General features: G+C 38.5%; 1 protein-coding gene, 3 long non-coding RNA genes and 1 pseudogene across 5 annotated transcripts in view; 3 read left to right on the top strand and 2 right to left on the bottom strand.

Annotated features, from left to right (window-relative positions):
* Nucleotides 1–5092: 5092 nt before the first annotated feature.
* On the bottom strand, nucleotides 5093–12901 carry LOC131687547 (peptidyl-prolyl cis-trans isomerase E-like; annotated as a pseudogene).
* Nucleotides 7770–11812, top strand: LOC131692545 (uncharacterized). The gene is made up of 3 exons (XR_009305993.1): nucleotides 7770–8753; nucleotides 8842–8882; nucleotides 9855–11812. It is a non-coding gene; the product is annotated as an uncharacterized LOC131692545 (long non-coding RNA).
* A 4509-nt stretch (nucleotides 12902–17410) lies between the features above and the next one.
* On the top strand, nucleotides 17411–23964 carry LOC131691751 (uncharacterized). 2 transcript variants are annotated; one of them, XR_009305847.1, is made up of 5 exons: nucleotides 17411–17688; nucleotides 17747–17796; nucleotides 22916–22998; nucleotides 23266–23446; nucleotides 23505–23964. It is a non-coding gene; the product is annotated as an uncharacterized LOC131691751 (long non-coding RNA). The 2 variants fall into 2 exon arrangements; XR_009305846.1 differs by having other exon boundaries at nucleotides 17411–17796.
* A 2619-nt stretch (nucleotides 23965–26583) lies between these two features.
* Nucleotides 26584–27574, top strand: LOC131690509 (uncharacterized). Its single transcript, XR_009305588.1, has 2 exons — nucleotides 26584–27072; nucleotides 27131–27574. It is a non-coding gene; the product is annotated as an uncharacterized LOC131690509 (long non-coding RNA).
* A 17652-nt stretch (nucleotides 27575–45226) lies between these two features.
* Nucleotides 45227–60948, bottom strand: part of LOC131692992 (probable glutamine--tRNA ligase) — a 172527-nt gene continuing 156805 nt past the window's right edge. Inside the window, exon 3 of the mRNA XM_058980424.1 lies at nucleotides 45227–46380. Within this exon, the coding sequence (XP_058836407.1) occupies nucleotides 45572–46380 (809 nt within the window). The 3' untranslated portion in view covers nucleotides 45227–45571. The remainder of the gene's footprint in view (nucleotides 46381–60948) is intronic.

Raw genomic sequence — 60948 nt, 5'->3', positions numbered from 1 at the left:
TTCGCCATCTTTGTTCAACGCATTGGGTCAAATGCTATGGCATCAGCGGATAATTTTTCTCCACACAGCTTCGCTTAACGTATCCCGTACCGTTTCTTAAAATTGTATAACCTCCCAAAACTAAACTTGAAGAAATCTGGCACGTTGAGATTTTGGGCAAGTATATTGACTATTAAAATCAGTGTATTCGAAGGGACTACGATTCAGTTCTCGTTGTTTCAACATTCATATAAATAGTCCCATATCCAATCGTTGACCCTTCCAAACGAAAAGTATTCACATCCATTCAAGATAAAATGCATATCTCGGCATACCTACCATATTTTTCCCATTTTGTTTTTCTCATTATTTTTCTGAATCTGATTTTTTTTAGAAGTCTAATCAGTAGAAGCAATGTTATAACGCTGTTCATATTGTTCCTTTACGTGGACGGAGGGTGTGGCGCGAAACTGAATAATCTCGATATCATGTTTTACCAAAAACGTTGTTGCAAAGACTATGATGCCGAAATATCTTTTGGCCGATTCCAATTTTTGTTTTAAACTCTTCGTAACTTAATTGCCGTGTCCTTAAGAGGGCGTCTGGTGTAGCGGGTAAAAAACAGACTTCTTTTTTATTCGCTTAATTGTTAGTTATCCGCAGGAAAATCTAACAGAGCTATATTCTCATTATTTTGTTATTATTCTCATTATTTTGTTAGATTTTCCTGTGGATAACTAACAATTAAGCGAATAAAAAAGAAGTCGGTTTTTCACCCGCTACACCAGACGCCCTCTTAAGGACACGGCAATTACGTTACGAGGAGTTTAAAACAAAAATTGGAATCGGCCAAAAGATATTTCGGCATCATAGTCTTTGCAACAACGTTTTTGGCAAAACATGATATGGAGACAGGGGCGGATCCAGAAAAAAATTTCGGAGGGGGTCCGAAATTTCGCTTTTGAAATGTTCATTGTACAATAAGTAATATGTAATAAACTCATTTATTTTTGGTGGTCTAATATTGTTTGGAATGATTTTGAGTTTAGAACGAACTAAAATAAAAATTATTTTAAAATTTCTCAACAAGTAAAAAAATTTCGGGAGGGGTCCGGCCCCTCAGGACCCCCCCCCCCCCCTGGATCCGCCACTGTATCGATATAATTCAGTTTCGCGCCGCGCCTAGGGGCAGATCACTCTAGAAATGTATAACAAATTTGCATCAAATAAAAAAAATGCATTTAATTTCCATTTTAGCATCAACTTTGCACTCCCTCGCAGAAAAGTTTGTTTAACAAACGTCCTACGCTGATTCACTTTGTTCGACGTTTTGTTTGATGTAGGGCTAATTTTTTGTAGGGTTTTGACGTCTTACACGCAACGCCAAATACATTGCACGCAACGCAAAATACATTACGAATTTCTATTTTGATGGAAAGAACTTCATTTAATTTAGCTGATTTTTAAAAATGCATCACAGGTGATCTGCCCCTAGCGCCACGCCCTCCGTACACATAAAGGAACAAGATGAACAGCGCTATAACATTGCTTCTACTGCTTAGACTTCTAAAAAAATTAAGATGCATTCTTAAGAATCTATTCTTTAAGATAAAAGAATAAAAAAGTTCAACTTTTTGACCGACCTCATCATATATAAACCCTTAACGAAATAGTCCGAAACCCAATAATAGGCTCATTACCCTACATGTAAATAAGCAAATGTCTTGTCTTGTCTGTTTTTCAAAAAGCGTGATATAATCGAGACAAAACCGTGATATAATCGAGGGTGATATAAACGAGACTTGATATAAATGCATAGTGATATAATCGAAACATTACTGTATTTGTACTACAACTTCAACATCCAAAAATACCATCATTGATTGGGTTATAGCGAATTTCGCGAAATCGAAAGTCACCATCTTGGAATTCAAAATGGCGTCAAACATCGATCTTTGTCTACTACTCGTCAAGCCACCTTGGATTTCAAAATGGCGCCAAACATAAATTTCTGGTACCTACTCTTCAAGACCATTCCGACAATACCCATATTGCATGGGTTGTAGGGAATTTCCGCTAAACCGGATGTCGCCATCTTGGATTTCAAAATGGCGTCAAACATAAATTTCTAGCACCTACTTGTTAATACCATTCCGAAAATACCCATATTAATTGGGTTATAGCGAATTTCGCTAAACCGGAAGTCGCCATTATTGATTTCAGGATGGCGTCAAAAATCAATTTCTGCTACCTACTCTTCAAGACCATTCCGAAAATACCCATATTGATTGGGTTATAGCGAATTTCGCTAAACCGGAAGTCACTATCTTTGATTTCAAAATGGCATCAAAGATCAATTTCTAGCACCTACTCCTCAAGATTATTCCAAAAATATCCATATTGATCGAGTTATAGCGAATTCCGCTAAACCGGAAGTCGTCATATTTGAATTCAAAATGGCGTCAAAAATCAATTTCTGGAACCTACTCTTCAAGACCATTCCGAAAATACACATATTGTTGGGGTGCGGGCCATAAGGAATCTTCCAGACCCGTCTCTTACATCTTTCCGAAAATATTTTGCATTCAAAAGGACTTTTACAAAAACCGTGTTAATTGCGAAATCCACGCCAAATAAAAACTTCCAAAGTTCTTTGCATTTAAAGGACTTAGAATTTTTTTTCAGAAAATAGTCTAGGTCTTTTGCATTCAAAAGGACTTAGAATATTTTTGCAAAAACCGCGTCAATTGGAAAATCCGCGTAAAAAACCGCGTTATTTGGAAAATCCGCGTAAAAAAAACCGCGTTATTTGGAAAATCCGCGTAAAAAAAGCTCGTAAAAAACCGCGCAAAAAACCGTGTAAAAAACCTGGGTGTATAGTTGTGAGCTTTGCGTCAGGAATGCTTCCGCGCAAAAAAAAAACCGTGTAAAAAAACCTGGGTGTATAGTTGTGAGCTTTGCGTCAGGAATGCTTCCGCCCTAAAATGTATTTATTGTTTGAGCAAATACTTCTAATGCGCACAATTTCTATTTACCCAAAATAGTCCAATTCGAACAGATTCGACCCTCCTTCAACTTGTGTTTGAACCAGCATTGGTGGCGTTACCTCCGTGTACCCATGTTCATGATAATGCTCCCTAAATGCCCTTATAACGACATCTCTCATCTTGAGAATCTTAGAAGTATTTTCGCCTCGAATCATAATGTGTCTGTTATCGAGCTGCACATCAGGATTAGCATCCTCGTTCAAAATAGAATCCACCCAACCGGCCAGAGCTAATCCGATTAGTTCCCAATCATTTACGTGCAGTTCATGTCCACCGGGAGCGGACTTACCCTCTGGAACCTCTTTCAACGTACCGAATAGTCTAACCAAGGACTCGGTTGATAGAACCAATGCGTTGTAAGCCTGACATAAGGTATCGCTGAGAACGCTTTGCAAGGTTCCACCGCGAAGTGTTATAAACATCAATCCTTTAACCTACCGTCTATACCGGTGAACACAAACGTAAATCTTAACTCGCATACCACGATTCCCACCACCCTGTCTAATCTTGATCAATTTGGCCGCAGACCAAGACGCATCGCAGGTTCCTTGCCGGCGTGCTTCATGGCTTGCAAAATTGTTTTGAAGGGTTTTTCCGCTGTTCCATCACCGGACTCGTCATCGCCACGCGTTTTCGAGGTGTAGAGTTCGTCTGGAGGTGGTGAGAAAAATTGGATCAATTTTCAATTATTATGATCTATCACCGTTGGTTGAATTTCAGCGGTCGTTCACTTTCCGGCAAGTGTAATGGATAAGAGCACTAACTGGCGACGTTGGGTGGTATTTTGTTGAGTGCCGAACAGGCGATTGATTTCCGTTTCATTCTTGTAACTACGAGTATGTTGTGCTTCTTTTGCCATCTCAGTATAGATATTAGTTTCGGCTACCAACGTCGGATGGTAATCTAAAGAGAAGAGATTATATTGTACGAGAAGAGACCATTAAAGGAAAATTTTAGGGAAACAAACCACCCAACTTACCACTACTGGCCACTAAGAATTGAAACTTTCATAATTAGCGTCATCCTGTTGAACTTCGCTGTCCAAGCATTCCTGACGATCGTCCGGGTGTTGCATGTGCATCTCCACCCCCGGAACGAACGGCCGTGGTGAAGCGGATAGTAGAATTCTTCGCATACCACTAACCGTATCGTGGGGGATCAAACATTCCTTCTCGCCATTGTTAGCGATTAACATGGCAATTTTTCAACGAGAGAAATTCGGTAAGCTCTTCTAATGTGGGTCTGGCATAAACCATTGAGAGCCAACCAGAATTTTTTCGATGGGGTAAAATTATTAGAACATCCTGGTAGTAGAGCAAGTGCCCGTCAATCCTAAGGTCAAATCCTATTATTATTTACGATATACTCTTACACTGATAGCTGTTCAATTTCTCACAAGTATATGTGCATGTATCTGTCCACCTAGATTGAGGGAGCATTCGAAATCAAAACCGCACTGCTTCTGGTCGGATACACGCACATCAACGACGAATCACCTGAATACATCTCTATGCTTACCGGATCTAATCTGCCGGATATGCGAGAGTTAACTCACATATCATTGTTTATAAGCCTGGAACCGAATGTGGAGATTCCCAAGTTCGACACCAACGGACTGGAATCTGTGGGGTTGCAGCAGACTTTGGCGAGTATTTATATGTGGTTCGAGGAGTACCGCAGTGAGTTTCCTACGAGGGCGATGCTGCCGCTAGCAGCGTTGCTCAGTGGCAAAAGGGTCTGCGTTACAAAGCTGCTTGGTACGATCAACGTTTCCTTTGTGATCGATAAACGTGGAGCGAATAAGGCGATATGTTTACCTAATGACTGTTCACTACAATACGGACGCATGTTCACAACTTGGCGGAATTTGGTCCACTAAATAAATTTTGTCCTTACGAGAGAACGATTTCTACATTGTAGATCCTACCAACGGTAAAAAATACTACAGTTCCGATACGTACCGTCCTTTAAGTAGAATTTACTATATTGTCAACCAGGACATCGTCTGGGGAAATATTCAAAAAGAGAACCGGGTGTTATTCATCAAGAGAACCGGGTTGAAATATTCAGAAAGAGAACCGGGTGTTAGGACCGGAATTAGCCATCGACAGTTCTCCAAACCCAGTGTTTTAAACTAAAATTTTCATACTTTTTCCCGTATATAGATTTTCCACCCGTTCCATTGTTTGCAGTAAAATTCCAACCTTGGTACATCTAAAACGAAAAATTGGCATTTTTTTAGATGCACAACCAGAACATAAAAAAAAATCACAAACTCCGGAATAATCCTATGAAACGTAGACCCCTCATAGCTAAAACCAGAACACAATGCTCGAAAATTTTCAGCCGTCTTCGGCACAATATCTGCTCTGAGGGAGATCATAATCCTTCCCACGTCATTGCTGCCTACTCGAATATCGAAGTACATCTGCGGATTTCGCTTTTTCTCTTCCGGTGCTTTTGCCTCCATCGGCTAAGTGGCTTCAATCGCATCATACTCCCCGTTCCTTTGATTCTGTAGTGTTGCACTAGCATGCTGCAACCAGGCGTCCTCCGCCCAAACCGGCTTGTTGCTACCCTCCTTAATCCGCTGTGGTTTTGTTACGTTCACCCGTATCGTTCGGCCGCACAGTTCTGAATCGTTCATGTTGTCGACAGCGGTGGAAGCATCGTCGTCGCACTCGAACCGCAAATCCACGGTGCTTCTGTGATTCGTAATCAACCGGCATCCAAAATTTGGACATTTAATGTCGACCAGTTCGCCAAACGGAACAAAGACATCGTTTATTAGAAACCAAAATAAAACAGTGACAGTGGTGAAGTGACAGCTAGTTGAAAAGACAGCTACTATCTAAACCAAGACTATTGAAAACTAGGTAGGATTATTCAAGAACAGCAAAACTTAATAAGATTAGCTAAAACTAGTCGGGATTATTTTAGGAACAAAAAAGTTCCCTAATTTATTTTAGTCCAAAGTTTAGAGTGATTTCCCCCTAGATACATATTTACATAAATATATTTATACGGCAAGACTTTTAGCAGTAGCGCAGCTCAAAATAACGCCCAATTACTTGATTTTCGCAGTCTTAAATTATTTGTTTTCCTGTAGTTGAAGAAATGGCAAATAACCTCCAGTGTGACCACTTCTCAAAATTATGCCAAATGTCCGAAATTTTAATTGTCCGTTATGCCTTCTTCAGTGTAATCTATTCTCAAAATTATGTCAAATTACCTTCAGTGTAATACATTCTCAAAATTATGCCAAATAACCGTTATGCCAAATGTATGTTATGCTAAATGACCTTATACCAAATGACTTTATGTCAATTGACCCAGACACCTTCGTCTTTATATACAGTAATGTTTCGATTATATGACGGTTGCTCTGTATTTTAGCGTGATATATTTGAAGCGTGATATATTCAAAACAAAACAAAAGATTACATTCAAGCATTAATCCATGTATTTCTATAAACAAAAAGTAATAAAAAGTTAAAGTTAGCCAAAAATAATAAATCATGTTCAACGCATTGGATCAAATGGTATGGCATCAGCGGATAATTTTTCCCCACACAGCTTCACTTCACGTATCCCGCACCGTTTCTTAAAATTGTTGAACCACCCAAAACTAAACTTGAAGCAATCTGGCACGTTAAGATTTTGGGAAAATATCTTGATTATTAAAAACAGTGTATTCGAAGGGACTACGATTCAGTTTTCGTTGTTTCAACATCCCATATCCAATCGCTGATGTTGTCCTTCCAAAAGAAAAGTACCCACATCCATTCAAGAGAAAATGCATATCTCGGAATACCCACCATATCACCACTATTTTGTTTTGCTCATTTTTTTATTAGATTTTCCTGCAGATAACTAACAATTAAGCGAATGAAAAATAAGTCGTTTTTTTACCCACTACACCAGACACCCTCTTAAGAGCATGTTCAGGAGTGTTTCAGTTCTAGATTCATAATTTTGACAGTTCTATAATATAAAACTGAAAATTTTAACACTATAACTTGCTCTCCCCAGCAGCAGTTTTAGCAGATGTTCTATTCAATTTAAAATTCATGTCTCGCCATGCCTTCAGCGTTACTACATTCAAATTTATTTTCCCCAGCCTATCGGGTATAAGGGCATGTTCAGAAGCGTTTTATTTTGTATAGGAGTTTCAAAGTAGAACTGAAACTGACACATTCACATCCCCAGCAGAGCGTTTTGTTTTATAATTTCGAACAGTTATGTTTTAAAATTTAAAACTGTTATACGACGCCGTTCTATTTGTTGCTGATTTTACAACACGTTTAGAACTGTGTTTTAAATACATGCAAAGTTTTCAGCACAGACACTTGGACCCGATAGACTGGGGAAAAATAAATTTGAATGCAGTGACGCTGAAAGCATGGCGGAAAATTAATTTTAAACTGAATAGAACGCTAAAATTGCTGCTGGGGACAGCAAGTTCTAGATTTAAAAATATTAGTTTTATTTTATAGAACTGTCAAAATTATGAATCTGGTACTGAAACACTCCTGAACATGCCCTAAGTGTCTGTGCTGAAAACTTTGCAGTCCTAAACGTGTTTTAAAATCTGCAACAAATAGAACGGCGTCGCATAACACTTTTAAATTTTAAAACAAAACTGTTCGAAATTATAAAACAAAACACTCTGCTGGGGATTGAATGTTTCAGTTCTACTTTGAAACTCCTATACAAAATAAAACGCTCCTGAACATGCCCTAGGACACGGCAATTAAGTTACGAACAATTTAAAACAAAAATTGGAATCAGCCGAAAGATATTTCGGCAATCCTAGTCATTGCAACAACGCTTAAAGTTTCGCACCACGCCCTCCGTCCAAAATGAACAGCGATATAACATTGCTTCTGCTGCTTGGACATCTAAAAAAAATTCAGATACATTAAGTGACTGAAGTCACCAAAAGTGACAATTGTCACGGAAAATAGGGACTCTGAGAGTCACTTTTTGTGACGCTAGTCACCGTGACTCGCAAAAAATGTGACGAAATAGTCACCTTCCAAAATATTGGTGACTAGAACAAAAAGTGATTTATTTTTGGCAATATTGTGGGATGAGTAATGTTTGCTGTGGGAAAAATATTTGGACAGTTCATTCTTCTAGTAAATATTTTGTTTTTGGGGAGTTACACCAATAAAGCAATAAAGAAATGAATCGAGATCCTGTAATGGAATTTATTACACTAATTGTGCAGAACAAAAAAAACCGCAACACGGTAGTCCCAAAGCTAATTAAGACGGCCTCTTAAAAAAAACTATTTTGGTTAAATTTTTAGACAATTTCTTTAAATTATAGCAGAAGCTAAAAATAGTTTAAATTTACGCAGAATTAATGGTTGAATTTTACAACACTTAAGTGCAGCTAAAGAAAATGGTTAAAAATGAACCATATGGTTGAACGAAATGACAGTCGCAGTGAGTTTTATTGTTGGTGGATAAGTTCTGATTTTTCTCCATCGTTGAGATGGGTCAGCAAAGTTGAACACGCAAAGAATCTACTACCGATACATTAAGGTTGAAAGACTAGTGCACCAGGGGAAGGTGCTACTATTTTGCGGTTAGCTTGTAAGTGCATCTTAATAACTTTAAATCTTAGGTGTAACTCAGAGACATGTCCAAATATTGATGCCCAATTGATCACCGTCATTAAATTTGAGGCAGAAGAAAACTTATTCATTGCTTCCAGAAGGTAAGTGCTGTCAAATCACGCATTAATTCTTAGAGAACTGCAGGTGTATTCAAAACATTCTAAGAGTGTATTTCATAATTCTTTTCAGGGAATCAGCTTACTGGAAAGGGAATAGGCATAACGTCGTTGGTAAGTTTCTACTCCTCCATTTCAACTTCCGCAATCTGTTTTTGGTGATCATCCGCGGACGACCCCACAGCAAAGGCAATATTTTGATACAAGATCTGGCATAATTATGTGCCGCTTATTAAACGCCAATTTTAGATTAAATTCCTTATACCAAGTTGCTCCGGTTAGGGAAAAAAAACAATAGCACGCATTTAAAATTCTAAATTTGAGCAATCCAACTACCAATTTCTTCACTATGGATGAAAACCGGTTTTCGCTGAAAAACAGTTTTCCGGTGGCTGTTTTCCAAGTGAAGAAATTGACCATTGCAGTTGCGACGCGGAAAGTGACAACCGGCTGTTATTGTTGAAGTTTCACAGATACAGTATGATTTTGACCGGGTAAATATACTAAACTGTAATTAGCTTCTCAATAGATCACATCCACACAAGTAACGGGTAAGACTTTTTTGTTTTCCGTCCAGATTATCAACAACAAACTGATCCATTTTTGCTCAGGAAAAAACAACCGCGCAACGATGAATGTATTTAATTACGCAACTTTAGCTTATCATAAAATGTTCAATTTAATAATCGAAATATGCATTTGAGCAAAGCGTTCCATTATCCGTCCAATAAGGACCTATAATTCGCGCAACTTCTGTACAAATAAAATACCAGCTATTTCGATTTCAACCTGAATATTAGAATTTATACTAGAATTCTCGACAAACATATGATTACGGCCTAAAAGCCAACTGTCAAAATCCACTTTGAATGGAAATTCCGGACAAACCGTCACACGTCAATCACAGATATTGGTAGTAAACGAAAGAGAAAAGTTTTCTCTTTCATAAACTGTTGTGAACTGTGTTCGACTAATAACGGTTTGTCTGGAATTTCCATTCAAAGTGGATTTTGACAGTTGGCTTTTAGGCCGTAATCATATGTTTGTCGAGAATTTAACTAATAACCTCTTCTTATTGCATTACAGCTTAACCGACATTGCCAAACAACTACCAAAGAAACGCCGCGAGGTCGTGATCGCCATTCTGACGTCCAAGAGAATCGAATAGTTGCTGGAAGAGTTCTACCCGGTGACAGAAAACTTGTGCAATTACAAAATATACTGTAGCGTTGTACATATAATATTTAAGAATTAAAATAAGCATTACCATGAAGTACCAAAAATATTGGAGAATAGCCCCTCGGCCATTCAGGCAGTACAACATAAAATACTGCTCTTTTCTCTCGTTCTCATCCAGAGAGTGAGTGGGGTGAACCTAGAAGCTAGGGCTCTGCGCTTCGAGAGCTCATACGTGCACGCGCCTAGCAATCTCGTCGGTGGTTGGAATCTCATTTAGCGGGTGGTTGCGACGTCGGCGTCGCGCCCTTTGATTTGAGTACGTACAGTGCATGTACATTGCAAGTACTTTGTCGCGGGGAACAAAAAGAGACAGCGAACTGAGGGCAAAGGTTGTTTCTGACTTCGGGAAAAAGACAACCCGATTTTACCTGAACTTCTGAGGTTGAAAGTCAATGCCCTAGAAATGGTTTAAGGAGGTTTTGTATCGGGAATGAAAGGACGACTTCGGCACAAAATTTGTGGTGGGAAACTATTGCACTTCGTGAAATAGTTAACCATAGTTAACCATTGTTCAAATAGTTGTGCCGCGGTGTAGGACTTAAGGTAGTTTTTTAAAACAGCGTGAGATTCTTTTAATTAGTTTCACTAAGAAATTTTCCTTTTCCTGTGCAGAATTAGCTAGGTCGAAAAGTGAGTGCGCAAGTTCATTCGCACGGTTTCGGAGTGCTAAAAGTAGATCGACGAATTAAGGTAAATTCCCGTATTTTTGGCTTTTTGTGTGCAAGTGCGTATTCTCATACCAACCGAATGTTGGCATTATTTTCACATATAGGCAATTTGTGATCAAGATCCCGCCACACCGCATTCGTAGCCAGAGACGCTTCTGACCCCACCATCCAGCTTCAAAGAACCCGGTAGTTCGATCCACGTGCCGGAAGAGCAGCGAGGCTGCTAGGCAGGGAAGCCATCAACGAGCCGTCAGCAATATAACGACGAAGGAAAAACCATCTTCAGTTCAGAATCGCCAGCAGACCGTTGGGCAGTGTCAACGTTCCGGCCAGCATCAGTTCCGGTCCCCGGAAACCGCCAACAATCACGCCTCACGTAAATCGATGTTGTAAGTACGTTCCATATTTTTATTACATGCGCATGTTAGGGAACAGTACACAACACACGCTAAGACCCTAGGGCCACGAAATGTGAAAAGGGAATACGCACACAAAAGCCACTCAATGAACACGGTACCGATACGGTACCGATAAGCTGCACAGGGTAGAGCACTAAATGAAAGCGACGAATCGAGCAGGAAATTAGCCGAGACCGCAAAGGCGGTGATGAGAGTTAGCTAGGTTGAGAGAGTATGGGTTCGAATCCGGATGTGGAAAGTGTTTTGAATTATTTTTTTTTGTCGGAATAAACGTTGAAGTGAGCTGAAGTCGATTTGAATATCCTAGTAAAGGTGTATTTTTTTAGTGGTTCTGGTGAAGGTTTTCTCACGCTGTTCGGATCGATAGTTTTTCCTTTTTTTGCGGATTGGGTTGACCCTTATGTTTCAGTCTCCTCTCCCACCTCTGAAGCGAACAGCGCGAAAGATACACACAGAATTGTGCCCGTGATGATAATTTAGCGGAATGCTCTTCTTGCCGACCGATGTTGACTTGAAATTCTGGGTATGAAGTTTCTGGTGGCTTTTTTGAATGTATTGGTGGCCTTCTGAAGTTGTTTGGGGAAAGTCGGATTGTTTTGGAACCGTTTCAGAAACAACCAAAACCCCCCTTTGGATAGGGTCTCTAGCTGGGCAAGCCACCAAGGTGAATAGTCTCCTATGGGAGTGGCGCGAAAATCATTCACTAGTTAAATGAAGGTTCCGGTCCCGACTCCCCCCCCCCCCCCTCCCCCAGATTACAATTGGCGCCCAACGAGATTTGGCATGTTTTCTTTTTCTGAAAATATTGTATTTTTTTCGCTGTAAATAAAATTTTCTTGGGTTTTTTCATTCAATTCTTCCCCATGAATATTTCTTTTAGTTTGTAGTTGTAAATATACTTTTTAGAATTTAGCATAAGTTTATTTTTTCCCGATTTACATTTTAAGTGGATTATTTGAATGAGTACAATATTACCACGGATGCTACTTTGATTTCCCTATTTGAAAATTTTAAGTTTGTTTCTGAGTGAAAAAAGCTCATTCATAAATTATGGATAAATATCCATTCGCAGAATATTTAGATTTGGAGGAGGCGGAGTATGAATTAATGATTAGGGGCAGAACAGATGAGACTGTTGGGTTGGATCTACCGGGGAAGCAAAGGTATCTCAGAAATTTGTTTAAATCAGATATGAAGGCGGGACGTAACTATCGTTCACCCTTAAATATTCCACGAATTGCGGGGAAAACTGTGGAAATAAAGCGAATCATTGGAAAGAGTGGCGTTGACCCCAGAAGCGAGTCGAGACTGTTACATTACTATTACCGAGCGAAAAGATGCGGAGCGGATAGTGAAATAGAAAAAACAGCACGAAGGGGGTTGGTACGACAAATAGAAGAAGTGATGCGAGAGCACAATATTGGTCTCCCGGCATCGCCGGTAAAGGAGCGGATCAATGACCTAATCAACGAAATAGGGCAGGAAAATGCGTCGACTCCAATACAGCAAATGGAGGGTGCATATGCAGTTGCAGGATTAGGCGGTGCAGTAGCGGGTACGGCGGATAACCAAAGTAGATATGTTGGCACGATACCCAAGACTTCTCGAGTGAATAGTGCAGACCTAGAAACAGAAAATGGCGAATTAAAACGGATCTTGAGCAGTTGATGAAAGAGTTGGTAGCGAATTTGTCGGCCAGAGATAAATTAGACGAAACAGCAGAAACGAAGCAGCGCGCACCATTAGAGCAAAACAGGAACAGACCGCCTAACCGAAAATCGAATGCAGTTAACCTGAACTTCTCCATTTCGGAAGACAGTTCTTCCGAAGAATATAACAGATCGAGACGCAAAATAGGTTCCCTCGTCAAGGTACGCCATATCGTCAACGGAGTCGTCACTCTGGTTACGATACGGATTATTCCCCGCCTGATTACCGAAGACAAAGTGGATCACACACGCATTCGGGGGTAGGAAGACGAATTGGACGCCGAGGAATCTCACCGAGTGGAGAAATGGAAACTACGGTTCACAGGGGAGCCGCGAACAATTAGCGTCGCAAACTTTCTTTACAAACTTAGGTATCGGATATGCAACTATTGAGGGACATTCATTTGTTACTCGATGGCCCAGCATCGGATTGGTTTTTCACCTTCGTGGATGAATTCGAGGACTGGTGGACGTTTGAAAAACTAATCAAATACCGCTTCGGTAATCCCAACCAGGATCAGGGCATCCGTCAGAAGATTCACGAAAGAAAACAACAGCGGGGTGAGTCCTTCATCGCTTTTGTAACGGAGATTGAAAAACTAAACAAAATGCTTTCCAAACCGCTGTCAAAAGGTCGGAAATTTGCAGTGATTTGGGACAATATGCGTCAACACTACCGATCGAAAATCTCCAAGTATTCGATTTGCAGCACCTACTAACGTTGAACTACCGTATCGATGCAGCGGACCCAACACTTCAAATGTCCTGGGAAGGGCACCCTCGCCGAACGGTGAACCTTGTTGAAGCACAAGAGAGCGACAGTGACGAATCAGCAACGATTAACGCGCTCAGACCACTCCCTCAGCATAAAGACAAGCCGAATGAGACTCATACTGCTAATCCATTAGCACATCGTCCAACAAACACGTCCAGCACAGTAGGTGATCCAGCACAGGCTCCACCCGGAACTTGTTGGAATTGTCACCAGCAAGGACACTCGTGGAGGGAGTGTACAAAACAAAAAGTATTCTTTTGCTATGGCTGTGGTAGATTAGGAAGGACAATCAGGGCCTGCGAGCGATGCGCCGGTTCAGTTCGAGCATATGCGAAACCGGAAAACTGAATTTGGGATGCAAGATAGGGAACCCGTGCATTCCGAACGACAAGCAGGTTCCTGACGATCAGAAGACTATATTCGATCCATTACAACAAATCTACCATATTAAAATTAACACGAGTCGTTGCCCACACATAAAGGTAAATATTTTTGACACTGAAGTAGAGGCATTGCTCGATTCTGGGGCAGGAATAAGTGTCATTAACTCTTTAGACCTAGCAGAGAAGTATGGTTTGAAAGTGCACCCAGCTGCTATCAGAGTTAGCACGGCAGACGGAACAGAATACAAATGCTTAGGAAGCCTTAACGTACCATATACGTACAAAAACATCACGAGGGTAATACCAACGATAATTGTCCCTCAAATGACACGGAAAATTATTCTTAGTGCAGATTTCTGGGCAGACTTCGGAATACAACCAATGATCGACACCGACAATGGTCCAGAAAGGATTGACGCACTACAGGTATCTGGAAATGCACCGATTTGTTTCTGCATCGAACCAACAGCCCTAGAACTACCCAAACTAAAGAATGAAGAAGATGAAACCCTAGATTGTCCAGCTTTTGATATCCCCAAAGAACCAGTACCGGAAGACATAGAGACGGAGTTAATTGAGTTAACGACCGTTGAGCGACAGGAGTTGATAGATACGGTCAAATAGTTCGCGTTTACATCACCTGGCAAACTTGGTCGAACGAACCTCATTAAACATGAAATTGTTCTAAAACCAGAAGCCAAACCACGATAACAACCCATCTACAAATGTTCTCCGTACATTCAACAAGAGATCGATGCGGAGATCGAAAGGTCCAAAGAACTCGATGCGATTGAAGAGTGCTACAGCGAGTGGACAAACCCTATAGTGCCGGTCAGGAAGGCGAACGGCAAGATCCGTGTAAGCCTTGATTCGAGACGAATAAATGCAATGACGGTTAAAGACTCATATCCTATGCAGAACATGCAGGATATCTTTCACCGTCTAGAGCAGGCCAAATATTTTTCAATAATTGATCTCAAAGACGCATATTTTCAAATTCCTTTAGAAGACGAGAGCCGAAACCTAACCGCATTTCGAACTTCCAAGGGGCTGTACCGATTCAAAGTCTGTCCCTTCGGACTTACAAACGCGCCCTTCACAATGTGTCGTCTTATAGACAAGGTCATTGGGTTTGATCTTCAGCCCAATGTCTTTCTATACTTGGACGACATTGTGATAGCCACACGTACCCTCAGCGAACATTTTCGCCTGTTGCGTTTGGTCGCCGAGCGATTGAAGATGGCGAACCTCACAATATCCTTAGAAAAATCCAGATTTTGTAGGAAGCAGGTGCGGTACTTGGGGTACCTGTTACCAGAGCATGGAGTAGCCGTAGATTCGTCGCGAATACAACCGATTCTTGATTACGCTCGGCCAAAATCGGTGAAAGACATAAGACGCCTAATGGGTCTTGCTGGATTTTACCAGAGATTTATTCCAGCGTACAGCAAAATCACAGCACCGATAACGGACCTCTTAAAAAAGAACAAGAAAAAATTCTCTTGGTCGGAAGACGCGGAGACAGCGTCCAATGAGTTGAAAGCAGTTCTGACGTCATCGCCCATTTTAGCTAACCCCGATTTCTCCAAACCATTCGTTATTGAGTCAGACGCTTCCGATAACGCGGTGGGAGCCGCTTTGGTACAGATCCAAGACGGGGAGTCTCGAATTATTAGCTATTTTAGTAAAAAGCTTAGCTCCACACAGCGAAAATACGCCGCAGTAGAAAAGGAGTGCTTGGGGGTACTGTTAGCGCTAGACCACTTCCGCCATTATCTGGAGGGAACACACGTTAAAATCGTGACAGATGCTAGAAGTTTACTTTGGCTGTTCAAGATCAGTGCGGACTCAGGTAATGCGAAGCTGATAAGATGGGCACTTCGTATTCAGTCCTACGATATTGAACTGGAGTACCGGGAAACAGAATGTGACCGCCGACTGTTTATCGCGATCGATAGACCAAATTTCGGTAACACTACCAGATCCTGATTACGACGACTTGATGGTTAAAATTCAGACCGACCCAGTACAGTTCAGCGAATATCGCGTGATCGATGGGAACATTTTTAAATATTGCAAGCATCCCAGCCGGCAAACAGATCCGCGGTTTGTCTGGAAGCAGTTACCACCAGATGGGGAACGAGTCAGCATCATACAAAAGGAGCACGAAAAAGCGCACTTCGGAGTTGAGAAAACACTGTCTGCCATCAAAGAGCTATATGTTTGGCCAAGAATGAACGAGGAGATCAGGAAGTTTTGCAGAGAATTTGTGATATGCCAAACTAGCAAGGCAGGAAATATCAATGTCACACCTCCAATTGGTGCGCAGAAGCTGGTTGAATATCCATGGCAATTTGTCACCCTTGACTTTGTAGGGCCATTACCAGTCTCTGGGAAAAGTCGCCGTACATGCCTGTTGGTAGCGACAGATGTTTTCAGCAAATTTGTGCTGGTACAGCCGTTTAGTGAAGCAAAAGCTGAGCCGTTAGTCAAGTTTGTTGAAAACATGATTTTCCGATTGTTTGGAGTACCGGAGATTATTCTGACCGACAACGGAACGCAGTTTTTGTCAAAATCCTTTAAAGAACTTCTGGCAACATACCACGTGAATCAATGGCTCACTCCTGCTTACCATCCCCAGGTAAATAATACGGAGAGGGTTAATCGTGTCATCACTACTGCTATTCGCGCGACATTAAAAAAGACCACAAGCACTGGACGAATGACATTCAGGAAATAGCTAATGCAATCCGTAACGCTGTGCACAACTCGACAAAATATAGCCCCTATTTCGTTGTATTTGGGCGGAATCAGGTCTCAGACGGCAGGGAGTACGCTGTGATCCGGGACAATCAATGTGCGACGGATGGAAAAGAACCTGAAAACCGGAGTAAACTGTTCAAGGAATAGACCTTTCTCGTCAAAAAATTTTATATGATAGGATGCTTCCTTTTTTATCCCCAATTCGTTACTTCCTATTGCCGCGATGATTTGGTACCTCTAACTATTGAAAAAATCAAAAATAGTGCAAGCTGCTCATTTAACCCCATATTCTGAATACCTATCTTGCCTTGTTTCCCCGTATTTTTACACCATTTGGATGAATTTCCTGTGGGGAATACTAAAAGGATGCCAGATCTGCATATATATATATATATATATATATATATATATATATATATATATATATATATATATATATATATATATATATATATATATATATATATATATATATATATATATATATATATATATATATATATATATATATATATATATATATATATATATATATATATATATATATATATATATATATATATATATATATATATACATATATATATATATATATATATATATATATATATATATATATATATATATATATATATATATATATATATATATATATATATATATATATACACTGAAAATCAAAGTTACCTATTTTTTGGGTTAAATTTGCTCACTGGAAAGTTTATACATGGGCAACCCAAAATTAGGTAGAAATTTGAACATGGCGATTACCCATAATTTGAGTTGCTCGCTGTGAACTTCGTGTTGGGTAGGAATTGAATAATGACGTCTACTCAAATTCAAGTTCATCGCTTTGTACTTATATTTTGGGTAGTCCATTTCAAACAAAGTAGTAGGTAATGTTTTTGACAGCCATTGTTATTGTTGTGAATCAAATTGCATGAAGTGGCTCTGGAAAAGAATGGTAATTATAATGCATAATGCAATAATTTCAATTAAAATTAATGATTAATTTATTTCAGCCTAGAAACTTAGGATAAAGCAATTAGCGCTGGATCTAAAACATGAGTCGGTGAGTACTGAAACGTTGTTTATTTTTTGCTTGTGGGTTCATGTTGAGTTGCTCATAGTACTTAAATAGCGGCCACCGCATCATTCCGAAACCCGATCGGACCTCGAAAGACACATTGAACTCATGATGGGACGTTGATGATTCATATTTTTTGGAAATGTCTGAAATGCATATCGCTAGAGTTAAAATAGAATATAACTACTAGAGGGTAATGGCAGCGGCTAGCGGTGATTAAATATTTTCTCGTTCTTACATATGATGGGCCCATTAGATTGACATTTGTTGCCCTTGACACACGCAGGTTAAAGTAATGAGTAACAATAGCAGCTACAAAGCGATACAGTTTGGCAATTATATGCCAAATGTTCCAGGCTGCAACAATTCTAATTCGAGTCTATTGATCAAAAGCAGGCAAAAACCTCAAGCGGTGTGAATTTAGTAAACGGGGTAATTCTAAAAGATGCGACGAAATGTTGAATGATAAAAGGTCGAATATAGCAAATGATTGAAAATAACAAAGGTTCCAATGTTACTAAAGGTTTAATGAAACAAAAGTTTAAAATTTAAAAAACAGAATAATGTATTCTCACCGTTATGATGCGTCACCTCGCCTAGTTTGGTGAGGTGAGAGCGAAAAAGCGATCACCGCAGTCACTTAGGTGACTATAGTCACCCAAGGTGACAGAAGTCACCTGGCAGAGCGATTCCAATAATCATTTTGAGTGACGACGGTCACCGTAAGATGGGAAAAAGTGACTAAATGCACGAAAAAGAATTATCTATGTTTAATTCCACAAATTATTTCTTCACTTTTAATCAAGATAAAATTTTCATTTTAAATCAAGGAATTTATTAAACTAAAATGGATTTTTGGGTTGGATCAACCAAAATATCTATTACATTAATCTTACAGGTTTTGTTATCTGTGTTTTTCGAAGATCAACCAAATTATTGTTTATTTCAAATAAATCAGTGATTGAAGCATAAACATGCGTCTGATTGATTCCAAAAGTCTTCCTGTATTAGTTCGACAATCCTTGCTGGATTGAAACAAAGAGATAAAAGTTTGTTCTAACTAATAAGAACATTGTTTACACGTGCGACAAACAATCGAATTCTGAAGCGATCGAAAGTAATTTGTTTTTGATGCGTTACATCGAAAACAAAATCCCAAAGAAAATATACTCTCCAGCGATTTGTTGGATTCAATAGCAACAAAGGTCAAGTTGGCATTACTGCCGGATTCGTTGAGTCGTTCGAAGTCGATATCAAGCGAGCATTTGACCGAGGAACTAACTGAGCAAAAGCATCCCGCGGAAGTAATGGTCTTACGCGAGTAGGCCGTCGCTATGCCGAAGGTTCTAAACATAACAAAATTCTTCAGTGGTAAGTTACTTATCATTTAGTCTTGCGCAATGAGTTGAGAACAATTTATTCATTTGAAGGTACAACGAATGCTACGAAAAATCTGCTGTTGGATTTTTCGACGCGTCAAAGAATAGAACAGAGACGATCGCATCCATAGAGTCTTGCTTGCTTTCAACTTCATTTTATAGAATAACTCTGCAGAAGACACAGTTCTAGTAGTACGAGATATTCGTCAGGCTACAGCGACAGTGGCGATGTTTTTTCACGCTTAAATAGTCCTTATAGATGCTACTGAAATTGGCCCAGAATAAGTGAATTCTGCAGATGAACAGGAGACACTCGATAGTGTCACGGAAAATATACCGATTGTTACTACTGAAGTTGATGCGAATGTACCAGGTGAAGGAGCGATGGTTGAAATTATATACCCTGCAACAAATATAATTACATTTTGCAACAAAATTGGTGTTGACTCAACATTTCAAAACCATTATTTTGAACGTTTCTTATATTTAAAACAACGAAATGTACAATTTGAATTGATAAAATAGTTTTTTTTTCATTTCAATGTTTGATATGTATTGATACAAATATTTGTATTGTTTAAAGCAACCAAACGGACTTATTGAAACAACAAATTTGTATTTTTGTTTCGATTGTTGTTATGATGAGATCAATAAAACATTTTTTTGATTCAACTTTTTTTCATGTTTGACCCAATAAATTATTCAGAGTTATTTCAACAATTGTTTTATTTAAATTAACAACCATTTTTTATTGAACACTGAACAATTTGATTAATTTGTTGCTTTAACCCTCATTTTATTCGACTTTAATAATTATTTTTCTGCGTGTGCTCACCTAAAAAATGTAGGTGATTAGAACCAAAAAGTGTTGCGTTTACTTTCAGATTTTTTTTTTAATTTTCGGGTAACATTTCCTTTTGGATAATGGCAGTTGGGAAGTTTCTGAATGACGTAAATTGAAGATAGGCGTTTTTTGAAATTCAAGAAGGCGGCTTATGGTTACAACCAAACACTTAAAACCACCGCTAATATAGGTGCCATTTGAAAGGTAGTGTTTATTAGAAGGCAAAAAATGATGATTGGAGCCATTTAAAAATCCAAGATGGTGGATTCCGATTATCACAAAACACTGAAAACCACCATCAGCATGGGTGTCATTTGCAAGGTAGTAATTAGTAGATGGCAAAAATTGATAATAGGGATCTTTAGGGGTGTGCGGGTTAAGGCATTTTCTGATGCATATTAGTACCGTGAGTTAATATCTCAGTCCTTTTTCAATTTAGGCCCAAAACTATTGAAAAAACATGTTTTAGTTTGTTTCCTTTTACGACAATAACACATCCAAACCCATGCGACTTGCACAGCTCTATAGGTTGCCTTATCAGATCTACCATAGTTTGCAGATGAAACTTGGGATGGCAGGCTGCTAGCGGATTGCAAAAGTACCAGATCATGTCGTGTGGGGTGCTGACCCGGTTGACAATGAGGCGAACGAAATATTTGCAGATACGTCATTTAGTAGAACAACTGTCAGTTTGTTGGTTGAATTTAATTTGGTTTTTTTAAATTTAAAAATCAGAAAAGAATAATTAAGGTTTAAGAATGATATGAGTGTACTCGTGAGGACACCCGCCATCAGTACATATGAAACACTGACATAATTTTTCCAAATTAAAGATCCCGATTGGCGCCATTTTGAGTTCCATGATGGCGACTTCCGGTTACTACAAAATATTGAAAACCATCATCAATATGGGTGTCAATTAAAATGTAGTGTTTAGCAGAAGGCAAAAATTAATGATTGGTGCCATTCCGAAATCCAAGATGGCGGCTTCCGGTTGCCACAAAACACTGAAAATCACACCCAAAATGGTAGGTAGTTATTAGAAGAAGGCGAAAATTGATGATTGGTTCCATTTAGAAAACCAAGATGGCCGCTTTCGGTTATCACAAAACACCGTAAACCACCATCAATATGGGTGTCATTGGAAAGGTAGTAATTAGTAGAAGGCGAAAATTGACGATTGGAGCCATTTGAAATCCAAGATGGCGGCGTTCGGTTACCACAAAACATCAAAAACCATTATCAATATGGTTGTGATTTGAAAGGTATTGATTAGTAGAAGCCAAAAATCGACAATTGGCGCCATTTTGAAATCTAAGACGATTGACTTGGTTTGTTTGATAGAGCCCATCAAACAAATTTTCATGCAAGAGGTGACAGAATGGGGTCAATGCACTTAAAAAATCGGGGGTAGACTGAATCAGGCACAGACAATATCGGTGGCTGATAATATCGGATCTTCCCTATATTTCTAAGTACTTCGATAGTACCATTAAAATAACTATGTTTCTAGAATCATCCATTTCGTAAACTAGCATTCGGTGAAATGGAAATCATCGTACTGACGCTCTTCCTTTTTTCAAATCATCTATCTATTGCTTTTAACCCTTTCATTCCCAAAGTTTTTCTTGTGCATGTAGGGTTTCAAAACTATTTTTTCTTGAAAACAGTGATGTTAAGAAACACGAATTCTTTTTTCATAAAGATAGGAGCTTCCCTCGCAGCACTAGAAGCTGCTCAATTTCTACCTTCTAATGGTCAATACAATTCCCCTAGAATATTCGATTTGAAACAGATTTTGCTTAGTGACCGCACCCCACAACCCATAACTCTGGAATCGGAAATCGGATCGAGATGAAATTTAATAGCCATTTAAGGGGATAAAACACCTTTCATTTGAGACCAAGTTTGGTCGAATCTCCGAAAAACCAATGAGACTGTAACTCTTAATTTGGATACTTCCGCCGGGGCTTCCGGAACCGACGATGGTGGCCAATGTGACCAAAGAGACTTTGAATGGCTGTTAGTGACCTAGTACTACAAATCTAAGTAGATGTGGCACCAGTTTGAAAAAGTTTTCACCTTTATACATTCATTACAGAATTTTTTAAAATCAACATTTTCTGCGTGATCGTACTCTTCACTCTGTAACTCCGGAACCGGAAGTCAGATCCATTATAAATTCAATAGCAGCCTACAGGATACACGTTTCATTTGAGACTAAGTTTATGAAAATCGGTTCAGCCATCTCTGAGAAAAGTGAGTGAGATTGTGGTCACATACACACAGAGAATTGACGGACTGAATCGAATGGTATATGTCACTCGAGCCTCCGGGTCTCCGTTGAAAAGACGGTTTTCAGAGCAGTTTTTCTATTGAGAAAGGCAAAACGTAAATCGTACGAACAAGTTATAGCAAATAGTGATACATTTAACACTTTTATAATGAGTGGCTCATGTCCCTTCAGATTTGACCGCACTTACCGCTTGATGACGTCCCAGTTTGATATTTCTTTTGAGTGGTTTGAGAAAACTGAGAAAACGAAAATCGTCAACGCAGGCCTGGATACGGTTAAAGAAATATAAACAAATTTTGGTAGCCTCGCATCGTTTTCCGGAGCAGTTGGATATGTAAGGATATTTATTATTTTAAATCTAGTCCTGTAATTTAATTCTATTAATCGAATCGTATATTTAAAGCATTGTCATCAATACCCCCAGGGTTGCAAAATTGATTCGGTTCTGTGACTCCGAATCTAAAGAATATGGCGTGCGACATCGAAGAATTTATTCCGTGCATTTTAGGTCGTCTTGTTTCAAACACAAAATGTTGCAAAATTACACAAACTAAAAATTAAAAATTGACGCGTTTCGTTTTGCAGATGATGATCGAGTTGCACTTTTTGTTGCCAACGAACGGAAAACAAATAAATAATTGAAGAAATTTTTCTCCTCAAAATATTTGGTAAGTAAATAAGAACAGTTTTGCATGTAATATAAGTTGTTATCAAGGGCGTGGAAACGACATTTATTCACTATTACTTGTGGATATACTGGAAGATAAACTAATGGCGTTTTCGTTTTTGACTCTGCACTACACCAGTGTAGTCGGTGCTACACTCATTCAAACCTGAGTGTAATCAGTCTATCTCTTTTTTTGCACTACACCTGTGTAGCACCAAGAACAAACGAAAGCGCCATAAGACTAATTTAATTTCTACCACCTTTATAGATTATTTCTGCTGCCTCTGCACTCCTTGCTGTCGTTCGATTCCGTTCACGTGGCTTCGACGTGCTGCCTCGAGGATCGGCAACTCGTTGGTAGCGAGCCGCGTGGCTTGTTTCGATATTCCACCTGTTGCTATGGGCCTTGGTTGCCTCTAGATGACCTCGCATCTGCGTGGTGACTTCAGGTATGGTTAAGATGATCGGTTGTGGTATAACGTATATATAATAACATTTTTTTTTCAGGAAACTATTCAGTCATGTCAAACTGAGGCTTCCAATAGTCAACACCGGTGAAACAACGTCATCTCGGTTATTGACTTCAGATACATCGAGCAATACGGAACATTTGAACAAGACTGTAGCTTACCCGAGCTCCGAGCCACTACAATTCCATTTGACTTCAGTCATACCGGCTGGAATATAATATAGAATTCTGGCTGTCTAAGAGACAAGTATTTTAATTGTGCATTCATTTTTATTTGTTTTTTGTTGATGATTAATTCATTTCAAATATATTTGTAGTTGGAACTGTGGCCACATTTGCAATTATGGTGCCACTGACATATGAGCAAGCGTATGGGGGATAGACCACTAGTGAATAATTGTTCTTAAACCTGAGGGGTAACCACCCATATTGATGGTGGTTTTAAGTGTTTTGTTACCAGCCACCATCTTGGATTTCAAAATGGCGCCAATCATCAATTTTCACTTTCTACTAATTACTACCTTTCAAATGACCCTCATATTGATGGTGGTTTTCAGTGTTTTGTGGTAACCGGAAGGCGCCATCTTGGATTTCAAAATGGCACCAATCATCGATTTTTATCTTCTACTAATTACTACCTTTCAAATGACACCCATATTGATGGTGATTTTTAGTGTTTTGTGGTAACCGGAAACCGCCATCTTGGATTTCAAAATGGCACCAATCATCAATCTTTGCCTCCTACTAATTACTAACTTTCAAACGACACCCATATTGATGACGGTTTTCAGAGTTTTATGGTAACAGGAAGCCGCCATCTTGTATTTCAAAATGGTGGCAATCATCAATTTTCGCCTTCTAACAATTACTACCTTTCAAATGACCCTCATATTGATGGTGGTTTTCAGTATTTTGTGGTAACTGGAAGCCGCCATCTTGGATTTCAAAATGGCACCAATCATCGATTTTTATCTTCTACTAATTACTACTTTTCAAATGACCCTCATATTGATGGTGGTTTTCAGTGTTGTGGTAACCGGAAGGCGCCATCTTGGATTTCAAAATGGCACCAATCATCAATCTTTGCCTCCTACTAATTACTAACTTTCAAACGACACCCATATTGATGACGGTTTTCAGAGTTTTATGGTAACAGGAAGCCGCCATCTTGTATTTCAAAATGGTGGCAATCATCAATTTTCGCCTTCTAACAATTACTACCTTTCAAATGACCCTCATATTGATGGTGGTTTTCAGTATTTTGTGGTAACTGGAAGCCGCCATCTTGGATTTCAAAATGGCACCAATCATCGATTTTTATCTTCTACTAATTACTACTTTTCAAATGACCCTCATATTGATGGTGGTTTTCAGTGTTGTGGTAACCGGAAGGCGCCATCTTGGATTTCAAAATGGCACCAATCATCGATTTTCATCTTCTACTAATTACTACCTTTCAAATGACACCCATATTGACGGTGATTTTTAGTGTTTTGTGGTAACCGGAAACCGCCATGTTGGATTTCAAAATGGCACCAATCATCAATTTTTGCCTTCTACTAATTACTAACTTTCAAATGACACCCATATTTATGGTGGTTTTAAGTGTTTTGTGGTAACGGGAAGCCGCCATCTTGGATTTCAAAATGGCGCCAATCATCAATTTTCGCCTTCTACTAATTACTACCTTTCAAACGACACCCATATTGATGGTGATTTTCAGTGTTTTATGGTAACCGGAAGCCATCATCAATTTTCGTCTTCTAACAATTACTACCTTTCAAATGACCCCCATATTGATGGTGGTTTTCAGTGTTTTGTGGTAACCGGAAGCCGCCATTTTGGATTTCATAATGGCACCAATCATCAATGTTTGCCTTCAACTAATCAATACCTTTCAAATGACACCAATATTTATGGTAGTTTCAAGTGTTTTGTGATAACCGGAAGCCGCCATTTTGGATTTCAAAATGGCACCAATCATCAATTTTCGCCTTCAACTAATCAATACCTTTCAAATGACACCCATATTTATGGTAGTTTCAAGTGTTTTGTGGTAACCGAAAGCCGCCATCTTGAATTTCAAAATGGCGCCAATCATCAATTTACAGCTTCTACGAATGGCTACTTTTCAAATGATACCCATATTGATGGTTGTTCTTAGTGCGAATGCCAAGCATCCATATAATATATATTGGAAGCCTATATTTTGGGTTATCCGAACGTTACAGAAATTTTGGGTTATCCGCTCGTTATAAATTTTGGGTTATGCGCTCAGTACTCAAACTTTGGGTTATCCGCTCTTTACTCAAATTTTGGGTTATCCGCTCAGTACTCAAATTTTCGGTTATCCGCTCAGTACTCAAATTTTGGGTTATCCGCTCAGTACTCAAATGTTGGGTTATCCGCGCGTTACTCAAATGTTTGGTTATCCGCTCGTTACTCAAATTTTGGATTATTTCATCGTTACTTAAACTTTGGGTTACCCGCTCTGTACCCAACGCTTGGGTTATCTGTAACCCAAACTTTGGGTAGTCCTCACACTACCCAAAATTTAAGTTCAAAGCTTGTTACCCAAAAGTGAGGAGATGCACTTTAGTCCATTTTGGGTAGGATTCTACCCAAAATTAGGTAACGGCCGGTAAGCGTGTATATATATATATATATATATATATATATATATATATATATATATATATATATATATATATATATATATATATATATATATATATATATATATATATATATATATATATATATATATATATATATATATATATATATATATATATATATATATATATATATATATATATATATATATATATATATATATATATATATATATATATATATATATATATATATATATATATATATATATATATATATATATATATATATATATATATATATATATATATATATATATATATATATATATATATATATATATATATATATATATATATATATATATATATATATATATATATATATATATATATATATATATATATATATATATATATATATATATATATATTAGTAAATCTGTAGATTTTGCGTTTTCACTGCAGATCTTTTGCAGATTACAAATAGCAGAACAAAGCCTATGCCAGCCAATTTATACACCAGCCTTCAACATTTTTGATCATTTAAATTATATACATACTACATTTCTACGTCGCATTTATTGAAGATTTTTGTAGCAATCTGCAGACTTTTATATTTTTACTGCAGGCTATTGTTTAAATAGACCTGGCATCACTGATGCTGAAATGATTCATTCATATATCTGTCAAAAATATAGAGCATCGTGTGAAAATGTATAACCTCACTTTTCTGACAGTTCGGTGTGCTTGTTTACCTAAGATTTGTTTACACGGACTTTTAAAATTTACATTACTTGAATACTTTCGATGCTTTTTGAAAGAATATCAACTCAAGAGGGATGAGGATTGGAACAATGGTAACCTGGTTCATACATTGACCAATCGGCGCTGGATGTAAAACCCGGTGGCATATGCTGAATCGAAAGATCAAGCATTGGGCTATAAAACGATTGCTTTCTGGATGATGGATAAGGATTTGTACACATTTGTTTGTTTGCTCGTGGGTTAATTCCTAACAAGATGATCCGATTGATTATTCATTTTAGGTGGTGAAGTTTACCTGAACTTTATAGGTAACGAATTCGGTCGATGATAAGTTGTTGAAATGATTTTCATCGTTCAATGCCCATATCGAAGAACGTTTCCATTGGTCAGAATGCCTACCAGCGTATGATAGCTGCAAACATGAGGACAACAAGGTTATCGCTTTCGAATGGAACAATCATTTATTATTCGGTTTCAAGTTCCATTATAGTAAAAGTTTCGTCGATTATCGCATTGTCGTTGATTTAGCCGGAAAATGCAAAATAGCGCTCGACACTGACGACAAGAAGTAAGAAGGATTTGATTGGAGTGATAATAATGCAGAGCATTATATATTCTGGTAGAATATCAGGGAGGAGAAATTATATGTAAATTTATATTATATCCCGAGTTGCATTAATTTTGGCACCGCAATAAAGCTATCTGCAACTGCTGTCTTGTTCAAATTGGCACGAAATAACTAGGCAGCGAATGATAGATTTCATAGTCAATTTATTTACTTTTTCTGAAGGATAAGTAATTGGTATGTTGTGAATATATGTGTCGCCGGTGCCGTGTGTTATGGTGGTACCGGACGAAACCGTTGGTCAGCAGACCGTCCTTGTCGTACTGGTCATAGATGCGCCGTTTTTTCTCATCTGATAGCACTTGACATGCTTCGGAGATCTGTCTTAACGCTCTCTACTTAGCGCAGGATACGCGAAACCGCTGCTAGCTTTCTAGTCTAGTCTAGTCTAGTCTACACATACACAGCCAATACATGTAGGGATCCTGGAAAATTGCGGACGTATGTCCACAATTTTTCTTGTCATTATTAATGTTTGTGGCACATATTGAATATGACACAAGCATTAAAGCGGCCAGGCCAACTGTGCAGCGTACAAAATAAAGATGATTCAAAATTATACGGCAATCAAATTATTCGTTCAATGAATAATTTAATCAACGTATTATTTTGAACCTTGAATAAGGAAGAAACGTGGACAACCGTACACAACCGTTTCAATTTGATGGGGGTTTGATAAATCGTTGGGAGTGACTTTGCTAAGAGGGTTAATGTCACTCCTTTGGTCCTAGGCTCCTGGGATGGGACAGAAGTATTTAGCCCTGCCCTGGCTAATGAGCCAGGGTTATAGCGCCCTTACTCGCTCTCTGAAACATTAGAGAAAATTGGCGAATCTGGTTAATTAGTAGTAATATAAACAAAAAACGCATAAAAAGACAACCAACAGACAACTCACCTTCGACAAAAATCCATATAGGACTTCTACGTCCTAATAGGCAATACAGGATCATGAAAACAGAAACCTTCCGGAACGTTCCGGAACGCATTTCCTCCACATTTTGTGAAAAAAATTAAGAAAATTTTCGTAACGCCGGAATGTACTAAAAGTCGCATTCACACGTTTATAACACTCGTTCGTCAAAATTTAGAATTTATCGTTTGTTATCTCAGTTTGCAGAAAGCAAGTAGGAAACATAAAATACATCTTATTTCAAAGGAGATGAAAATATTGACCAGTACCCACTACAAATAATACATAAGAAAAGGATTTAATTTTTGGTTATTGCGAACATGAAAACGGTTGCACTATCTCTAATATCTGTTTTTTTTTCTTTTTATTCATAACCCTGATGTATAAACCGGGAACATATATTCCAAAATCCCGATTACATGCCGCCTAATTTTCTACTCTGCACTTAACCTTCCGGTAGTCGCGCTAGTGCACTAAGTGCATGCTGCTCTGGAAATCTAGCGGAATCATTTTAGGGCCCCAGCGGCTGTTCGTTCAGTGGGCTATATGCGCGACTTCCGGAGGGTTAATAATTATCACGAAAAGTACCTGTAAAATTACATTTAAGATGATTCTAAAATTACATTTAAGACATTCTATCATTCTAATGTAATTCAGATCATTGTGGAAGGGCACAAAAGAACCCAATCATTATAGTCAACGGAAACCTTCTGCTGTAGACGCATTAAAAATTTTGCATCCTTTTCTCTGCCAGGTAAGAGTATGATGAATAATATAAAATAAAATTGTACTTCCTTTCGTATGGTCGCTTCCTGTAAATGCTTCCTCATTTTAAACTTGCAAATAACGCCACTCGCGAATAATTTTCCTCCAAGCTTTTTCTCGCACTGGCTATCACTCGTATCGGATTCTGTGTTTCACCACCAGGCTTGCGGTCACCGAGAATACCTCAAAAAGTTTCTGGGGATCTGAACCCACGATGCAGGAAACAAATGAAAAAATATCACGAAAAAAATTGTCGAGAAAAACGAACTGTCTTAAATGAGTCCACGCCTACTAATCTGAACGAGTGCAGAACGACTTTACACGCGAAACCGCTGCTAGCTTTCGAAAGAAAATTCCTAGCTGCTGATACTCTATCAGTCTCTCTCTCTCACTCTCTCTCTCTCTCTCTCTCTCTCTCTCTCTCTCTCTCGACTGAGGACTACAATTTCGGTCAATTAAATTATGCTATGAAAATTGTACTTCCTGGAATTTCATCTAACGAGATCAATTCATTATGAGGAATTTCGCTGCGTTCCAATATTGCTTGCCTCTGTAGGTGACGATGTGTGTGGATTCACTTAGGCAGCCAGCTCTTATGTTTTGGGTAATTTTGCTATCTTATTCTGCTGAATAAATCATCTGCCTAAAGCCTCTACGTTATACTACGGTCTCTTTAAAAACGCCCTGCTATTTAATCTTGTAGCTCTCGGCAAGTCAGTCCTGGCACTCTCCTCGACTATTCCTGGCACTATACCACGGACGTCGCACTTATCACGGTGATCAAACTTGGCGAGAGCGGCAGTGGTTTCGTCGGAATTGTTCACTCGACAAGCAGTAAGTGCAAGGACTCTGCTACTTATGCCTAAGCCCCTCATTGAAACCTTCGTCCTGCCGGAGTGTTAGCTTCGTCCGATACCGGAGCGTATTGTTGAACCGAAGCAGTCTGCTACTGGCGCTGCTTCCTTCGAATCGGAATCGCTGAATATTCCCGTTAGCCGAATGTCCAACGTGGCCGAAGGCAAACCGATTGCAGCAACACCACCAGCCGTAGCTGACATTTTACATTACATCAGACACTCCCCTTAATTCATTGTGTACGTATTTCACTGTCTTTATAATCCTTTTGGAATCAGTTATAATAATCCTTTATAATCATTTTATAATATGCGTATTGCTAGTTAGGACTTTTATATCAGCCGGGCCCTTTTATAATTTGTTATAAAATCATTATCAAAATTCTTCATAATCCATTGTTGCGTTATGTTTATGCACATGGTCAGATAGATAGTTTTTAACTGGGACGTGACGTGTGGATACGAAAAAACCTAATGTCAATTGCAGCCAGGGGCAGCTGTCAAATGCAGCCAAAGGGAACCGTCAAATGCAGTGAGGGGGAACTGTCAAATGTAGCCAGTCCATTTAAAATATGTGAGGAAGAAAGAGTGGCTATGCAAGACCAGAGATCAAATGAACAGAAAAAATGAAAAAGAAAACATCTATCCACAGGTTTTGCCCAGGATTTTAATAGAGAACATGAAAATTCGATTTGTTTGCTTTTGGCAGTAGGCCTTTTTCAAATGTTTGGCTAGAAATTCCTTACTTCTTCAATGAATCATGTACAAGAAAAGTAAAAATGTTAAATTTAACGGAATAATGTATGATGCCGACATCAAATAAAAAATTACAGCTGAGCGACCTTGTTTGGAAAGTGTTAACATTTGGCAGCGAACCAAACCAAGTTTCTCATACTATGATCGAATCAACAAAAAATCCAAGACCATGTAAACAATCTCTCTGAACTGTCAAAAAAGTGAGGTTAAACATTATCATGCAATGTTCTCCACCGAGAGGTTCACTTTAGTTTGTTTACATAATCAATGAACTTTGTACCGCGACTCACCACTTCATTTACCGCGTTGCCAGGAACTCAAGCAAAAATATACAAAACAGTGTTGCCCAAACACACATTTTGAGTCCCACCATTCTTGCAAAGGTGAAAAAAATACTGAACATTCTTGCATTTTTCAAATTTAAAAAAATCATTAAAAAATCACGATAGCTCCAAATAGTCTCATTTCAACGGTAATATTCTTAAAAATGTGTAGTCTTTTGAATAAAAATAAGAAAAAAGGGGGTTAGGTCGGACGAGAAAGGTCTATTGAAAGAGAACTTAGCCGAGGCATACAAAAGGCATGCGAAAACGTACAATTTACGCTCTAACGCAAATTGTCCGCAATATGTTGCTGGGGAGAAAGTCATGAAGAAAACTTTCTATCTGTCGGACAAGGGCCTTCTGCAAGAAATTAGCCCCAAAGTTTGAGCCGTGTGTGGTTAGAAAGGTCCTTGGCTCGCACACCTACGAGTTAGAGGATAATACAGGTAAACGAATCGGTGTCTTCTTTGCCAACCAGCTCAAGAAGCTGAACTCTTCTTTGCCGACCACAGGCAAATAAAATCAAAAGAAGTCAAGCTATGTATCTCTACGGAGAGACCAGAGTAAAATAAACAAAATACCTACGGGGATATACGGTTTACTTCGCAACCAAACACCAACACTGAAAATGCGAAATGGGATGGTTAGCCTTTTACGGCCACCTGATAGTGGAATCTGTGATGACCCAAATGAAGAGTAAGACGATTCACTATAGCCTGGAACACGGCAAGGGCTATGACCTGTAAACAGTACTGGTATTAATCCCGGGAAGCATAAAGCGAGCCCTTGTGAAGATCGCGAAAAAGGAAGAGCAAAGAACACTATCAACCGGCAGAGGAGAACCTAACCATCGCACCAATGCGCCTTCCGTATTGCGATCGAGCAATCTTGTTTCATATCATCTTGTATATATTTCCTGTAAATAGTAGCATAAGATTAGTAATTGGACCTTGAACTTCACAATACTTATCCTTATAATTTCTTCGAATGAGCTAAACGAGCTCAACAGAGCATCCAAAATGAATTCAAGGAGCTCCTGTGCAGTTCGGCACATCTTTTTCTCCATATCGTAGAAATATAATTTAATCCAGTTTGATTTTTTTCCCTTATTTTGCATCAGTATTTTCCATTTTCCTTCAGTAGAGCTCAAAATCAATAGTCCGGTGGCATACTTCTCCACAGCAACATAAGTCATGGCGGTCATGCCAGAGTTGAAGTCGTACTTATCTTGCAAATAAAGAACCAACCTTCACATCTTCGAGTAAAGGAACGAAGTTTTTATACTATCCTCAGGACAGATCCGTAAAAGTAGTGCATATCTCGAGCTTCCAGTCCCAGTATTCGCACGATTCCACAAATATGTTTCCACAGTATTCACTACACGAGTTAGACGAAAAAAAAACACTGACTGACAGATGGATGATTTACCGTGAGGTTGGCAATAGAATGAATGGTGAGAGTGCAAGGGGTGTGTGAATGTTTTTTTTTGTTGCTGTGTAATAATTTTCAAGAAATTCATATTTCGTAGTCGGATTTTTTCGACGGTTAGAGATAGTCTCTAGAAAATTAATTTGAGTCTCTCGACGATGAAAAAGTTTTTGCCTGGATACATTTCAGGGTATTTTTCTAATCGAGAGGCAGACCATGTTTTAGTGATGAGCGTTGGACCTGGATTTCCAGAAATTGTGCTAGAGTAGGGAAAACGAGACTCACTAAGTTTTTGTGCCATCGTAGATGGACGGTTAGCTGTTTTTAAAGGCCATTATCAAGAAACTCAGATTAGATCAGAGGTTGAGAATGGTCTAGTCTATTAGGGATGAACGAGAAATGAAGGAATGTGGATGCCAACAACCCAAACGATACTCGCAGCAGTCTTTCTGTTTGACATGCTTATGCAAAAGATAGTATTTGATTCATACTTCGCGGGAAATAAGTAGCAAGGTGGATATGGGAAATGACTCGATTGGTTTTGCTGGAGACCGGAGTTGTGAAACGTCGATGGTCAGTAACAGAGTGGTTATTTGACCATATCTGGATGCAGAGAGGAGTCAATATATTGACGATGAAAACTTATGACCCCAAAACCAGAGAGGAGGGAGCCAAATATTGCCCTTCGAAAATTTGATTGGTTCTTTGAATTAATATTGCAGAGCCAATCAAATTTTCGAAAAATTAGCAGGGAATTATGTAGCGTTGTACATATAATATTTAAGAATTAAAATAAGCATTACCATGAAGTACCAAAAATATTGGAGAATAGCTCCTCGGCCATTCAGGCAGTACAACATAAAATACTGCTCTTTTCTCTCGTTCTCATCCAGAGAGTGAGTGGAGTGAACCTAGAAGCTGGGGCTCTGCGCTTCAAGAGCTCATGCGTGCACGCGCCTAGCAATCTCGTCGGTGGTAGGAATCTCATTTAGCGGGTGGTTGCGACGTCGGCGTCGCGCCCTTTGATTTGAGTACGTACAGTGCATGTACATTGCAAGTACTTTGTCGCGGGGAACAAAAAGAGACAGCGAACTGAGGGCAAAGGTTGTTTCTGACTTCGGGAAAAAGACAACCCGATTTGACCTGAACTTCTGAGGTTGAAAGTCAATGCCCTAGAAATGGTTTAAGGAGGTTTTGTATCGGGAATGAAAGGACGACTTCGGCACAAAATTTGTGGTGGGAAACTATTGCACTTCGTGAAATAGTTAACCATTTCCGGTAACGAAGTTTCGAATAAACGCTTATTCTGAGGAAACAGTTTGTTGCGTTCACTTTGTTCTGGATCGTGGAAGAGGCAGGAGTTGTTCAAATAGTTGTGCCGCGGTGTAGGACTTAAGGTAGTTTTTTAAAACAGCGTGAGATTCTTTTAATTAGTTTCACTAAGAAATTTCCCTTTTCCTGTGCAGAATTAGCTAGGTCGAAAAGTGAGTGCGCAAGTTCATTCGCACAGTTTCGGAGTGCTAAAAATAGATCGACGAATTAAGGTAAATTCCCGTATTTTTGGCTTTTTGTGTGCAAGTGCGTATTCTCATACCAACCGAATGTTAGCATTATTTTCACATATAGGCAATTTGTGATCAAGATCCCGCCACACCGCATTCGTAGCCAGAGACGCTTCTGACCCCACCATCCAGCTTCAAAGAACCCGGTAGTTCGATCCACGTGCCGGAAGAGCAGCGAGGCTGCTAGGCAGGGAAGCCATCAACGAGCCGTCAGCAATATAACGACGAAGGAAAAACCATCTTCAGTTCAGAATCGCCAGCAGACCGTTGGGCAGTGTCAACGTTCCGGCCAGCATCAGTTCCGGTCCCCGGAAACCGCCAACAATCACGCCTCACGTAAATCGATGTTGTAAGTACGTTCCATATTTTTATTACATGCGCATGTTAGGGAACAGTACACAACACACGCTAAGACCCTAGGGCCACGAAATGTGAAAAGGGAATACGCACACAAAAGCCAATCAATGAACACGGTACCGATTAGCTGCACAGGGTAGAGCACTAAATGAAAGCGACGAACCGAGCAGGAAATTAGCCGAGACCGCAAAGGCGGTGATGAGAGTTAGCTAGGTTGAGAGAGTATGGGTTCGAATCCGGATGTGGAAAATGTTTTGAATTATTTTTTTTTTGTCGGAATAAACGTTGAAGTGAGCTGAAGTCGATTTGAATATCCTAGCAAAGGTGTATTTTTTTAGTGGTTCTGGTGAAGGTTTTCTCACGCTGTTCGGGTCGATAGTTTTTCCTTTTTTTGCGGATTGGGTTGACCCTTATGTTTCAGCCTCCTCTCCCACCTCTGAAGCGAACAGCGCGAAGGATACACGCAGAATTGTGCCCGTGATGATAATTTAGCGGAATGCTCTTCTTGCCGACCGATGTTGACTTGAGATTCTGGGTATGAAGTTTCTGGCGGCTTTTTTGAATGTATTGGTGGCTTTCTGAAGTTGTTTGGGGAAAGTCGGATAGTTTTGGAACCGTTTCAGAAACAACCAAAACCCGCCTTTGGATAGGGTCTCTAGCTGGGCAAGCCACCAAGGTGAATGGTCTCCTAAGGGAGTGGCGCGAAAATCATTCACTAGTTAAATGAAGGTTCCGGTCCCGACTCCCCCCCCCCCAGGATACAATACTCTCCTCTGTACGATAATTTGATGGCCTTAGCGGAGTTGCTTACATCTCACTGCCAGATCATGTATATGGATAGAAAGTACATTTTTATAAACCGACCGTCTATTATCTGGGACATGGGACGAAATCTGTCCAGCGAACAGTAGAGTGAGTATTGAATTTAAATGGAAACAAAATTTATTAGGAAATGGTGAATAGGACCTTGTTAAAAGATTTACTCAGAATACCAGATTTGCAAATTCACATGGAAGCATTTCTGTTCAAAAATTTCTTGTCGCCACGAAGATCCTGTTATCTGAGATGGAAGAGTTAGAGGTTCCTGATTATTGTCAAATCGTTGCAGGGGAAACGAACGTTCCCTTTATTACATTTGTAAAATACATCAGAGGTTGAAGGTCAACTTCTAACGCAACAAGTAACCGGAATACTGCAAACGGGTCTCAATCAGTTATTGGAAGGAAATCGTTTCTCATACTGCACCCCGCTATACTTTCTCATTTAGTTGAGTGGAAAACCAAAAATTGCAGGTGATCCAACGTTTATATCAAGGAGGAAAGGCACAGTCATCATTCCAGAGGATTTTATAAATTTCAAAAACAAACTGGACAACATTTTCACTCATGCTTCGCTCGGAATGAAAAATTCTCCAACACTCAGGAAAACATTCGAGTTCTTCGCCAATCAGCGAATAAACAAACTTGTGGAATAGATTGTCAAGTATGTGAACATGAAACTGCGTCAATAAGAAAGCGACAAGCGAAACATTCCGGTCAAGAACATGGTCTAGTTTCCGTTTTTCACGGTAACGATGTGTTCGGCGTGTTTTACTAGAAGAAGCTGACCAACTGTTTACTGATCGGCATGTCGAACTTGGTAGAAGCCTTGAGCATGATATTCAAGTTAAAACAGGAGTACGGCGGCGGGTTCACTTCCATGTTGGAGAGAATGTTCAAGAATGTCTAACTGAGTAGAGACATTAACATTGAATGTAGGTAGTTGGGTCATTAATACTAGTTCAATAATAATTGTTTTATATTATGTTAATGTTCGTGTTTTTTCAGGACATGACAAAGACTCAGACAGCAAAGAACTACAGGGTATTGATCTGAACGTAAACATCCTAACGATGGGGTTCTAGCTAACCTACACGGTGATTGAGGTGACGTTGCCACAAGAATTGCTTCAATACCAACATTGCGATCGAAGGCAGATAACAGTGGACGCAAGGGTACTAAGTGTTGTAGGTACGGGTCGATGCAGTAAATTTGCATTTCTTTGCATTACAATTATTTCGGATAATGACGGAGAATTCTTTTACCACATGAACTGAAAGCTCTGCAGGTTTCCCGATTCCAAAGATTGGTGCCATTGCTATTTTTCACTTCAGGCCGAGTATGACTTCCAAGGACATTAAAGTGGGTATTAACATTCAATGTCGGTAAATGATCAGCCAGTTAAATGCTGCAAAAAATTAAACCCCTCCTCTAAGTTGATATGATTGAAGGTATTGTTGTGGTGATAAGCTTGTGGATGTGCGTTCGTTACTTTGTCAACACCCATTAAACATACCTGACTTGCTTAGTTGAGAGGCCTTTATGTGATGTGGTACTTCTTAGAATTTTAAGCTTCAACTTAACTACTAAGTCCAGTACTTTTGGTTAAGAATGTGTAGAACCGAAATATCCACACCCTTAGCAGAACCAATAGAAAAAAATGAAAATATTTAAATTGCTTTTCTCAATACTTTATTTCACAGAACGGTGAACTACGTCGCACACTGTAATCTTTGGCTCGCGGCAGTCTGTGTATTCACAATGATTTCAAAGGAGCATAGAGTAGTGAGGAATGGCACCTCGAATCCTTAAACGTCTGCCGCACGCCTATCTCTTACGATTGCAAACAGCCAGCGAGTGTGGAGCATGCCCCAATATCCTCGTACCGTACCATATCGATTTCCACCAGGAAACAAAAAACTTTCGGACTGCCTCAAGTTGTATTAACGTCCGAAAACAATCCGGGATTATATGCATTTATAGTTTCGGAAACTACGGCGCATAGAAACCGCGTCATATCGTCCCAAACAGTGAGCGGCACAACGGTCTGGGACATTACGAAAAGCATCGTCTCATGACGTGCGTCACAACGTCTGAGACATAAAGAAGGGGGAAGAGGGTGTCAAAATGGATGCGACGTTATGACACACTAGACTGCGTCATAACATCTACAAACTGGGGAGTTTTAAGCATACATTTATTTTCGGAGCTTATAACTTGTGTTCGGATCTTATGTTGCAGTCGAAATATTGGACACTATGGTGCAATAAAATTTTAAGGACGTATAAGAATCGCGTCAAAACATTCCAGGAGACTATCAGCCTTATTCTGCATTACAACGGATCACATTTTCGAACGAATCTGGTTCGATTGAAGTAGGCTCCCGTTAAGTTTTGCTGTCGTTATTGGGAATGCAGATCAAATTAGTTCGAAAAATCAATCCGTCGTAATAGAGAATAAGGCCAACGTTGATAAGGCTGTATGACTCAAACTCGCCGTCGTGCAAGCAAACCTGTGTTGTACTCGTTTGTCCGGTCGATTTAACATAGTGGCTATAACTCCGACTGAAAGCCAGCGAAATCAGACAACACTCGAATAAAGCGAAATGGGGTAGTATTGACAATACTATTTTATTGTTTCTAAACAGAATACTACTATTACATAATGTGGCTACTCCACATCGCTTTTTCCATTATCTCGTATAACGAGGAACCAAGTGGATCACAGATTTGTCTGTGCTTCCGCTGATGGGATTCGTACGGCGAATTCTCTGCGTTTTGCGTTACTTCGGATCCTTGAACTCGGCTATTCGGCCAAGCGTAGCACACTACCCTAGCCTTAACTGATTTTTTTTCGGACACAATACTACTGTTAGGTTGGTTGACACACATTATTTTTTAGTTTGGTGCTTCCCCGCGATTTTTTCAAAAAGGTTACGCAAAATAAGCCATTTAAACCAATTACAGGAAACAATTTTCAACCCTTAAATGCATGAATTAATTTTTCCTTGGTACTCGTTTTTCGGGTTGGATACGATATATACCTCTCGTTGAGGCTTTTTATCACATAATTCGGTATGTTGCCAAACGGCAACAGTATGCATTTAAGGGTTAAAAAAGGCGCCATTCGGAAAAAATCACCTTCGAGTACGTCATACTATCTCAAACTCAGTTACGTAATACCTCTGAACCATAACGTAATTATAAGCCGTTTTTCGTAAGGGTGTTTTGAAACGCGAGAACGTTTCTCTCTTTTTTGTTTTTTCTTGATTCCCAGATGAACCGAAGTTATACAATACGGAGCTGAATACAAAATGTATGTTTGAATGTATGCAACTGCAAGGAGGCTTGCGCTTAATCAACATACTGTAATCATATATACCTAATTAAAGGATCTATACCAGCTTGATGGACAAGCCGACGGGAGTGAAGCCACATTTCCACGTATTATCGTTAAAGTTGAAATGTGGAAAAACCATCTAATCGCTTTTTTCTCTTGGTCAGTGCTAATTTATAATATCGGAAGTAGTGCACTTGTTGGTCAATAGAAAAGAAAAAAAAACGCGTTTATTGAAAAATCCACCTAAATAACTTTTTTTTGAGGTCGCTAGCCGTGCATTGAAGAATGCCTAAAACTCTGAACTAGGCCCCGTCGAGTCCAGTCCGTCATCTGTCCGTCTCGTCCTGTCGTGTCTGGGGCTTCCAGGTTACATGCATTCACCAGACGAGACTAGCTTATGTCAGCTTAATTGTGCACTGGTTTCGTAGAATCGAGGCGATCATCGAAATCATAGATCCATAGATCCTACGAGTGAATGCATTTGGCCCAGTCACCTGTCGAGCATTTGTATATTTGCGAGTTTGAATGTTTACGTGTGTATGGGAAGTGTTGTGTGTTGAGATATGTGTGTTACCTGTAAATAATAAGTTAATACAAATAATATTTAATGTGTTAAAATAAGACATGTGTAATATGCTACTTGCAGTTTTTGGTCGTTCCTACTTATCTGATTCAATTGAGTATGAGAGTACATCTCAATTTTTCTAAAACCAGGCGACGTCTGATGGTAGCGACTAGTCATTGTTGGCAGCAATGTTACCCTTTTTTGATGAATGAACTCGGAGAGGTCATCATAGGAATGTGACGCATGAGACCGAAAATAAATAAAACAAAATGAAATAAAGAGAAGAGTTAGTACTATTATTGAGTATTATTTGAACAACACACATGTAACATGCAATAAAACTACTTGGAATCGTCTAAATGCCAGAAAATGATATATATTTACTATTAACGACAATTGCATTCCGTTAAAAGTTTCTCATGCTATGCTGACCGGGAATGGATTATTGATGTGCGTCGGTAAATTAATCGTACCTTCATTTATCCAATCCGAATGAGTCGAATCGAATGCACGAATTGAACACCGGTAACAAGTGATCCAAAGAAGGATTACCCACTATTCTATCATATAAGCCAGTTCTGCATCCATTCCCTGACCCATATGTCACAAATACTCAGACGAACACATACACAGATAGACATACGACTAGCACATAACAATTTTACACTAGTACTAAAAACTACAATTATTACAACACAACACAACTAATAGGGTTCAACTGTTATTTTTTTTAATGCGCCTATACACGTTGACGAGGCCGGCCGATAAATCGACACACAATGACTCCCACTGCGAGCCGTGCTCAAAAAGACAGCCGTTAAGCTGTTGAACAATGTCTGCAAACATAGCCCACAGAAAAAGTCAATCCACGGCGACCCGCCAATCGGCCACGCCAGTGTGCACAGGCTCTTAGCTAACTGTTAGTTTGGGCTGGTGCAGAGTATGAAATAACAAAAAACATAAAAAAGGCCCATAAGCCCTCTCGGTCTCCTCGATGCACCACTATCGAGGCGTAATGCAATAACCATCTTAAAGCAGGTGTCTGCTCAAATATGCTTGAAGATGTTTGCAATACCGTCAAACCCGTCAACCTAGGAGAGGGAAAAAAGATGGGTGGGTAATGTCTGCGACATAACCGGAGAGATGTAGAATACATAAGGAACACGTTCTTCAAATATGTTGATACTCATTGGAATTTTTGGACAAAAGGTGATTTGGGCGAGGAATATTTCAAATTATTCTTTACAAAAATGATGGTGGTCCTGAAAAGGACCTTTTTTGTTGGCGTTGTTGGCCTTGGTGAGGGAGATGGCTAACGATGAAATGAATCGTTAGCATGAGGAAGTCGCATAGTACAGGCCAATGGCAGAACAGATAATAATTGATTCCTGAAAATCAATTTTTCTTTATTCATGTAAATTATAAATACTTTCAAATCTAATAGAAGATTCCTGGTCATATTTCTGAATCATTAGTGCGAACATTGTGTGATTTGGTCAAGTACAATGAAAGTTACAAACTTTCCAAACTCGACCTTCTGTTCCTTCCGAAATATTGAAATGGGGTGTCTATATTAAACCGTTAGTCGTGGTCACAATAAAAAAGATGGGTGGGTAATGTCTGTGACATAACCGGAGCGTCGTGATTTCAATTCGAGACGTTAATTTAAATCTAATAATATTCAACAGAATCACGTTTGAATGGGAAATTTTCAAATAATTCTCTATGGTAATAATGGTGGTTCTGAAAAGAACCTTTGGTATCGGTGTTGGTGTTGATGGTGATGCGCTGGATCGTTGGATATATTTGGCATGATAGTTACGTGCCTGGCTAACTGTTTTGTAGCCTCGAACGAAACGACAAGACTGGCTTCTTCGGGTACCATTACGGCTGAACTTTAGCTCGACTTTGAAATCCTGCACAATCTCACGAATCAGACACTGGTAGGGCCATTTTGTTTGCTACTAGCACGCAGCTGCACAAAAAAATCATTTAATGCAGTTAGTACACGGAGGCTGCCAAAAAGCTCGAATAGAAGCATGCGACTTCAACGTTTAAACACATGCAATTGAAGCAACACTGATCACTAGAAGGATGGTGAGGGAACACGCACATTCGTTTTGGTTATACTGATAATAGCAGTAGAAAAGAATGGAAAAGCAGTGCACGAAACGAGCGAGAGGATAATTTAAATTTTTGTTCCGTGTGCAAGCTACTTCTTTCCACACAACGTATTATGTTGCTTGTTGAAAATTACACATCTTAAAATGAAAGTTTCAGTTTAACTCTCACTAGAACACAATTGATTGGTCCTGAAAAGAACCGTTGCTTTTATTGTAATTTACGCCCACTCCCAGCGGACACTGTGAGCCAGTTTGATTTCTTTTGCGAGAAAGTTACGTACTTGGCGCACTATTTTGTATCCTCAAATAAACCGATCAAGTAGGCATCACTGGCTTCATTACGGCTGAGTTTTGTAAGCGTAGCTCGACTTTGAAGTAATATTGCGCACTTCCCACCAACCTGGACTCCGCACTTTCGAAGTGCGAGTGATCAAACTGCTACTGAAAACTGCGAGCTGTCAAATCACATGTATTTCAAGTGATAGAGATGGTATTTTCATGGACAGACCAGTTGAGCTAACCAGTCTATGAGAAGAATTCAATAGAAGAATAATAAGTGCGCAGTGTGGTTAGAATCCAGTTTTTACTGCCACAAGCAATACACAACCTTACGAACCAGACGCTGGAATGTTAGCCAGCGGATTAGTTGCTCCGTTGCCCTTTAGTTGGGGCGAAATACTGGCATGGCGACAGTTCCTGATCGGTAGTTGATTGCGATGGGCCACCAGTAGCTGGGACACTTTTTGGGACCGTCATCATTGCCAACTGCTTTCCTCCGGTGGACTGGCTGCTTGCTAGTGGTTGAACGAATACGAATGATGAGAAAAACCGACCGACCAATATTCATACATATATGAAAACACGAAAAAGCACTACTATCGCTCTCTCGCTCGTTTTCGTGCCATTCCTGTGCCTTTCCTTTCCGTTCGGCTACCAATACTAGCATAACCAAAACGAATATTCTGTCTGTCGCCTTCAATCTAGTGGCCAGTGCTAGCAAACTTGCATGTTCAGTTTTTCAATAACAACATTCCAACAGTATTTTCAAAGAATGTTGCAGATTTGAAAAGAAGGAAGGAAAAGATTTTCACAAATTTAAATTCTTTTGTGTTATTTGTTAGCGCTGATAAAGGCTATTTAGTTTGCTACTAGCAAGGAGCTGCACAAACAAATCGATTTATGCAGTTAATCAACGGAGGCTGCCAAAAAGTTCGAATAAAAGCATGCGACTAGTGTACTTTGCACGTTCTATATTTTATCAATACTAGAGAGGATCGATAAAATAATTCAAAGTGTAATAGCAACATGCAATTGTGGCAACACTGGCCATGAGATGGTGAAGGAACACGCACATTCGTTTTAGTTATGATGGTATTAGCAGCAGAAAGGAATGGAAAAGCAGTGCACGAAAACGAGCGAGAGAGGGTAATTTAATTTCTCTTTCTTTCTTTCCACACATCGTATATCTTATATAGCTTTCTGAAAATTATTTGTTATACACCATAAAATGTAAATTTCAGTTTAACTCTTATTAGAACACAATTAATTGGTCCTGTAAAGAACCGTTTGTTGTTTTATTGCGGGAGCATAATTCAGACGCACTCCCCACGGACACGGTGAGCTAGTTTAATAATACAAACCGACCAAGTAGGCATCGTGGGCTTCTCGGGGCATCATTACGACTGAGCTTTGTAAGCGTAGCTCGACTTTGCAGTCCTGTACAATCTCACGAACCAGACGCTGGAACGATAGCCTTCAGATTAGTTGCCCTTTAGTTGGAGCGAAATTCTTGCAGGGTGACAGTTCCGATGAGTCACCAGTAGCTGGGGCACATTTTCCGACCGTCGTCATTGCCAACTGCTTTCCTTCGGGGACTGGCTGCTTGCTAGTGCTTGAACGAATACGAATGATGAGAAAAACCGACCGACCAATATTCATATATGAACACACGAGAAAGCACAACTATCGCTCTCTCGCTCGTTTTCGTGCCATTCCTGCGCCTTTCTTTTCCGTTCGGCTACCAATACTAGCATAACCAAAACGAATATTCTGTCTTTCCATCGCCTTCAATCTAGTGGCCAGTGCTAGCAAACTTGCATGTTCAGTTTTTCAATAACAATATTCAAACATCGCTCTCTCGCTCGTTTTCGTGCCATTCCTGCGCCTTTCTTTTCCGTTCGGCTACCAATACTAGCATAACCAAAACGAATATTCTGTCTTTCCATCGCCTTCAATCTAGTGGCTAGTGCTAGCAAACTTGCATGTTCAGTTTTTCAATAACAATATTCAAACAATATTTTCAAAGAATGTTGCAGATTTGAAAAGAAGGAAGGAAAAGATTTTCGCAAATTTAAATTCTTTTGTGTTATTTGTTAGCGCTGATAAAGGCTATTTAGTTTGCTACTAGCAAGGAGCTGCACAAACAAATCGATTTATGCAGTTAATCAACGGAGGCTGCCAAAAAGTTCGAATAAAAGCATGCGACTAGTGTACTTTGCACGTTCTATATTTTATCAATACTAGAGAGGATCGATAAAATAATTCAAACTGTAATAGCAACATGCAATTGTGGCAACACTGGCCATGAGATGGTGGGGGAACACGCACATTCGTTTTAGTTATGATGGTATTAGCAACAGAAAGGAATGGAAAAGCAGTGCACGAAAACGAGCGAGAGAGGATAATTTAAATTCTCTTTCTTTCTTTCCACACATCGTATATCTTATATAGCTTTCTGAAAATTATTTGTTATACACCATAAAAAGTAAATTTCAGTTTAACTCTTATTAGAACACAATTAATTGGTCCTGTAAAGAACCGACTTTGCCCGACATTATTACCATGGGGCGAAATTCTTGCAGGGCGACAGTTCCGATGAGTCACCAGTAGCTGGGGCACTTTTTCGGCCTTCGTCATTGCCAACTGCTTTCCTCCGGTGGACTCGCTGCTTGCTAGTACTTGAACGAATACGAATGATGAGAAAAACCGACCGACAGATATTTATATAATCTCGCTAATATGCACTACTATCGCTTTCTCGCTCGTTCTCGTGCCGTGCATGAGCCTTTCCTTTCAGTCCGGCTTCTAATGGCCTAACCAAAGGAATATGCCGTCTTTTCCCCACCAACTGCTCTCGTCAAGCAACCCAATGCGAATACTCATAGGAACAAACATGTAGTGGACCTATATATAAACTTTTCATTATTTTATTGTTCGGTTGGTCCACCATAGTGACGGCTGTGTGCGGGATGGGCTGAAAATTTTCGCTTTTCCGAGTCGCTTTCGAAAGATTTTTCAAAACACATTTTTTTGTTATTAGTGCATGTTATACATACTTCAAATTTTAATACAGCATAGAGGAACATATTTTCAACAAATTGGCCTAAAAATCAAATCATTCTGTTAAATGTGTTAAATGTTATTAACGTTCAAAATCTGACGCGGCGCCGAAGCCGATATTTTGAAACGGGACCCCTATATTGAAAGCTTAAATGTATTCTACATTAAAAATCCACCTAAATAACTTAATTGGAAAATCAAAGTAAAAAGCAGATACAACACTTCTCGTAAGTGTTCGATTTTTATGATGCTATGGGTATGTAGCGATTTGAAAGAGGGATGTAAAAATAAAAGATATTTAATAACCTCAAAACACCTATTATTAGAAGTACAATGTCTAGTCTGATTTGCAAACGCAAAATAAACAAAAGTTATAAGTTCATTTGTTTCCCGTGACGTGAATCATGAAAATGCGATTCTCATAGTCACTTTGGTGACATTTGTCACAAAAATGTCACCTCACCTAAAGTGACTCTCGGAATACCCCTCCGTGAGTGACGTGACTGTTAAGTGACGGGACGGTGACTCAAGTGACGTGAATGACGTGACTGTGAGAATAGGGCCCATAAACGCATAGTGATATAATCGAAACATTACTGTAGTATAAAATATATAAATTTGAAAACATCGAATCATTTTTTTATTATTAACGCACAAATGTTTTGAAACTTTCAATACCTGTTTTGGGATCTTTGATATTTCCTGTATCAAAATAACAAAGGTTTAAACGCACTGATAGAAAGATTGAAACGAATTTTAATTGTATTTTAGGGACAATGGTTTACTGATATCGTTCATGCTTTACATTCTATCTATTTTCATTAAAATGAAACCTTGTAACCGAATACGATGTGAACAGGACTTCGAGGAACTAAAGCTGGAATCTCGGAAAATGATGCTAGTTACACATGAACATTTAATTTCGATTTTCCAATCGTGAAATCAAAAATGGTAAGTTCTAGTTCTTTCCGCCATCTTCTTTCAGTCCGACAGTACGGTTGAAAACTAAATGACCATCACTGCTGTCGGGATCAACCGAAAAGTACCCTATTCTTTCAAACTGATATTTGTCAAACACTCGAGCGGTTTTAATGAAAATATCTCCGTAGGCAGAAATAATTTTCAACGATTCTGGATTGCAGTCACTTAGATATCCCCCAGGTACCTCAGTGGTATCTTCGGGGTTCTTATGTTTGAATAGTTTTTCGTACAAGCGTACCTCGATTTCATTTGGCTGTGAAACCCATTGTACAAAAGCTTTCGGCTTATCAGTTGTTTCACTATAGTCACACTTGCAAACGAGTTCAGTGACACATCCGTCAGAGTTTTTCAAAACGTCTGAAACACTGATAACTAAGCCTGCATAACGCAATCCAACAGATTGACAAGTCGTCAAACGGCGGTATCCTTTTTCTGGGTTTTCTTTAAAATCTGAGCGTTCTATATATAAAATTCTATCCAGCCATATAGTGTGAGTTCCCTTTTCAGGACTACTTGGAAAGTTTGGAACGGTGAGTTCAACTGGTGCATCATATGGAAAATTTGTTATGGTAATTTTAAGCGGTTCCAAAACTACTAAGGCGCGTGGGGCAGTAATGTTCAACACATCACGAACGCTTGCTTCTAGTGCAGATGGATCTACCGAGCTCTGAGCACCAGTTACACCCATTTGCGCACAGAAACTATTGATTGCTTCAGTGGGAAAGCCTCTACGTCGCAAAGCGGTTAATGTGAAAAGTCTTGGGTCATCCCAGTCCTTGACGATACCTATTATGAAAAAAGAGAATAAAACGGAAAATTAATGTCATTCCACCTATTGATACTAATACAAAAACACTAATTACAACATCAGTCCGGCTTGAACCTTCGTTCGATCCGGTCACAAAACTAGATAGCTCCTGGTTTACCTAGAGCTTTTAAACAGTAAAAGTCTTTCTCAAGACTACCTATATTTTTCCCTCGATCAGTCTTTCTCCAGAGTACCTGTTCGTCGACGGAAATATAAACGATAGTGCAACGACCATGAAAATCAAAGAAATTTGAACTGAATATTATAAAAAGATGGGAGGGTAATGTCAGAGACATAACCAGAGTGAAGTAGAATACACTTTAGACAGGTAAATTCTGCTCTGGAATAAGCAATTTCTATGCGATTTTGTCGTCTTTTGCACATTCATAGTTTATTTGGAGTATTTTTATAATTATCAAGTTGTCAATTTGCAACATTCTTTGAAAATATTGTTGAACTTTTATGAATGAAGGCACGAAAACGAGCGTTTGACCGTCGTCCTATTACCAGCATCAGAGAAGTAGCAGATCAGCATTTTTCGCTACATGGCCTGTACCAAACAAACCGCTCGTAAGTCCACCGGAGGAAAGGCTCCCCGCAAGCAGTTGGCAACGAATAGAGCTTCCATCCCGGGAAATTATTTCCCGGGAATCCCGGGATTTTTGGATTTCCCGGGATTCCCGATTCCCGGGAAATTGTATTTTCCCATTCCCGGAATTCGGGAATCCCGGGAAAAAGATTTTTAATTTATTCCCAAAGGCTTAGGTTCTGCGAAAGAAATTCTGTAGGAAATATTTTTACCGGCAAACATTTGGAGTGAGTAGTGAATGCAGATTGTAGCGTTAGTGACGCGCGGTACTTTCTTAAAAAATCGATGAGTGTATATTACAAAACTTGGGATGGTTTAAGTGATATCATGCTTAACGCAAACGCTTTTTAAAATAAAGAATGCTTCTAGAACGTCTGCAGAAATATTTGGTCAGTTCATCGAATGCATATTTCGTCTAATTTGTTATACCGTAGGTGTAATATCTGTAAATTTTTGAATGTATGAAAAGCAATACATAACGCTGTATCTGTCCAACATCATGCGCATCCACACTCTTTGAATGTCGCTTTCAAGGATGCAGAAAGGATTTTTGAAGGGATAAGATCAAACAATCCAGATACTCACCCGTAACAAGAAATCGATGGTGGGCTTCGTCCATCGCTGTACGGTTCGTCCATTATCTACTTGATTTTGATTCACACTTAATTCGAAATGATGCTGATCTTACTGTGACGGAAATGGATTCCATATATCACATTTTCTCATTTGATCGGAAATGACTGCCCACTACTGAATTAAGCTCGATCTTTTCATTCAAGATTATTAAAGAAGGTGCTTTGCATTAAATTGATTACATTCCATCGTATCAGAATAAAGAATTCCAATTTTGGACAGTAACTCCAGCAGCTGCGTTTAGTCCCAATTGTAATCGTAATTACCAAAATTTAGGTTATACATATAGACAAGAAAAATCATCAAAAGGAGTTGATGTTGCGTAAACTTATAGACGAGTTATCGAATGATTGAATGATGTGTAGGTCAAAAATAGGCCATTTTCTGACAACTGCCTTTAGGACAGATATACATGCAATCAAACGGGTTTGAAAACTTTTCGATTTATTCTTTCGTTTTCAAGAAAATCATTCACCTTTTTATTTTTCTTCTGTATTTCCCGGGATTTCTCGGGAAATCTATTATTTATTTCCCGAATCCCGGGAAGCTGAAAACCGTCGGGAAATGGAAGCTCTAGCAACGAAGACCGTGTAAAAGTGCCCCAGTCACGGTTACCGAGCAGAAACTGTCGCCCTGCGAAAAATTATTTCTATTGTCAGCGATGGACCTTCCAACGAAAACTAGTCTGGCTCGCTTGGAATCGAATTGTACGGACCAACCACTGCTTTCACATTTCATTCAGTACAACAGCAGATTTTCACTATTAGAAAAACAGGCAGCATTCTGGCCGAAAATTTTGAAACGGAGCACCCATATCGAAACGTTAGAAAACGTTCGATTTTTGTAAATTGAATCGTTACGGACGGTGGTTTGAATTTTGCGGGAGATGCTGCAAACGAACTGCTGCATGGTGATGCTGCAAACGAACTGAGCGTGAGCAACAGCATGCTGAGTTTTTATACCTGACTACAGCACAACGTAAGCTCGTCCTTTTTTGTGTTGTCCTCAATGTGTTCTTTGTAGCTCCACCCCTTCGTTGGTCGACCACATATTTTTGATAAAGAACAAAATTGAAATTGTGATTCCAATACGGAGATTATCGAACACTGAGGGTAAAGAGAGTAATGTAATACGGCACCTTGGTAAAATGTTTAAGAATTGAAACCTTTTTTGAATGCGCCTAGTAAAAATGTTTTCCACTTCACTCCAGTTTGTTTCTGACCATATTTGCAATTTGTGTACTGAAATAAATCATAATTTAGGGTTTAACCCAAATTCCTCTCCAGGGAGAAACAGTCCATGAAACAGAAAATACAAATTTATTCTTTGAAATGATTTTGGTGGCCCTGAAAAGGGCCTTTTTTATAATGATACAAGTGAGTTCTACCTTTTCATCTTCCAAATCCATACAAAGTGTGTCCCTACCGCTTCAGAGTATAGACGACATTCATTGCGGTTTTACGCTTGGCGTGTTCAGTGTAGGTCACGGCATCTCGGATGACATTTTCCTGCACACCATCAGCATTCGTAGATTAAATCGGAGATGCATTCTACACCACCACGATGAGCCAGACGACGAATGGCGGATTTGGTGATTCCCTGGATTTTATCACGAAGAACCACGATGACGCTTGGTACGGGAACGCAAACATGGTACCGCTCATTGTACCGTCCGGACGAGCATGTTGCTCGTGTGATAAGCGAGCACCCACTGATGCAAAACAAGCTCGCGTGACCTGTATATATAACATTCCCGTATCTAATGAAACGCTTACATGCTCCTTTTTGACGGCTCTGCGTGAGATGTGCTTGCAAATTGCGCATTTTCCTCGCTGTTTTCACAAATCATTGTTTTGGTTTATTTATAGTAGTCGCATTAATTCCGAAATTCAATACGAAATACGTGCAATTTCCGATCAGCTAGTGCAAAAATATTGCGATTTCGATCAGTAGAACGGAAGATATTCGCATTTCAAACCTGGGAAAATTTCTCAACTGAAATTTTTGAAACGGGACCCCATATTGAAACGATAGAAGTATTCTACTTCAAAAAACGTGTTCTTCGCATGGCTTTATGTTCACAAGTAAAAAGTTTTCTTTTCTACATTTTAACGACATTTAATGAGACAGAGATTGCTGGAAGGCAAAGTGATAAAAATTTAGTACTCATAGTACTCAACTGAGAGCAAGGATGTGAAATATACAGATCGGACAACTAGAATTGGCAGGGTCATTAGAACCTGGCTTAATATCGTACGGGCTTAACTTTTGTCTTCTGTTGGTGGGGGTCGAGCTTAGGTAGCATAACTACGAATCACTCCACCAACATGCCTTCTGGTGAAGACAGACTTGTCCCTCTTTACCGTGAGAACCGATTAAAGAAAAGCCACGTAAGATCACCACTGAAAACCTGTCGACGATTAGCATCAATGAAATTGCTGCTGTTCATCTATGTTTGCCTTTCGAATGCCGGGATAGATTTTTATTAGACTATTGCCATTGCGCTTACAGTCGTAAGGAGTTTGCTACATTGTGTAATGTGGTGGCTGTGTCTACAGCGACTACCCACCGCTGTCGGTGGATTCCCATCAGTTCCTTTCTCTTTTTCCCTTTTTTATTTTGACTATATATGGTCACATTTCCTTTTTCTGCATTACTGATTAAAGAATGTTATGAAAATTTAGATCCTTAGTACTCAATCGAGAGCAAGGATGTGAAGTATACGTACAACATACTACCATCCCCCGGCCTTAAGGCAAGAGCCTCCATTTATCGGTAATACTACCAGTTTGTGAATGGGACGCTAATACTCCGTTTATTCTCTACATAGGGTGATTCCTCCATTTGTTTCTAGGTTAGAGAGTCGCGATAAATTCATTTTTCCACCGATCAAGCCACGGCAAAGCTTCTGATATCTATCAAGACGGTTTTCAGAAACATTCAATACGGATGCCTCAGGAATTAAGTTTAACGGCTGGCTAGTGAAGGGGTCACTGCTTCACATGAATCGAATGACGTTGAAAACGCACGCGAGTTGAGATATACTATAATTTGAACTAAAACGGTTGCAAGATCTTCATAAGTGAGTATTTCAATTCCAATTACGTCACGAAGGTGTCTTCAAACTTTTAACGGCTGCCTCCCAAAGACCTCCCATGTGAGACGCGTTGAGAGTAATGAATGAGTATCTGATTCCCAACCAACCGAGATGATTGTTGATACAGCTGTCGAAGTGTACCACCCACCTTTGATCGTCCCATCAGATTGGCTGATGCGTTGTTTTTGAATCGATTGGCCCATCCCAATACACTTCTCCACTACGAACATTGATGTTTGTATCGCTGCTATAGATAAACACTTCACCGTTCTCCTATCTTCACGCAAATCTTCATTAGCCTGTGGAACCATCGACTCTTGATTCCATATCTCTTCTGTGTTGTGCAAACATGTTGGCCCCGTCCACCACAGTACATGGTTGACGGGATCAACGGGAAGCTGCATGACGCGCAATCTGCTGGATTACATAGCGAAACAAAATAAAAAAAAACCTGTTTTAATCCACCTAGAGGTGCAATTGTGCCTTTCTCATTTCTCCAAACTATGATATAATAACTGGTTCGTACAATATAACATTATGGAAATCTCTTTCATTCTTATTACACTTGGCAAGTACATATATAAGAGCACCTTTTTGCATTCATCGCGGTATCGGTTTGAATCGGAGTTTTCTATGTGATCGCACTCCACAACCCGTAACTCCGGAGCCGGAAGTCGGATGGAGATGGAATTTAATATCAGTTTCCGGGGACGCGACACCTTTCATTTGAGACTAAGTTGATCAAATCGGTCTAGCCATTTTAGAGAAACCAATATAACCGTTATTCTGAATTTGGATACTTCAGGATCCGTCGATGGTGGCCAGTGTGACCAAAGAGCCTTTGAATGACTGTTGGGGACCTAGATCTACAAATTCAACAGTTGTGCACATTTTGGAAAAAAATCACCTTTTTACATTCATCGCAAAATTCGTTACAATCGGAATTTGCTGCGTGATCGTACATATCACCCTGTAATTCAGGAACCAGAACTCGGATCCACACAAAATTCAACAGCAGCTGATGGACCTTTCATTTAAAATTAAGTTTGTCAAAATCGGTTCAGAAAATTCCGAGAAACCGATGTGGACAAATCAACAAATTTTGTTTTGTAACCATACTCTTCAACTCGTAATCCGGATCAAGATGTCGGTTGAAAATAAAATTCAATAGCAACCTATGGGAATATTATACCTTTCATTTGAATCTTAGTTTGTAAAAATCGGTTCAGCCATCTCAGAGAAACCGATGTGGACATTTTGTTAACAAATCCGCACATACACACATACATACATACATACATACATACATACGTACATACATACATACATACATACATACATACATGCATACATACATACATACATACACACATACATACACAATTCCGGATTTCCGGAATCGTCGATAGTGGACAATATATTCAAAGAATGTTTGATTGGCAATCAGTGATCTAGATCTGCGATTAGAAGTAATTTGGTGACCATTTCAATAGTTTTTAGCCTCTGAGGTATTACGATTGTACCGATTTATATGGAAAATTCCAGTGTATCCTTACTAACACCCCTGTAACTCCGGAAGCAAGAGTCAGAACCGAATGAAATTCAGCAGCAGTCAATGGCATTACTGTATCTTTCATTTGAAATCAAGTTTGTAAAAATCGGTAGTGAATTCGTTGTGGAATGGGTGTGATATTAGTTTAGGAACTTGGCGGGTTCCCCGGGGGTGTCATGAACCGTCATAGGTGGCCAATGTGGTCAAAGCTGCTTTGATTGATCATTAGTGATCCAGACCCGCAAACTAGAGTAATGTTACATCAATTTTGATATGTTTTACATCATTTGAACATCATGGTGGTACCAGTTTATATGGGAATTTGCTGTGTGACCGCACTTTTCAACCCGTAACTCCGGAACCGGAAGTCGGATCAACTAAAAATTCAATAGCAGCTTATGGGAACGTTATACCTTTCAGATGAAACTAAGTTTGCGAAAATCGGTTCAGCCATCTCTGAGAAAATTGTGTGAGTTTAAATGACACACACACACATACACACACACACACACATACACACACACAGACATTTGCCGATCTCGACGAACTGAATCGAATGGTGTATGACACTCGGCCCTCCGGGCCTTGGTTAAAAAGTCGATTTTTACAGTGATTGCATAGCCTTTCTTTATATGAGAAAGGCAAAAATTGGGAGCAGAACAAAAAAAATGGCGAAAGTTTGAGGTCCCAGGAAACCCCTGTTGAAGAAATTTTTGAAAATATACGAACGACACTGAAAAAAATATATATTAAAAATTTAAAGTCGATTTACAAAAAAAAACATTTTTGATTTGGATGAAATTTTGTTCCAAGATATGTTCCCTACCTACCATCAAAAATTCATATCATTCAAGCGCTTTCAAGGAAAAAATGTTATTTGAAAAAAAAATTTCCTTGTCCAAGCTGAATTGTGAGAAAATATTATCTAATTTAGCAACTAAGCATATTTTTATTAAGGGGTTAATACTTTTTCATTTTTCTTAAAAATCGAAATTTTTCATTAATTTATTTGAAAGTACAACTCCTTGAGAATGCTTTCCCAAATTTTTATAGAGATCCGAGCAATAGATCGAAAGTTACAGCACTTCCAAGCGCGCTTCGTCTACCAAGAGCAGTAGTAATTTGAAATTTTAAACTCGATTATCTCGAAACGTCGTCTTACTAAAAATGGTTTTTCCGTGATCACGATTGCCGAAAAACTATTCAATCAATTTTCTTAATTTTTTTTTTCAATTGATCGTAATTAATTTTTCTGGTGCGATTCCTTTTTTATTCATAAATTTTTGCTTCATGGATAAGATTTTTTAATACAATTTTTAGAGCTTAAAACAGCGATTTTTTTACTAAAAACGTTCTCGAATGCAGGAAAAAATTATTTTTTATTCAACTAATCGTTAAGGTACGAGGAATACTCATATACTAATGGATTTTTTGAATTTTGGGATTTTAGATGATCTACTGATCTTCAATCGTGATCACCACAAACCTCTTAAATAAAAAAGGGTTTCGGGGAAAAAGCCATAATTCCGCCAATTATCAATTTATTTGTATAAATTTATGCTTGCTTATTTCACTGAAAAATGTACTACCAAAATATTATAAGTTTGATGTAATGAAATCATTGCTTTATTTCTTTACTTAAATTCAAACTTTCTTGACATTTCTTTCATTTGAATTTTACATAAATATTTATTTATTTTTATATGTAACATTTGTCTTAAAACTATCTTCATGCATGCTATTTTGTATTATTTCTGTACAAGGAATATATTTTGGGTTCATCTTCTGAATTAAAATACCCTTTCGTCTCTACTTTGCCACCAGAAATAGGCACAAAACTGTGGAACTTTTGATTTTCAGATATTGTTTTGGCGTTATTATACAGCTCTTCGAGTTCTTCTGACATTTTGTTATATGTAGCAGAACATTAATTTTGTGATATTTTTATCAGTTTGTTCAACGCCCAGTTATATAACTCTCGGGGAGTTGTTATGGTATTTCCATAGTCGCGATCAGTACTGGCTGTTTTTGCCATTCGCTTGAGAATGTCCTTAATAGCATCACAGGGTCCTTTTCCATGGGATGCTGCAACAAAATGCCATGCTGCGATTAACTCATACTTTGACAGGAAGCTACACAAGCTGGCGAAGTTTTGCTTATTTTTGTATTGTGCTGCTGCTCCATCAGACATAAAATAAATTTTAGAAGTTTGTCAATTGTTTCATAAAATTTATCAGTTTTGAGAGAAACAAATGAACTGCAGTCGTCAAGTCTTCCAGTCTCCCGATCTTCCAATCTTCCAGTCTTCATTCAAGTTTGTTATGAATATATACCAAATTCGTTACTGATACCTTTTGCATGTATCAGACAACTAGCAACTGGGAAAATGGATACTGAGATGATTATGACTTTCATTGGTTTAGTTTTCGATAAAAATAAGCTGAAAAAAATTCAGTTTGGACAATGTAAAGTTTTTTTCAAATAACTTTTTTTTCCTTGAAAGTGCCCAACTTGAATTTTTGACGGTAAGTAGGGAACATAATTACCTATCTTGGAATAAAATTTCATCCAAATCAAAAATGGTTTTTTTTGAAAATCGACTTTAATTTTTAAAATCGATTTTTTTCAGTGTAAGAGTCAATGAAGAATTTTATCAATATTTTTATTCGAAAATTTGACTAATTTTGCGAAAATCACTCCTACAACATTTTTTGTAGGACTTGTCATTTTTAGACTAGAGCCATTTTAAAAAAATTGGTAAAAAAAGTTTGGCTCTTTTTAAAAGACAGGCTAGATCATTTTTGGAAAAACAAAGTATGCAAAGTGGCTTTTTGTGACAGAGTCTTCATATACAGAAAGTTTCATTAAAATCTGAGAGGGTGCTGCCAACATTTGTTCGAGTTGGCGCGAAATTCGTCAATTCATTTAAACTATTTTTGGAAAAACAAAGAATGAAAAGTCCATATGATACTGCTAGTCATTATCAGGCGGAGAAACGTATAAGAATGGTGAAATATATGGTAAAAAGTAATCCAGATATTTTGGAATTGTTTTGAAGGCCCAGATAAATCTATGTTTATATATGTTAAATTGTTTGACGAAAGATAGTAGATTTTCATTCGTAAGAGTTTTCTCGTATAGACTAAATATGTTAACTGATTTGGTAACCAACACAAAAAAACTCAACATGATTTGTTATTGCAAAGCGAGTGTCCGGTACTTTCCGGAATGTTTTTAAATAATTTATATATGGGAGGGGAGCACGTCGTTTGGCATAAGTTCTTTTGGCATAAGTTCATTTGGCATAAGTTCATTTAGCATAATGTTCATTTGGCATAACAGCAGGTGACACATGCTTTCGTTTGGCATAATGTTCATTTGGCATAATGGTCATTTGGCATAATGGTCGTTTGGCATAATGGTCATTTGGCATAATGGTCATTTGGCATAATGGTCGTTTGGCATAATTTGAAATATGCATTGAAATCTCTGTTATATTTGATGTTGACGCCTAATGTGGCTACGCCACCTCGCTTTAAGTATGGTACTTAAACTAGTTGATAGCCCCTATGTTTGAGTAACCCGGGCAAACAATATATATATATATATATATATATATATATATATATATATATATATATATATATATATATATATATATATATATATATATATATATATATATATATATATATATATATATATATATATATATATATATATATATATATATATATATATATATATATATATGTATATATATATATATATATATATATATATATATATATATATATATATATATATATATATATATATATATATATATATATATATATATATATATATATATATATATATATATATATATATATATATATATATATATATATATATATATATATATATATATATATATATATATATATATATATATATATATATATATATATATATATATATATATATATATATATATATATATATATATATATATATATATATATATATATATATATATATATATATATATATATATATATATATATATATATATATATATATATATATATATATATATATATATATATATATAAATTGATTGAATAGTTTTTCGGCAATCGTGATCACGGAAAAACCATTTTTAGTAAGACGACGTTTCGAGATAATCGAGTTTAAAATTACAAATTACTACTGCTCTTGGTAGACGAAGCGCGCTTGGAAGCGCTGTAACTTTTGATCTATTGCTCGGATCTCTATAAAAATTCGGGAAAACATTCTCAAGGAGTTGTACTTTCAAATAAAGTAATAAAAAATTTCGATTTATGAAAAATGAAAAAGTATTAACCCCTTAATAAAAATATGCTTAGTTGCTAAATTAGATAAAATCTTCTCACAATCTGAGTTTTATTGGATTCTGAGATGATTATGACTTTCATTGGTTTCGTTTTCTATAGAAATACACTGAAGAAAAAATTCAGCTTGGACAAGGAAATTTTTTTTTTCAAATAACTTTTTTTCCTTGAAAGTGCTTGAATGATATGAATTTTTGATGGTAGGTAGGGAACATAATTATCTATCTTGGAACAAAATTTCATCCAAATCAAAAATGTTTTTTTTTGTAAATCGACTTTAAATTTTTAATATATATTTTTTTCAGTGTCCCGTTCGCATATTTTCAAAAATTTCTTCAACAGGGGTTTCCTGGGACCTCAAACTTTCGCCATTTTTTTGTTCTGCTCCCATTTTTTTATTTTGTTTCGCTATGTAATCCAGCAGATTGCGCGTCATGCAGCTTCCCGTTGATCCCGTCAACCATGTACTGTACTGGACTGTACTGGACGGGGCCAATATGTTTGCACAACACAGAAGAGATATGGAATCAAGAGTCGATGGTTCCACAGGCTTATGAAGATTTGCGTGAAGATAGGAGAACGGTGAAGTGTTTATCTATAGCAGCGATATAAACATCAATGTTCGAAGTAAAGAAGTGTGTTTTGGAGCGTTTCTCGTCTTTAATGTTTATAAAAAGGGTATTGGAATGGGCCAATCGATTCAAAAACAACGCATCAGCCAATCTGATGGGACTATCAAAGGTGGGTGGTACACTTCGACAGCTGTATCAACAATTATCTCGGTTGATTGGGAATCAGATGGTCATTCATTACTCCCAACGCGTCTCACATGGGAGGTCTTTGGGAGGCAGCCGTTAAAAGTTTGAAGACACCTTCGTGACGTAATTGGAATTGAAATACTCACTTATGAAGATCTTGCAACCGTTTTAGTTCAAATTATAGTATATCTCAACTCGCGTGCGTTTTCAAAGTCATTCGATTCATGTGAAGCAGTGACCCCTGACCACTTCACTAGCCAGCCGTTAAACTTAATTCCTGAGGCATCCGTATTGAATGTTTCTGAAAACCGTCTTGATAGATATCAGAAGCTTTGCCGTGACTTGATCGGTGGAAAAATGAATTTATCGCGACTCTCTAACCTAGAACCAAATGGAGGAATCACCCTATGTAGAGGATAAACGGAGTATCAGCGTCCCATTCACAAACTGGTAGTATTACCGATAAATGGAGGCTCTTGCCTTAAGGCCGGAGGATGGTAGTATGTTGTACGTATACTTCACATCCTTGCTCTCGATTGAGTACTAAGGATCTAAATTTTCACAACATTCTTTAACCAGTGATGTCTAACCAATTGAATGTCGTTATAATGCAGAAAAAGGAAATGTGACCATATATAGTTAAAATAAAAAAGGGAAACAGAGAAAGGAACTGATGGGAATCCACCGACAGCGGTGGGTAGTCGCTGTAGACACAGCCACCACATTACACAATGTAGCAAACTCCTTACGACTGTAAGCGCAATGGCAATAGTCTAATAAAAATCTATCCCGGCATTCGAAAGGCAAACATAGATGAACAGCAGCAATTTCATTGATGCTAATCGTCGACAGGTTTTCAGTGGTGATCTTACGTGGCTTTTCTTTAATCGGTTCTCACGGTAAAGCGGGACAAGTCTGTCTTCACCAGAAGGCATGTTGGTGGACTTAAGTGATTCGTAGTTATGCTACCTAACCTCGACCCCCACCAACAGAAGACAAAAGTTAAGCCCGTACGATATTAAGCCAGGTTCTAATGACCCTGCCAATTCTAGTTGTCCGATCTGTATATTTCACATCCTTGCTCTCAGTTGAGTACTATGAGTACTAAATTTTCATCACTTTGCCTTCCAGCAATCTCTATCTCATTAAATGTCGTTAAAATGTAGAAAAAAAAACTTTTTACTTGTGAAAATAAAGCCATGCGAAGAACACGTTTTTTGAAGTAGAATACTTCTAACGTTTCAATATGGGGTCCCGTTTCAAAAATTTCAGTTGAGAAATTTTCCCAGGTTTGAAATGCGAATATCTTCCGTTCTACTGATCGAAATCGCAATATTTTTGCACTAGCTGATCGGAAATTCGCGCACGAATTTCGTATTAAATTTCGGAATTAGTGCGACTACTATAAATAAACCAAAACAATGATTTTTAAAAAATCCTTCGAAAACAGCGAGGAAAATGCGCAATTTGCAAGCACATCTCACGCAGAGCCGTCAAAAAGGAGCATGTAAGCGTTTCATTACATACGGGAATGTTATATATACAGGTCACGCGAGCTTGTTTTGCATCAGTGGGTGCTCGCTTATCACACGAGCAACATGCTCGTCCGGACGGTACAATGAGCGGTATCATGTTTGCGTTCGCGTACCAAGCGTCATCGTGGTTATTCGTGAATCACCAAATCCGCCATTCGTCGTCTGGCTCATCGTGGTGGTGTAGAATGCATCTCCGATTTAATCTACGAATGCTGATGGTGTGCAGGAAAATGTCATCCGAGATGCCGTGACCTACACTGAACACGCCAAGCGTAAAACCGCAATGAATGTCGTCTATACTCTGAAGCGGCAGGGACGCACTTTGTATGGATTTGGAAGATGAAAAGGTAGAACTCACTTGTATCATTATAAAAAAGGCCCTTTTCAGGGCCACCAAAATCATTTCAAAGAATAAATTTGTATTTTCTGTTTCATGGACTGTTTCTCCCTGGAAAGCAATTTGGGTTAAACCCTAAATTATGATTTATTTCAGTACACAAATTGCAAATATGGTCAGAAACAAACTGGAGTGAAGTGGAAAACATTTTTACTATGCGCATTCAAAAAAGGTTTCAATTCTTAAACATTTTACCAAGGTGCCGTATTACATTACTCTCTTTACCCTCAGTGTTCGATAATCTCCGTATTGGAATCACAATTTCAATTTTGTTCTTTATCAAAAATATGTGGTCGACCAACGAAGGGGTGGAGCTACAAAGAACACATTGAGGACAGCACAAAAAACGGACGAGCTTACGTTGTGCTGTAGTCAGGTATAAAAACTCAGCATGCTGTTGCTCACGTTCAGTTCGTTTGCAGCATCAGCATGCAGCAGTTCGTTTGCAGCATCTCCCGCAAAATTCAAACCGCCGTCCGTTTGCTGCTGTCAGAAGAGTTGGCCAAGCACACCATCTCAGATGGCACCAAAACTGTTACCATATACACCAGCTCCAAGTAAATTCCGAACACTGCCCAACCAAAAGGCCCTTTTCAGGGCCATCAATTTGTCGACAAAGAATCGAATTGAAGTTTTGCTATTACAAGCATCAGAAAGTGGCTGGCCAAGAGCGTTGGATAGTAAGTGAGCCACTTGTGAACAATACCGTCGCTTTCACGGCACAAAATCAAAAGTTATTTGTTCATGCACATGTCTTAAAGAAGGAATCAATCCTTGTTTCTGGCAAATATATATATATATATATATATATATATATATATATATATATATATACATATATATATATATATATATATATATATATATATATATATATATATATATATATATATATATATATATATATATATATATATATATATATATATATATATATATATATATATATATATATATATATATATATATATATATATATATAAAAATACCAGAAACATAAGGGTTGATTCCTTCTTTCAAATATGAGCAGTTATTTGAACCTATATACCAATTAACCCTTGGTATCGTCGCATAACTGAGACCAAGGATCCGAAGCAGGATCCGCCGGGTTCCGATAGTGCGTCGGCGGCCTCTCGCGAGCAAACGTGTGATCCACTCGTTTGCCCGAATTACTCAAACATAGGGGCTATCAACTAGTTCAAGTCCGACGGAGCGGAGCGATGTCGGACAGCACCGGTTTTAAAACGATGTGGCGTAGCCACATTAGTCGTCAACGACTAGTAACAGAAAATTCAATGTATTTTTTTAATTATGCCAAACGACCATTATGCCAAATGACCATTATGCTAAACGACCATTATACCAAATGACCATTATGTCAAATGACCATTATGCCAAATGAACATTATGGGAACGTGCCATTTGAGCCAATATATTCTGATTCCTGAACATTATGCCAAACGAACGTATGTGTCACCTACTGTTATGCCAAATGAACATTATGCCAAATGAACTTATGCCAAATGAACTTATGTCAAACGAACTTATGCCAAACGACGTGCTCCCATGTGGGAGATAGGGTGTGGCATACAAAATGTATTCCATGCACAGTAACGTGTTTAAAAAGATT

Source organism: Topomyia yanbarensis, chromosome 3 (assembly GCF_030247195.1).
Source record: "Topomyia yanbarensis strain Yona2022 chromosome 3, ASM3024719v1, whole genome shotgun sequence".
Classification (NCBI taxonomy): Eukaryota; Metazoa; Arthropoda; class Insecta; order Diptera; family Culicidae; genus Topomyia; species Topomyia yanbarensis.
The sequence above is the reverse complement of the archived record's forward strand: the minus strand, read 5'-3'. Positions and strand labels throughout refer to the sequence as shown.